A 70,426-nucleotide genomic window follows, 5' to 3' on the forward strand; every position below is an offset into this window, starting at 1 on the left:
CCAGACTCTTTCTGGAATCAGAAGGGCTTCGGGGCTTGTCTGCTCTTTTTTGTTGAGCATTTTGACGATCCTGCTACAGAGAGAGAGTTATGTCCTCCACGAGATTACAAGCTTGGGCTTTAGCAGTACTCCTATCAGGAAGTTCCTTCTTCGTATATACTATGAACGAAGTTCTGGACCTATGCTTGCTAGAATCCGAGCACGGTTCGGCAAAGATCCAGGACCCCTCTTCAGCCCCCTTGGTCTACTCTTCCTAACGCGTCCCTTGAAGCGTGGCGAGCGTGCCTTGAGTGCGCACCCCAGCAAATGCAAACCACCGGTGAATGCAAATCAGCACAGGGATAAATGCTCCCAGGTCACTCTTCTAAAGCAGAAATCCTTTATGCCCTTCCTGCCTCTTGCCCGCCGAGGGCGCCCACAGCACACGGGAAGCCGACGACCGCGGGGGAAACGGGGAGGGTGGAGGGCACGGCGCCGCTGGCCGGCCAGGAGCCGCGAGGAGGGTCGAGAACTCCGCCGGGAGGAGAGTGCCGCGCGGACCTGCCGGAAACCGCGCCGGGAGGAGGGTCCGGAGCTGGCGCGGGCGCCGTCTCCCGGCGCCGCCGAGGCCCGCTGACATCAGCCGCGCTCCTCCCCTCTCCTCCCAACACCCTCAGCTCGCGGCCGGACCCTCCTCCTCCCACCACGTGTCCTCCCCGCTCCCTCCCGAGGGGCCGCGCGCACGGGAAGCCGGAGAGGCGGCAGGGATGGCGCTGTGACAGCGGGGCCGGAGCCCTCGGCGTCTCCTCCCGCGGCCCCGGCCCGCGTCCCGGCCGCTCGGTGAGTGCGCGCGGGCGGCGGGCCGGAGGCCCGGGGCGGCGCGGCCCTTCCCGCGGCTCCGGGGCTGCGCGGCGGCGGCAGGGGCGGGGGCGCGAGGCTGCAGCTGCGGCGGCCGCCGTCGCCTTTGTTGCGGGCCCGCCTGGTGGCAGGCGGCGCCGGCTCCGGCCGCCCGGCAGGTGCGCCGGGGACGGGGAGGGGGCCCGGCGGGGAGGCGGGCCGGGGGCGGCGGGAGCCGGGGCCGGCGGGAGCGCTCCCGGCGCGGGGCCGCGGAGAAAGGGAAATGGGACAAGATGGCTGGAGATATCCGAGCGCGCCCGGGGGCGCGGCGGCTGCGGGCGGGGCGCGGGGCCGTGGGCGGGTGGGCGGTGGCGGCGGCGGCCGCGGCCCTGGCCGCGGGCACCTCGCCGCGGGCACCTTTGCTGCGGGGCGGTGCCGCCTCCGCCCCCACCTCCTGCCCGGGAGAGGGCGGGGGAGGCGGCGGCAAGTTTGGGCCCCAGCTCCGGGGATCTGAAGCCTTTTCCGCCCGCCCCTGACCTAGCCTTGCCGTGTTCGCCCGTCCCTTTTGGCAATACCGGAGAAGCACACTGAACTCTGGAAGGATCTTTTCTTTCGAAGCCCGGGAGGATGCGGCCCACAAGATGCACACTCACTCCACACCTAGGAGTTGCCCGCGCCCCTAGAGGGCAGGAGCGCGGCCCTTTGTATTGGCCTACAGCTGGACCCAAGAGAATATTCTTTTCGCCACGGAGGCATTTCCCGGTGGGGGTGGGCCCTAACAGATTTCTGCACCTTCTCGGGTATCCAGGCATACACCTCACTGTGTGTCACTGAGTCTCGGGTTTGGAAAACCTCCTAAGGCAGAATGACTGTTTTCTGAACCGGCTCATGGACAAAATCTTTAGCTTTGGAAAATCCAGGTGATGGGTATTCTGGGCCAGCCAACTTCCAGGTGCTTAACTGGCCTGTAGGGAGAACCCAGTTGAGCAAGTGTCCGGGCTGTGTTCAGACATCTTCATTGGTAAAGCAGCTAACACCCCTCTCCTGCCGCTTATTTCATGTTCAGGTGGCACTGGCTGTGAGAAAGTTCTGCCTTTCAAAGCACTCTTAAAACCTCTCCCAGGAATGTTTACCCACCAGCCCGTTCCGCCCCTGGGTCTCTACAGAACCAGCCTGGTCTCTTCCACAGGTAGCCTTTTTAATATATGAAGGCAGTCAGGTACACTATCTGCCTGCAGCCCGTCTTAACATAATTAATATGCCACCTTCCAGCTTCCTGGTGCTTTTCCTAAAGCCCTTCCTCCCCAGGCCTGACTCTTCCTTCCCTTATTCCAGCCTGAACAGTGCTTGGGGATAAGAGGTTTGCACAGACAGCCCCCATCCCAGGCTTCGGGGAGTTCACACTAGTGCCTGATTTTTCTCAACTGAATCTTGCTTGCAGAGATGGATTCCACAGCCTACACTCTCAATTTGACCCTGAAAGAAGAAGAAGAGGAAGAAGAGATTCAGAGTCGGGAACTGGAGGATGGCCCCACAGATATGCAGAAAGTCCGGATCTGCTCAGAAGGTGGTTGGGTAAGTAGGAAGATGGGTCCACACAGCTGTGAGGAGAGGTCTGGGAGCCAGGCTTGTTTTAAGTCTCCTCAGTCAAGCATAGGAAGTAAAAATAGCCCAGCCCAGCCCGGTATGTTTGCATTCCTGAGAAAACAGTCCTGTGGCTTTAAAAGGCACTGTGAAGAATGGAGCTGGTTATGGGAACAGTCTCTTCAGCCATGTGGCTTATCGTGTCGTTCGGACTGGAAATCTGAGAGGCTTGCCTCTCTCCTGTGCCCCTGAATCCCCTACGTTTTACTTAGTGCCAGGCATGTTGCAGACACCAGCTAAATGTTTGCTGACCTCTGTTAAAGAAAAAATTACTCCGACGCTTGTGAAGACGGTAAGGAAGGTTGGCCGGGACTGTTGAGATGGGTGTCAGGACTCTTGCAGTGGGAGAGAGCTGGGGCTCAACACTGAATACAGTGAGACAAGCAGGGATTTCCAGCCAGGGATCCGGAGTGGGTGAAAAGTTACTAAGAGGAGACCTCAAGAATAGGGGGATTCTTGCTAAAGGCAGACTAGGGTGATCAGCTGTCAAAGGTGGGGGAATCTTTCTAAGGTAAAGTAAAGCAGGATTCTTGCTAAAACTGGGCCGGGCAGGCTGAGGACAGGAGGGGAGCCCCCGTGGAGGCCTGGTAGGGAAGAGGGCCCAGAGGAACGTCACTGAAGTTTGGGAAGAAGAGAGTCTTTTACACCCACTGCTGGCTGAAGGGAACCTTTTTAAATAAGACTTGGGGCACTGAGCTGACAGGAGGAGAGCTTCAGTCGGTTCTGTGTGAGGACGTCTTGTGATAGCACACACAGGAGAGCGGCATTATCAGCCTGCCCGAATCGAGGGATTGGGGTGGTAGGCAGCAGAGAATATGGAACGTATCCAAACAGAAGCGTGTGATAGAATTAGAGTAAATTTATAAAAATATAAATACAGCGTGGCCCATCCTAATCCCCGCCAGTCTGCCTGGGGCCTGCCAGGTTTTGCTCGTGCGCCAGAGAGCTGTAGAAGCCTCTCCCAGAAAAGTGAACAGGCTTCAGCGCGCCTGTGCCCGGGCCACTTCTGGACACCCTGGGGGTGGGGGTGGGGGTGGGGGGGTGAGTGATGTAAGTGCAAGAGACATTTATCCTTACAATCGTGTATAATTATCCACAGTACATCCCGGACATCATGACATTTAGGCATGAATGGTAAAAACTTTAAATATGCAACAAGTTGCATTCCTTTTCTCCGGCGAGTCCTGTGTATGAACATTATCAGTATCCATTCTATTCCTTTGTCTTCAGTAGGAGATTGGTATTCATAGAAACATGGCTCTCCCAAATGTCCGGTCCAGCTCCCCTCCCACACAAGAGAACTGGGGAGCAGAGAGGTTATCTACTTTGCCCCAGAGTTACACATGTACGCTGACATGTGTTCTTAAAAAAATAAATGTCTCTCAAGCTGGACCCTTAAAAGCAGTGCATTTTACTGTATGTGTGTCATACCTCGATGAAACACAGTACACCACCAGGCTCTGGGTTTTCAGTCTGGCTCTGTAGGCTGCACTGCCATTTTCTTTTTGTGTTCTCTGCTCACCCCCACCGCCTCTCTAGTTCTGATCCTCGCAGCTGGGGAGACCTTCGAGGACAGGAGTCAGTCCCACTTAGCCTGCAGCAAGACCTCAAGGCAGTAGAAACCCTGGGCTTTAAGGCTAAATTGGCCAACCCAGAACCTCTAGATAGCATGGAGAACCTTGGAAAATGGGTGCAGTAAAGGTGGACGTTTAAGTGTTGTCGGAACAGTGAGAAGGGAGCAAGGCGAAGGCCATTCTTAGCTGGGAAGGAAGGAGGTCGCTGGAAGAGGGGGGCTGGTTTTTGCGGCCTCCAGGCAGTCTGCCCCCTGTCCGCGGTTATCGAGCACAGCGGTGGTGTTAAGGCAAGATCCCTAGTCTGGAGTTGCCAGTCTCGCAAGGAAGGTGGGGAGGTGAACATAATTCATAGTACAATATTCAGAGTGCAGTGGGTGAAGTCAGCTCAAGAGCAGGGTCTCATTCAGCTGGAGAAGTCAAGAGGCTTTGTTCAGGGGGCAAGCACGGACCCGGTCTTAAGCAGTGGGCAGGTTGGCTCCCAGGCCCGTTTCCCTCCTGGGGACATTTGGCAATATCTGGAGACATTTTTGGCTCTTGTGATTTGGGTGGGGGTTGGGGAGTGGGAGATCCTACTAGGCATCTCCTGGGGAGAGGCCACGGACACTGCTAAACATCTCCAATGCATAGGACAGCCCTCGTGACAAAGAATTATCTGGCCCAAAATGTCCGTAGTGCTGATGTTGAGAAACCCTGTTCTAGGGCATTGAACTAGGGAAAGAAAAGAAATGAATCTGTTCCTTAAATATGTATTGTGGTTGTAGAGAATTGTGTTAGGGTGATCAATAAAAGCCTTTCCAACATAAGAACTATGCTATATATTAGGATAATATTCCACAGGAGAATTGGAATAGAAATAGAGTTTCAAGTAGAGAAAAAGAGGAATGTACCCTGAACTGAGTCTCGTTCATAAGTGGCACTGGCCAAGGGAGGAGAGAGGGCTTGCACTCCAGACACAGGGAAAGCAGGAACAGAAGCACCCGAGAGGAACGCTCCTGTGCAGACTTGGAACAGCTCCCGGAGCTGGAAGCAGAGAAGGTGAGAGAAGTAGGGCAGGCCCCGGGGCCGGCCAGCCAGAGGGCGTGGTGAGCAGTGCTGAGGGGTGTAGTTCTCTCCCCAGGAGCTCTGCGGGACAGGTCCCTTGCCCATCTCTCTTGCGAGGGCCAAGGCTCACTACAGTCTGCGTGCTAAGTGGCCTGCTGAAAAAGTCTGGGCTTTGGAGTCAGACTATTTATTTATTTATTATTTATTTCACGTTTACTCATTTTCGAGAGACAGAGTATGAGTCGGGGAGGGACAGAGACAGGGAGATACAGGATCCGAAGCAGGCTCCAGGCTCTGAGCTGTCAGCACAGAGCCTGATGCGGGGGCTTGAACTCACGAACCGCAAGATCATGACCTGAGCCCAAGTTGGACGCTTAGCCAACTGAGCCACCCAGGCGCCCCTGGAGTCAGACTTTCTGACTCTGTGACTGTGGCCAAGTCATTTAGCAGCTGTTTCCTCACCCATAGAAGTGGGGTAGTGATTCCCATTTCTTTATTATTACTTCAAGGATTCAATAAGATAATTATTTCAGCACGCAAGAGGGAGTGCCCCATGCAGATGCTCTCTCGTGCACTGGTAACAGCCGTCTGCTCTGAGACCTTCGTTACACAGCTTCGCCAGCGTGCGGCTGTGCGGGGTGTAGGTACTTCCTGACAGTTCCCCTTGGAGATGGGCTCTGGAATGCCCACTTGCCGGCAGAGCAGGGCAGTACCTGCAGGCCGAAGGAAGAACACCTGTCTGATGCATCCTGGGTCTTCTGAGGGAAGGGAGGAGGACAGGGACGGAGGGTCCCTACCTGTGAGGCCAAGAAAGGGCCTCCCGACTCCGGAGTTTTGCCCGGGGCAGGCCCTGTTTACCTTCCGCTGTGCTCAGCCGGATAAAAAGCCTCTGTGGAGAGAGGAGGCCTGCGCCACGGGGCCTGGCTGAAGGCTCGCTCACTTCTCACAGAGGGTTGCTGTGAGGAGAATTTCTAAGCCACTGGACTGTGCGTCTTGGAGTATAATGTGGGCTTGTTTGAAGATCCTCTGTGGCTCAGCCGTAAATATGAGGACGTGAATCTGGCACCAGTCGCCCTCCAGCCACCTTACAACTTCGGGGCTCCTGAGATTTTTACCAGGCCTAGGATGTTTTACTTCTGTGAGTGTCAGTAGCCCCTCTGAAATGACCGGCGTAGCCAGTCCTGTGTCCCGTTTTATCAGCAAAGGGAAAGGGACTATAAATAGGTATGGCCTGGATCTGGAATTTCCTAGGGAGAGAAAAGGCCAAAAGGAGAGTTGTTCAAAAGGCTGGGAAGTGAGAAGGGGTGGGGTGGAAAATTCCTGGCTGACAGGCTTTCCAGATTGATGAAGGTCTGAGGAAAGCCTGGAGATTCATCCCTTTTTACCTCCTAGTATTTCGCACTTACTCCAAAGAGGAAGCTTGGTTTCGTAAGAGACTAAATTTAAGGAGTATTTGAAACTATTCTAAGTGGAACAAGAGAAAGGAAATTTGGATATCGTTTGCTTAAATCTTTTATTCAAATATACATTTTGGGGGCACCTGGGTGGCTCAGTCGGTTAAACTCTTGGTTTCGGCTCAGGTCGTGGTCTTGTGGTTTGTGAGTTCGAGCCCTGCCTCGGACTCTGTGCTGATGGCGAGGAGCCTGCTTGGGATTCTCTCTCTCTCCCTCTCTCTCTGCCCCTCCCCTGCTCACACTGTTTCTGGCTCTCTCTAAATAAATAAATAAACTTAAAAAATACTTTCTTAAGTGATTACTATCTACAAGAAGTGTCCTAAGTTTAGGGAGATGGAATAAACATAGGTTTTGCCCTCAATGAGCTTGAATTCTACTGTAAGAAGCAGACAAGTAAACCAAGAGAATACTGCGTTGTGATAAGTGCCACGGTAGTGTGGAGCCCAGGGTGCCACAGGGATGTGTAGCGGGTGCACAACCCACGTCAGGGTGAGCTTCCCAGGGAATGGCACATCTGGGCTAAGTCTTGGAAGACAGGTCGGTGGGTGTCAGCCAAGCCAAGAATGGGGAGGACCTCTGAGGCAGTGGGAGAGCCATGTGGGGGGGACGCGAAAGGTAAAAGAATGGTTTGCTCAGGAAACAGCAAGCGCTGAGAACCACTGAGCACGGAGGTAGGGGAGAGTGAAGGGCTGGTCACCAGGGAGACCATTTTGCTCTTTGTAGGAGCTAGAGCCTTGAACTCAGACAGTGCTAGGTCCCCATCTCAACCCTGCCATTTGTTGGCTGTGTGACTTACAGTAGCAACAAGGCCTCTCTGAGCCCGTTTCCTCCTTGGTGAAATGAGGTTGTTGGGGAAAACAGATGAAGCAGACACAGCCTTTCCTGGGAAGTGCTCCCTACTTGTAGAGTGCTGTGAGTGGGAAGGGAGGATATGGACTTGGGGAATAAGGAGAAAGTCCAGTGTGTCCAAATGACTGATGGCTGGACACCTGAAGAAGCTACACGCTGTGCAGATGCTAATTTCCTAAGCTGGTGAAAAAACAGTCTCATGATCACCCAGGCTCTGGATTCGGCCTTGGGGAATAGCTTTGAAAGCAGTAATCCTGAAACCCCGGCCCAGTGATTTCTTACCACCGAGTATGATGAACTTTGGAGTGGGATTTTTAACGACTGAAAGAAACGACATGGCAAAAAGAAGAGCAGAGTCGAGTAAACAGGAGGAGGTTGGTTTGGGTGGCCCGGCCCCTCCCACAGGGGTGGGGGGAGCGGGGTCAGTGGGGAGAGGGAAGGAGAGCTGCCTTTGTCCTTGGCCGAAGGTCTAGGCATCGAAGCAGCTCGTTTGCTCTGCTGTTTCATTACATAAATTTAAGCTCTAATTAGCTCTTCTCTCCTCCTACTCTTGCTCTTGCAGATTGGAAAAGGCAGGATGAGGCCCCCTCTCTCACTGGCTCCTCCCTGGGCTTTGGGTTCTGAGTCAAATGCTAGAGCTGGTACCCCAGGAAATGGAGAACGGTGCCCAGGAGCTGCCCCCCCCCCGCCCCCATGCCGGGCCAGGGATCTGTGACTTGGGGGAGGGCAGGGGGGTGGCTGGGTGTGTGTATTTTGGTGGGGGAACTGCCTCAGGGTGTTGACTTGGGAGCAGTTGCTCCTGAATCTGGAGCCGGGGCTGAGCCCAGATCGGCTGGCCCTGCAGCGTGTGTCCCGATCTGGCGATCGCTGCTGGGGAGTTTTCTTCTCAGGGTGCTGCTCTCCTCCTCTGTGAACCGAGGCGGTAAGCGACCGTACGCAGGGCGTGCGGGACCTGTGCTGTGTCCTTGTTTTGCCTCCACTGGCCTGGTGAGTGTGGATGGACCGTGTCCCCCGGTCAGAGCCCCTCCCCTGCGAGATGACGGTGTGCGAGTCTGTGTCTGCTTATGCCTATCAGTTGTTCCCTGTTCCAGGTGCCGGCCCTGTTCGATGAGGTGGCCATATATTTTTCCGATGAGGAGTGGGAAGTTTTGACGGAGCAACAAAAGGCCCTCTACCGGGAAGTCATGAGGATGAATTATGAAACTGTCCTGTCCCTGGGTAAAGCTTTGTTTTTTCTTTGTCTCCTGGAAGCTCTGAGCCCAGAGAATTGTTTCCGTGTCTCTTCTCTGGTGTCTCCAACATCCCTTTCTCCTGAACTTGGACTCTGTCCCCTCAGTGCCTGTGCCCATTTGATTTCCTGTTTTTGACTTCGGCAGGATATAAATATCGTGTCCTTCTACTCAGCAACTTGCGCCAGCTCTCAGAGCCATCCTCACTCAACCGAGGCATTCGCGTCAAAAAAAAAAAAAGACCTAACCTAAGAAATGCCACCACAGATCTGGGCCTGTGTTTCATATGTTCCTCAGGAGGGAAGGCGGACTTCATTGTTACCCCGTCAGCCTCAGACGCCTGGGAACTCAGCCCCAAAGAATCCTCGTTCCCCTCCCGGCATTGATGATCCGTATCATTAGAATGTAACCAGCTGGAGGGACTTCCTAGTTTCTCATCTAGGTACCAGAAGGTTCAATAGGTCAGGGACTGCATCCTGCTAAATGAAGTTGTTTTTGTTGTTGCTAGCACCAGCCCTCATCAGCAGAGATCCCTAAATTCCCTTGGACAGACTTCTTTCCTATCATGTTTTTTCTTTCGTTACCCCTCAGCCCTTTCCCCCTGGCTTTTGTAAACCTCCACATGGAGAGAGTGTGTGTGTGTGTCGGGGTGGGGGAGGGATTCCTCAAGTAGCATAAAGTACTGATTTTGGCAGGGCTCCAAGGCAGGAACACACAGCTATTACCTGTTTTATTTCCTATAAACAGAATTCCCATTCCCTAAGCCAGACATGATCACTCGGTTGGAAGGTGACGAGGAGTCTCAGAATTCCGATGAATGGCAGCTCCAAGGAGGAACCTTGGCAGGTACTACAATGAAATCACCCCAGCATCCATCCAGTGGGAGCATTGTGAACCTGGACTTTAAGTTTCCATGTACCTCGTGTGGGGTGTTTAAGAGTTGAGGCAAGGTTATGAGGCAGAAAGATGACGGGCTTTGGATGTTCAAAATCTTTCTAGTGCTGTGTGACTTCAGGCCACTTCATTCACCTCTCTGAGCCTCCATTTCTTCCTCCGTCAGCAGTGGGTAATAAGTCTCAATGTGCATCCTTGTACGCGCATGAAGTAAATTGAAGTCTGTATGGCGTTTGGTCCTGTGCACATGCTGGGTGGAGGAGGCCACCTCAGTAGCGCACCATATACGTTTGAAGACTAAGGAAAGTAATGCGACAAAGCACCTGGCCGGGGCGATTTACCCTGGTTTCTTGTCCATCTCTTCTTGGATAGAAAAAGCAAGAGCAGCTGTAGTACATGTGTGAGTAGGTACGTCTGAGAAGCACATGGCCCTTTATCAACAACATAGTTAGGATAACAGTTGGCTAAATACAGCTTCTAAGCAGCCGATGATTTTATTCACCTTCTCCCTATAGGGAAGAGTTTGAAATGGCATATTTCGTTGATTCTAAGACATGTTTCCCCCGCCCACCACATTAACATCTCTGAAACTCCTCTTAAAATTGATGGCATTTTTTTTTTTTTTTTTTTTTTCTTTTCCCATGGTGTATCTTACAACTGATGGCATCTTAGTTTGGGTGAGACACGCTATCTTCCCAAGTCCTGTTCAGTTTCTGCGACCACTTTGTAAATACAGAAGTTCTGACATTGGTGTGAGGGGACGAAGTATGCTTTTGCTATAGATTTTCTTGGCGTAAGGGACGTGAGCCAGGCCATCCCTTTAGCAGTGCATCTAAATTCTGGACCTACTGTATGGGTTACATTTGGCTTCTCACGCCCACAAAAACCGTTTTGACCAAAGCGTGGCCCACAAAATGATCGTGTGATCCCAGTTTGGGACCTGTGTTCAAGTCCCAGCTCTGGCACTTCGTGGCTCAGCTCCCTTGATGTATTACTTCACTTCTGTAGCTCCACCTGCAAAGAAGGAGTAGCGATACACAGGTATTGTGGGAAGTAGGTGTGGCGATCCGTAGGACTTAGGGGAACGTCATCTGTTACTAAAGGGCCTCCTTTGGGTGAACCTCAGATTAAGGTATTCTTAGCGTTTTGACCCAGGAAATCGGAATAGGCCAGGAGGCATTTTTCTTACTGTCGTTATGTCCGCCCCTCCCTGTTTGTCTCCTAGAAAATGAAGAGACTGACGTCAAGCCCCCGGACTGGGCGGGTCCGATGAGCGCCACCCCCCACTTTCCTCAGCCACAGCACCTGGATGGCTTTGGCCTCCGCCTGCCTCGGGACCTCACGGAGCTGCCCGAGTGGAGTGAGGGGTACCCGTTCTACATGGCCATGGGCTTCCCGGGGTACGACCTCTCTGCGGACGATATTGCCGGGAAGTTTCAGTTCAGCAGGGGCATGCGGCGCAGTTACGACGCGGGGTTCAAGCTCATGGTGGTGGAATATGCTGAGAGCACCAACAACTGCCAGGCTGCCAAGCAGTTTGGAGTGCTGGAAAAGAACGTTCGGGACTGGCGCAAAGTGAAGCCGCAGCTGCAGAACGCCCACGCCATGCGGCGGGCGTTCCGCGGCCCCAAGAACGGGCGCTTTGCCCTGGTGGACCAGCGCGTGGCCGAGTACGTCAGGTACATGCAGGCCAAAGGGGACCCTATCACCAGGGAGGCCATGCAGCTGAAAGCCCTCGAGATCGCCCAGGAAATGAACATTCCGGAGAAGGGGTTCAAAGCCAGCTTGGGTTGGTGTCGAAGAATGATGCGAAGGTATGACTTGTCCCTGCGGCATAAGGTGCCGGTGCCCCAGCAGCTGCCCGAAGACCTGACGGAGAAGCTCGTCACCTACCAGCGGAGCGTGCTGGCCCTGCGCAGGGCGCACGACTACCAGGTGGCGCAGATGGGGAATGCCGACGAGACGCCCATTTGTCTAGAGGTGCCCTCGCGGGTGACCGTGGACAACCAGGGCGAGAAGCCCGTCTTGGTCAAGACGCCGGGCAGGGAGAAGCTGAAAATCACGGCGATGCTGGGTGTCTTGGCAGACGGGAGGAAGCTGCCCCCGTACATCATCTTGAGGGGCACGTACATCCCCCCCGGGAAGTTCCCCAGCGGGATGGAGATCCGCTGCCACCGGTACGGGTGGATGACGGAGGACTTGATGCAGGACTGGTTGGAAGTGGTGTGGCGTCGGAGGACCGGCGCGGCGCCCAAGCAGCGAGGGATGCTGATCCTGAACGGCTTCCGCGGCCACGCCACGGATTCCGTGAAGAGCTCCATGGAGAGCATGAACACCGACATGGTCATCATCCCCGGAGGCCTGACCTCGCAGCTGCAGGTGCTGGACGTGGTGGTCTACAAGCCGCTCAATGACAGCGTCCGGGCCCAGTACTCTAACTGGCTCTTGGCCGGGAACCTGGCGCTGAGCCCCACCGGGAACGCCAAGAAGCCGCCCCTGGGCCTCTTCCTGGAGTGGGTCATGGTCGCGTGGAACAGCATCTCCAGCGAATCCATCGTCCAGGGCTTCAAGAAGTGCCACATCTCCAGCAATCTGGAAGACGAAGACGACGTCCTGTGGGAGATCGAGAGCGAGCTGCCGGGAGGAGGGGAGGGACCCAGAGAATGCGATACCGAGAGCGCGCCAGAGGGCAACTGACCGCTGAGGGGAGAGCCCAGGTAACCCGCAGGCACACGCACACGCCCCGCACCTTCACGGACAGGCCTGTTCGTGTTCCGCGGACACCTTCCCCCTTGCCGTGATTTTCTGTGCCTTCGAGAACTCTCAAGCCTGGGCTGCCGTACCACGGATCAGAGGCCGTCAGCTCTCCTTGAGGTCCAAGTGCCGTTGCCTGGCTTACTTTGTGGGTGTTTGCTCTGAGGCCTGGCCCTCCCCACAAGGAGTGAGCTGCCAGAACACTGAATCTGAGGGCTGTCATGTTCAAATTATTTGGGCCTGAAGGAGCGTGGTCTGTCTGACGTTGCTCAGTCCGCAAAGAATTTGGTCTGAAGAGCCAGCTTTTTCCTTCCCCTTATAAATCCCGGGGAACGTCAGGGCCGGGGTGTGTATCTGACACGCTTGGAGCGGCTGTGCTCCCTTCCGCTGGCCTCCGGGGCCGGCCGGCGGTACGGGGAGAGCACCGGGCGCTGGGGCCTCCGCGCCCAGACTTCGCGTGGTCTGCTCGGGAGCCCACTTGGCACAGAAAAACGATAGCGTAGGTCTGCTTCTCCCTAGGAATTCAAAAGAGTTTTTAAACATTATCTTATTCTCATAATGACCTTCACATGGGTGGTGGGAGCAATTGCAGTAATTGCTTGTCCACTGATGTCCGAAAGGATATATTTCTAAATTGAATCTCGGCACCAAAAAAAAAAAAAAAAGAAAAGAAAAAGAAAGAAAGAAAGAAAAGAAAACAGGGCACATAGCTAAGACTACCGTGAATAAGGTCTGAGGACTGAGAGCAAAAGGTCTGGAATTTTCAGAGTTGACTATAGAAGGGCAGCTTCAAGAGGAAGTGGGGGACGGGGACTAACAGCTCTAGTGGATGTGAACTTAACACGTACCACCCCCCCCAGCACACACACCTTGGGGGAGAACAGCCAGCCAGGCACAGCGGGAAACCTACAGAAGGAGCAAGCAATTCATTTCACCCTCTTGCTCTCATTTCCCCTGTCAATTAATTTTTTTCCCTAGACACAACGTTTAGTATGAAGAAGGTCATTCCTTCCTTTACAGAGGCCCTAAAACCGTCTTGACGTGTCTTCTTCCTTTTACAGCGTAACTAAGGGGTCCCATCCTAGTTGCTTTTTCCCCCAAAGGAAATGCTAACCGAAATCTTTCACCTCACTCCTTGCTGTACCAGTGCAAGAGGGACGTAGGTCTCCTTCCCTGCCCTCAAATCAAATTGTACTCATACTGCCGAACCCCGCTGTGATTCTGGGACCCCTCGTATAACGGTGGAGTCAAGGAGGAGTTCTCAGTGTTAAAATTCGAATCACCAAAATTGCTTTTTCTGTCCCTCTCATGTCCCCTACCCTTCCCCTCCATGAATTCAGCCTTTTTCTGCTAACCGTGGTCAAACTTTGAATTCTAGCGAGTTGTTAATCCTTGTCTTATTTTACTTTTTGTTTTTTTCCCTCTCCTTGTTAAACGTTTCTGTGCATTTTTTTTTTTTTTTTTTTTTTAATTTTCTGAGCTCTTTGCTACCAGAAGAGGAAAGGGAAAAGACAGGGAGAGGCTGCAGCTGTGAAGATAGGCATTTACGTCCGATATCAACCATGACCTTCTGCCCATCCTGACCACTGGTTCTCTGTTCAGCTGCCCTTTTGTGAACTGAGGAAGTGATAGAAGCAGTTAGGGACTCTCAGCAAACAGGAGATTTAATAGTGGACAGATGGGCATAAAACTGGTTCTCCTCCTCTATTTGGAAATCTGACTAATGGAATAATCATGTTTGTTAAAATGTATACGATTTCTAAAATCCAAGGGTTAATTCACACTTAGGTTCTCTCTGTTTTCCAGCAATTGGAACTGTTTGAAACAGGTGAGAGGAAAATCCTCAAGAAGATTCCTCAAAGTGTGGACGCACAGGGAGCAGCAGAAGGCCGGGGGGGCTGGAACAACCCCATGTCTGGACTGTGCACCCTGTCCTGTGACATAGCCCACCCCCGCCCCACATCCACGTTGTCAGAAAAGTCTAGGACCCTTGATTTCAGCAGAGACATGATTAGGGAAGAAACTGCTTCTGCCCCATTTTTTGTTTTAGAGATTAATCCATGTGTCCATCAAAAGAAACCTGTAAATACGAATGAACAAAGGTATTTGTTCCTGGAGAAGAGACCGTTTGTTCAACACCAACAGGAGACTCCTATGGGCCCAATTCCACTGATGTCCTCTCTGTGGCAAAAACCTCAAGTAAATGTCTTCTTTTGCCTTTAAAAATGCTTCCAAGAGTAGAACCTGTCCCCGCACAGGTCAAGACTGCAAAGAAGGCTTTGTAGAAATGAGTCCCATACGTACACCTGCTACTTACACATTTCCTCTTTTGGAAAAATGAGATACTAGTGATAACATTCAGGCATACTGGCCTGGTGCCAGCAGATGGCTTTTCCACAGACGAACTAGGTTAGAGTAGAAGATACAGGTTAGGAAACTATGCTGTTTTATTTCTCTTCCCAATCTCGTTGGCAGCTAGAATTTTTGAGGGTCTTTGGTGGCCCTCTGTGTCATATTTAATGATGGGGCAGCAGTTAGTATACAAGCTCTTCTGTTTCTCAGGCTGCCTGCAGAAGAAGTCACTATAAATTATCTGCTATCTCCATGGTACAAGGCTCATTGACTCATCGGATACTTGTTGGTTTCTTTAATATTTTGATCACAAGGGTATGAGAGGACGTGGGCCTTTAGCCACAGCTGTTGCAAGACTTCTAATCTCCTTCTGCCCTGCAGGAATAGATGGGAGGTCTTTGAATTTTTACATTCTAGTAATTTGCATTCCCACCTAAGTTGAGTGTTACGAAAACATTCCGAGCTATCTATGCCACAAAAAAATATGCCAGGACCTTCTGGACAAAGCCATTGCCAGAAATGTCATTCCAATGTCTGATCTGAATAACAGGCTACCATAACCACTTTTCCTTCTGGTAGACTCTGCTCATTTATATACTATACTGTTCTTGGCATCCTGAAACACCTATTTCTACTCAGGTACTCATTTTCCTATTAGTGACTCACCTTTGTCATTTGTTTAAAACCAGTTTTCCTCCAAGGTAGGAAACTTCACTTAGTTTCTGGTATATCTGAATAACTGAATATTGGAATTGTTCCCCATTTGCTTCCACCTGTACTGTATTATTTGTTGTCTCAAATGGCATCTAAATACAGCTATTTTCCATTCCAGAAGTTTCCATTCCCTCCACTTCCACTTAATTTATCCTCCACTACCCTGGTCCCTGGCCCTTTCCTCTTTATGTCCTGTTTTACTTGCTTTGGGAGCCTAAATGATTTTATAAGATCTAATTTTGGGTTCTTGCATTGGAGCCATAGTTTTCTTGCAGAGAAGAGTAGAAAATGGGTTCAACTCCTATTTCATTCCACCAACATCTTCTTGAGTCTCATCATCAGCTGATAGATGATGCCTTACAGGTTGCATAGCACTGGAACTTTCCTAGAGTAATGGCTCTACTGTCAGGGTTTTTCTGGGCTCATTCTTCCACTGACTTAATTATGATCTATGCTTAACAGAGTCCCAGTACAACTATTTTGCAGAATGGCTATTACCCTAGAATTACTATAGCACATATTGAGACATAGTTGTACTCCCCGGTAGATAGAAAATTGACCCCAACAATAAACTTTGATAATAAAGACAATAGGCTATGGTGCTTCTATTTATTATTTACCTTTAGCATTGTGAAAGGTCACATTTCAAACTATCTTTTATGCTATATTCTCCATTCAGTCTGGGGTGTATGTATGGAATATCCTTGAATCAAAAAAGTGTCTGTTCATGGGATCGCAATATAAATGTTGGTGTCTGAAGACAGGGAAGAAAAATGATAACGTGGTTTTAAACTCAAAAGTCCAGGGGTGGGGAGTTGGAGGGAGGCCTGGCATAAATAGCTTTTTTCCTCATTCAGTCATGTTTCAGATGTTCTTGGGGATGGTACACTAACCAAATCCCGTGAAGGAAATCCATAAAGGGATATTAATCTTAAATGGGTGAAGACATGCTAGCAAGTTGAGGAGCAGATCAGAAAACGTAGTTTTCACAAATTTCTTTAAAAATGAAAGCATGAAGAACCTACCTGCCCTTTCCTGGTGTGCTTTTAGTTAAATTACTCCTGACAATCTACCATGCCCATAGATTCAATTAAATAAGTAGTGGTCTACTCTCTAAGAAGTCTCCAGACTTTTTTCCTTTTTTAAGCCACCAGAATCAAGTGCTGACCCAATCTTGGCCACAGCATTTAAGTCTGACCCCTAAAACCAAGCTTCCTTACCCTTACTCTACATCCTGGAGGCATTTTGGCAGGAGCCAAAAAATGTGAGGGAACACAGGCATTTATCTAATGGTCAAAGAGTAATCCTTTAGAAGTTTGTGAGGTCCAATCGGGAACCTCAGGCAATGGTGGGGTGTTGGGGGGTGCGTGCCGAGGAACGTGTGCTTGGTTGATCACAGCAGAGGGTGTTCAAGGTTATAAGAATGCGTGCTAAGCCAGCACTCTGGGTAGAAAGTAAGGTGGGCATTGTCAAACCTGGTTTTGCAGTGATAACACCTATATATGAAAGATAATTACTGAAACTCCTGCAGGAAAAATAAGCTTTATTCTAAGTACTTCTGAAATTATCTGGTTTCTTTTTAAAAAAAATTTTTTTTCAACATTTATTTATTATTGAGAGACAGAGAGACACAGAGCGTGAGCAGGAGAGGGGCAGAGAGAGAGGGAGACACAGAATCCGAAGCTGGCTCCAGGCTCTGAGCTGTCAGCCCAGAGCCCGACGCGGGGCTCAAACTCACAAACTGCGAGATCATGACCTGAGCTGAAGTCGGTCGCTTAACCAACTGAGCCACCCAGGTGCCCCTGAAATTATCTGGTTTCTAACAGCGTTTTCCTCATTGACAGTTATGTTTCTAAATGCTTGGGAATAAGCAGTCACAATTTCACTCAGGATCCCACAGTTGGCAACACTGCTGGAGTGGAAGCTAGCCTTTGGCGGGACAGAGGTGTTCAAATCTTTCAAATCCTAAGTATCCCTCTACCTTCAACCCCATCTTTCCACTTTACAAAATGATTCTTAAGGAAAACTGGCACAGAAAGCAGATTTTCACGTAGGCCGGAAACACGAGGCAAAGGGAGTCCTCTGGCATCCTGTGGTCCCACCAGAGTAGGTGACTGTAGAGGTGAAAGCCAGGGCCGCCCATGGACACTGCCATTGCAATGGGCGGCAGGACGTGGCTGAGGCTCCCAGCTGCCTCCCCACGGAAGGACTCCATGAAATTTAACACATACTTCGCATTAAGTTCCCGGCATATGGATGGCTCAAAACAAAACCACTACATTCAGCTAGGTATCAGTCCAAATTCTTCTAAACCTGAAAATTATCTAAAAAAGGACTTTTCAGACTTGTGCCGAAAACTGAAACTAAGCTGTTTATTTATTTTTTTTCTTTTTGTCTACACATTCCAAAAGGAAAGAAATGACATGATCTCAAGGTTTGTGGGTTCAAGCCCTGTGTCGGGCTCTGTGCTGCCAGTACAGAACCTGCTTAGGATTCTCTCTCTTCTCCTCCCCTGCTCCTGCTCTCTCTCAAACTTTAAAAAAAAAAAAAGAAAGAAAGAAAAGCAAGCAATGACATACCTAAGTTGGAACCTGTTTTTTAATCTTTCTCATCTAGTACATTCCTCTAAAAGTCTGCTAAGATCTCCTAAAGCAGGGCTTTTCATACTTCAGTGGAACGCAGTATTCCTTATACGTTTACTTTAGTAAACACAGGAAAGGGAAGTTTTCTCCCAAAAGGTTTATTTGTCACATTTAAAGTACAAAATCAAATAGATCCAAATATTGAACCATGTATACATATCTACACATCTATTACTTAGGCCTACACAACCCATCTGTACATTCTAATATAGTCACCAACACCTTCTCTTTAGTAAAAAGCATCACCTCTAAAAAAACAAACTTTATTATTAGTAACACTGCCAGATGTAAATTATGTTCACTTTATCATCTGAAAGACGAACAGATACTTCATAGGAATTAGGGAGTTTCTAAGTATAAATCCAGTATGTTTACGTGGGCTTCTTAAAATATATTCTATAGGAATAATCAACAGGTGAAACTACCAATAAAAGTCTTTGGGCGTATTAACTGTAAAAGAAACTTAAGTTCTCAGAAGAAACTTTATAAGGTCAATTACATTCCGGAGGTTTTATTTTGGCTTTTAACGCAAAGAAAGGACTTTATTTTGTCTAACAGCACAGTATTTCTAAGTCCTATTTTCTATGGAGTTGTAATGAATTTTTAGGGAGCTACCCAAATCTGTTAAAAAATTAAACCGGTCACTAAAGGAGGTATATGATTTTTAACACTGTGTAGGTTATTTCAACCAAAATGCGAGAGCACAGTTCTTCAGGAGAAAGGCAGAAATTTTAGGCTTGCCAGATACAGAGTATATGCTGTCACTGAACACACAGATGTCCTGCTGATCACGGGGACTAAATTATAACGGCTTCTTTGTTCTAGGATGTCATCTACCTCACATGCAGACCCAAGGATACTAAGCCTCAGATGCCTAAAAACATCATTCCCGGCACAGACTTTTTCTCAGCGCTCACTCCCATAACTGGGAACACATACAGACATACAGAGATATGGGTCATTATCAAAGTCAGATTTGTATGAATGGCTTCACAGTAGCAACGCAGAAGGTACTCAGTGCCCCATTTCCACAGGAAAGGCTATATTTACACCACACACTTCAGTCTTGAAATGTGGACCCCCCAAAACATTCAATTCTCAATAACCAACGAATTTGCTGAGGCTCCCCTACCCTCAAGTCACCCTAGTTCAGCAGAGCGAAAGCCCCTCCTTGGCTGCGAGGCGCTGGCGGTGGACTTTGTCTTGCTGCAGCTCTTCGTGATTTGGATGCCAGAGTTTTGTGATGATCCTTTCAATGTTGAGAGCGTATACGGTGTGTGTAGGAATGACTTCCCTGTGTACCTGCGATTAAAACAGTAGCGTGCCTCCAGTTACGCTTCGGTATATTCCTCTTCCCGACACGCACAATTAAAAAGTAAGGTTTATATCAACGAAACACTCACACACAAACCGCTAAGCTACAAGCCAGAGCCTAATGAAGCTCCAACTAGGAAACAAGAAAACAAAGAAATGACAAGCTTCTGAAATAGGAGCGGGAACAAGAGGATTTTTTTTTCCCCTTTTCTTTTTCACTGGGCAAGTGGGGGCTGGGAGAGGTAAGTTAGGAAGGAGGTGTGGGCCCCGGATTTGAAAAATGAGGGTAGTACTAATGGCTTGAATAACAAACAATAGGGGCACCTGGGTGGCTCAGTGGGTTAAGTGTCCGGCTCTTGATTTCGGCTCAGGTCACGATCTCATAGTTCTGCGGGTCTGAGCCCCACGTTGGGGCTTGGGCATCTCTCTCTCCCCCAACTCCCACACTTGCTCTCATGTACAATGTCTCTCTCTCTCTCTCTCTCTCTCTCTCAAAATAAGTAAAGTGACTTAAAAAAGATAAATAACAAACAATAAAAACTGAAAGCCAAAAAGCCAAAGAAGAGGAAAAGCTACTGAATATCTTTGTATCTTTGCAAACTTAAAGAAACTCTGAACCTATCCATAAATCTAGGTAAACCTTAAGGAGCAGAGAGTTTTACCTGCAAAGCTTCAAAAAGGTCATACATGTTGACTGGAGGCAAAGCTGCAGGCAGAGTGTCCCCAGAGCATGCCAGCAGGAGGGCGGCCTGCTGCTCGGCGTCATCAGGGGGCGGGTGAGAGGCCGGGTTATGACCCGCACAAGGAGCAGAAAAGGCTGGAGGACTGAAAACAAAGTATTTTCAAAACATTCCCAGTAACTATGAACGAGACAAGCGGATAACGAAAATAGGAATGGGCTTTTAATACATCTTGCAAAAATATCTTAAAAATAATTAAAAACCCAATTAGAAATTACTTTTTAGCTAGTATATTACATGAGTGGCCTGTAATTTTAATTTTTAAAGGCAGCCCATCTGGCAGGCTGGAAACAAAATGTAGAACAACTAAATTTACACTCCTCTCCCCACAATGTTGAAATATTTATTAAGCTCAGGATGCTGGGCCAAAATTGTTTCCTGCCCTTCACATGCTTCTAGTCGGGAGCGGGGGAGAAAAAACACCTTAATTAAAGGAGAATGAAACTGAAAAACCGACTTGGGAGAGGAAGATACATGTAACTGGAGACAACAGGATTGAAAAACTACATGCAAGAAGACACAGTGCAGAGTAAGCAACAGGCAAAAATGGAGGATGAAGAAAATCCAAATCTTGCCAGTTTCCCAAAACAGGACCCAGATACAGTATCAGCGGGGAAGTCGGGCATAATTGTTGTGTCCCGAGACAGCAGGAGATGACCTATACAGTTTCGAAGAACACCCAGAAGGTAAAACAACAGTGAGGAGGCAGCTCAGACGAACGCACAGGCGGGTAGAAGCGTGGGGGTGAGCACCGGACAAAGGCGGCCCTGTTGGGCCAACAAGCAGTGACGGGGAGCCAGTCGCCCTCCAGGGGCAGGCCGGTGGCGAGGGGGCAAGCTCGGGAGGCCTCGCAGGCTCACAGACGCTGCTCTCAGCATTCACCCACTTTGTCGGTTGGGTTTTTCTTCTAGAAAAGGAGGACTTACAAATGAGAACAAATACTCCCACACAGACATGCCTGAATGAGACTGAGAATAGAAATCTTCACATTTGACGATCTAAATATAAATAGTGAACCTAATTTAAGATGGCGCTCTTCGGGACGCCTGGGTGGCTCAGTCGGCTAAGCATCCGACTCTTGGTTTCAGCTCAGGTCACGATCTCATGGTTTGGGAGTTCGAGCCCCTGTGCCAAGGCTCTGCGCTGTCAGTGTGGAGTCTGCTTGGGATTCTGTCTCTCTCCCTCTTGCTCCCTCTCTCTGCCTGCTTCCCTGCTCACGCTCTCCCTCGCCCTCTCTCAAAATAAATAAATAAACTTAAAAAAAAAAAAAAAAAAAAAAAGAGGATGCTCCTCAAAACGGGCCTTGTGAGCCACCTCAAGGTTTTCAGCCATGAAGTAGGCACTGGTACAACCCCTTTCCATGTGGTGTCAACACTCTTGGCCGTGTCCAACTCTCTTCTTTCTCTTCTTGGTTTTCCCACCCTACACTCTTTCCTACCACACCTCCTCCCTTCCTTTCTTGTTAGTTCTTCGCTACCATCACCCCCACCAGGTTCCGGGTCACACTTTTCTCTCTGAACTTGTACCTCCCTGTCATCTCCCTCACCAACCAGCTAACGAGCGCTCCAAGAAATCCAGTCACTTCAGTTACCACAAAGAACATTACATCACTGCTTTTTCTTTCCCAAAGGCTTAAAATTTGGACTACATTACTTGCAGGGAAGGCAGAAAGGAAGTAGAGGGCTGAAAACAGACAACACACGGATGAAAAGAAAGGTAATCCAGGTCATCTCGCAAAGCGAAGACTGAGGACATTAGAAGTCCTGGGAGACCCTCCGTGGAACGTGGACGGAGGAAGCCCAGAGACGGGGGCAGGGACCAGGCTGCACACCAGCATGCCAAGAACAACCTGATGACACCCAACACAGGCCACTCTCTCAAGGCAGAGCTACGGAACCTGGAGGAACACCTCCCACCCCTCCTCCCGCCATCAAGATACCCAACCCTGACCCAACAATCATAGGCCGTGCTTCTGACTGAAAGCAGGCCCGCTTCCACCACCAAGCAGGTGCTGCCCCTTACGAGCCCTCAGAACTCCTCACCTCGGGGAACCGCTCCAATCCACCCGAGAAAGTGGGCCCGGGGCGCTTGCATAACCACATGCGGCAGCCAAACTCTGTGCCCTCACTTGTGACAAGCGATACCAAAGTAATTCACTAGTTATCGTGCAATGATGCAACTTAAAATAAAACTGCGCTGCTCTCAAAGGTACCTTAGACTGACAGAAACACAATTATTTAACAGCGGTCTAACACCTAATAGTAGTGTACCAGCTAGAGAGGATGGATGCAAAACCACAAGAAACTTCATATACCTTTCTATTAAGCTGTTGTAAGCTACTACGCTATTCTTCAGGTATGGCTGTGGGGTTACGTTACTACCAAAGGCATATTTAAAATGACCGTCACGTAACCGATAAGCTTTCCTTCTCGACACAACTGATGTCAATATATCTTTAAGGTGATTCTGTAGAAACAAAGAAAAGAAAAAGAACATGAACTCCTGTTTAAGAGCAAATCATAAAACTTCCATTGACCAAAAAATGTCTCCTAGCATTTAGCGGATGGAGATAGAGACAGGCTAACATGTGGTGGAACCAAAGTTCACCAAAAGGCCACAGAACCACATCAGAGCAGGAAGGTACGGGAAAGAGAGAGATGCGTTGTTTTTATTTGGTTCCATTTAATAGGTGCTTGCTCTACATGAAATTTATTAAAGTTATTTATGGTTTCTAAATTGACTCCTCTCTCAAAAGAGATTTTCAGACGGTTTTAAATAAAAGTACAAAAATAAATACATAAAATTTCTAAAAGGAGGCAAACTACCCTGAAACCTGGTTTCAAATAGGACAAAAAGTTCCAAGATGTCAGATTTATTGGCTACAATGCCCAATCTACTAGAATCCTGCCATAAAAGAACCATGGCTCTCTCAAAAGTCACATACACAACAGATATATAGGAAATAAACCAAAAATTAGGTATTTGATACTTCTTTATGAGAGCCAAGTACATAAGGGATAGAAAGTGTCTGTGAAAATAAAAAGAGCTGATCCCAGCCTGCCATTAATAACAGGTGAGGCAGGATCACCTGTTTCAACTATACCAGTAAGATAATCTCATATCCAGGCCTTCATGATACAATTTGTAATTTCCACACACTGAATTTATTAAATGTGTGTAGCTTCATGAGATAGCGATTATAATCTTTGAGGTACATGTGAGGAAACGGGAGGCCCCAAATACTGGAAGAATTACCCTGTATTACCTGACATATCCGTGCACTATAGAACCCAATGCATATTTTGGCAAATAACTAAATGAATAAAGTGAATGGATAAATGAGTGGGCTGAGAGAAGGATCCCACTGTTTAGACACCAAATCTAATGCTCTTTAAATGCTGGGACACAACAAAAAACAGTGATTTTCATCGTTAGGATTCTCAATCTCAATTTTTTTCCTTAAAAACTGTGCCCGTGTTAACAAATTAAACACCAAAACACGCCAAAGTGTTATGCCATAAGTAGCCTCTCTGAAAAGCTTAGTCTGCTAACTGAAGGCAACTGCATGGACTATGAGGTGTTTCTCCCCTCAAAAGAACACAATTCCGGGGTGCCTGGGTGATTCAGTCGGTTAAGGGTCTGACTCTTGATCTCAGCTCAGGTCTTGATCTCAGGATCATGAGTTCAAGCCCCACGTTGGGCTCCACATGGGCATGAAGCCTACTTGAAAAAAAAAAAGAAGAGAGAGAGAAAAAGAAAAAGAGGGAAAAAAAGAAAACAATTTCAATGACGACAATTCTGGCATCGGTAGTACTTGGATTCTTTTCTTGCAGTACCAACTTTCAACAACACACACAAGCTCGTTACATTCAACCTGTAAAACTGTTTCTGCCACCAGCAAACCAACCTCCACCGCGTAGACAACAGCTGAGACGGCCTCCTCCGTGACGTTGTCCAACCCGTGCTCGTAAGCTGTCACTATCATTCTCCCTTCAAGCTGACCCCGGGTGGGAAGCATCATTGTGTGGGAACAAAGTTTCAACTCATCATCATCTTGGGGATCCTTTGCCACAAACTGCTGGGCTCCCGAGAGGGGATTTTGAGGCTGGAATCTATGCTATGGGCAAGAAAACTTTTCAAAATGATTCATCACAGTGGCAAGTAAGAAGACACAATATATTGGACTTGAGCTCCCACAAATTAATGCCACCAAAACAATACTACAGGATTTAAAAAAAAAAGAAGTCACTCATGCACAAATAATCACAGATTCACACCCATTACATAGTAATAATGAAGACATGAATTAAGGGGAATAATGGTAGTATGCCCAGCAGTTTATTCTATTCAACCGATACCTTGGTGATCACAGAATATATGGCTCTGTGCTAAAAATAACAATTAGGGGAAAGGAGAAGATATAAAACTATTTTCAAACAACTCAGAGCATTCTCAGTATACTTGTAAGTAAGCAGGTTCTGAAAGTAGAAACATATAGTAATACCTCGTTTAAGCTCTAAAAACAAGCGTAGCTAACCAACATAACAGACCTAATAACAGATATTCCAAGAGAATGCCAGATAGTATAAACTATCTTGCTATCATCTTCTACTTACAATTCTCAACACAGAATCTTGCTAAGACACAGTCATTCTAATTATTTAGAATAGTTTTTCTCAAACTGTTTCCACTCCTAAAACCTCTGCCTCCTCTGGTAGACTCTGACAGCCCATGTGTACTCTCCATCATCAGTGGTAGCTCCTGCTTAAGCTCAACATATAAGATTTAATAGCGAAAATGGCTTGTCCCTGTTTGAAGTTTGTATTATAAAAGAAACATTGGTTGTTTTTTCCATTGTCCAAGTATAAAACTGTATTTTATATCAAATATCCCTTTTTAAACTAAGGTATGCCTCTCTAGAGGTACCGATGCCCTCCATATTGAATAGTATCGATAGAAAACACAGAGCAAAGGTAGAAATGAATGTTTGTTGATGTTAATCAATAAAGCTATCAACACCCAGTCAAACCTATAAAAGGAAGACTTTTGGGAAATTGTTCCCCAAATACAAAAGGAAAAAACAATTTTTCCTAAAATGTTTGCAAATTTTATGGCCAAATGCCTTCATGACTTCTCTGCTGATTCCGAAAGGCTCAGGGCCTAGCTGGGCATCGCCAGGATCCTGCCAGAGGCCTCCAGGCCTCCTGGAGCCGTGGAACAGAAGTCTTCAATGTAAGAAACATTCCAGAAAAAGATTTAAGAGGACAAATAATACAGGCATACTTTTTGAGTCATTAAAAAATCGTTAGGTACTAATGAAAACATATTAATATTTATGCAGTAACAAACTAGAATTATAAAAATTCAGACACCTGGGACTCACACTCTTTGAAACTCTTGTCAACCTCAAATATAATAACACCTTTCTTCCCCAAATCATGCCCTCCTTTTTTTCAACTCTACTACCAGTATTTTAAGATTTATTTAAAAACTAAAGCCCGTTCCATCACACCAGCACTTAAATCAGTTGTTACCAAGATCTACTGGAGAACAACCTACGTCAAATTTCTGACGAACAGAAGAAAGCTTTTTCTTTCCCTTTGGTTTTCCAGGTTTAGCTGCAGAACCCCCTGTCCAGGGTAAAGATCCAGCACCCTCTGTGAGACAGAAAAAGAACCATAAGAGAAAACGGGGACAGTTGTCAACTGCTGTGTTTGGTTTCATTATAGGCTAAAAAAGTATGGAATGCTCAAGTAGTGAAAATAATCAATGCTTAAATTCAGATCTTCTCTATTTCTCCAAGCAAAATTATGAATTCTCTCAAATCACATTTTTTTCTAGCTGTAACCAAAATTATTCCTTTAGGAAGACAAATTTGTTTTTCATATTTTAAATTAATGTTTATTGGGTGTTTTGTTTGCTTTATTAGTAGCATTATAAGTAGTATTACCAAAGTAGGAAAAAATTTTCTAGTTCAAGATGGTGAACTGAGCACATGAATGTATCTCACCTCTCTTTCTAGACCCTACTAAAAAAAGGTAATAGCAGAAAGTAAACAGCACACATCCGCAACTGAGATAGAAAGGAAATTGAAACAAGATGAGATGTCAACAAATTTCAACAATGGGCTAAAAAGGTGTTCACTCACATGGAGACACACAGAAGCCATAACCTAGGCTAGGCAAGGTTCGGAAATGAGGTGGAAACAAGTTAACCTGCAGAGCAGAAATCCACAAAGAATCTGGATTTGGAGAAGGTGAGTACAGTGGAAACCAGGGAGGGGTCAGTGAAGCCAAAAACAAGATCAATGGAAGGTCTACATTCAAAAGTCGTCTACACAAACCCCTTCCCCCTCACCACTAACAGTGGGCTCAGTACAAAACAAAAATGCAGGGTCTCTTATTCAAACATTTAGAATTTCAAGGCAACCACAGTTGAGCACTAAGCCAAGCATGGGCCCTTCTGGGTTCACAGGCAGTTCACAGGCCCCGGAGCCAGCCCTGCTCTCTCCCATACATAGCACAGTATTTACAATGGCAGGGGGATGCTGTTGGGGGGTATGGAGGACAAGAGAGTGGAGAACTCTCCTCTAGTTAAACTGGACCAAATTTCTGGGATTTACTAAGGTGGTTGATATGGATGTTGACACCCTAGAGCACAGCTCTCTGCATGCTGGCATGAGGATCCCCAGTTTAACTGGCCTCCTGTCAGCTCACTCTACAACAAAACCCCCACACAACTGTATACTTCATTCTTAAATGTGAATCACCCGACATTTGATGACAATCTATAACAGAATAAGAAAGACCCAGATAAACAAACAGAAAATAGAAGTCCTAATAATTCAGGGGCGCCTAGGTAGCTCAGTCAGTTGAGCATCCGACTTCGGCTCAGGTCATGATCTCACAGCTTGTGAGTTCAAGCCCTGCATCGCAGTCTGTGCTGACAGCTCGGAGCCTGGAGCCTGCTTCGGATTCTGTGTCTCCCCTTTCTCTGCCCCTCACCTACTCGCGTTCTGTCTCTGTCTCTCTCAAAAATAAATAAACGTTAAAAAAAATTTTTTTTTAAATAATTCAAGCAACACGGACTTCAAAAATACTAACTGGTATATTCAGAGAAGTCTGAAAAGACGTGTGTCATAAAACAAAAAGAAGGTATTATAAAAATTGCTGAATTAAAGAATGCATTGGGCAGAAAGGCTGAAAGAACTGAGGAAATCTCATAAAGCATAAGCCAGATGTCTAAAATCAGTAAACCCAGAAAGAGATTTAAGCTCCAATGAGGAGTTATCAAAGTCCTACCAGAAGAACAAAAAACAAAGTAGTTGTCTTTGAGAAAAGTCTAGGAGTGGGAAGAAGCTTTTCATTATAAGACCTTCTGTATTATTTCTAACCATGAGCACATTTATATATAGTTTAGTGTTAAAGAAGAACAATCAAAGCAATTCAAGCTCATTACAGTACACTTGAAAAAACTACCCCCCAAAATTTTTTATACGAAAAAAAAACCATCATCTTAGCAAAAACATTATTTCCGTTTTGATGTTTTTTTGAAGAATGAGTTTTTAAAGCTTTGAAAAAAAATACTCCAAGTTCATCAGTTAAAAAAGAGCTCTTTGGACACTTACCATGATGAGCACTGAGTCATGTACAGAATTGCTGAATCGCTATATTGTACCCCTGAAACTAAACTCTGTATGTTAACTACACTGGAATTACAAAAAAACAAAAACAAAAAACAAAACAACCTGTTAGGGAAGTCAAGCTCTTCTCTCCACCGCTTTAAATGTCTCTGGTACATCCAGGTCTCACTGATGAGGTCAGCCAATCTTAGAAGATTCCCAAAGAAACCCACTGCTGCTGGATGGCCTGGATGCTAGGTGATGCCACCGATGTGTGGCCAACACGCTCCAGGCAAGGAAGCAAAGCTTGGTGAGTCAGGCCTGACTGACAACCAGGACAGCTTTCCAGCGGCGGGCAGATTTAGGGGTGGATCCAACACTTCCATCCACTGGCTGGGTTATTTCTCTATCAAACCCCCAAAATGTATTTCCTCAAAATGAAATTAATAGTTGCTGGCAACAAAGAGATGATTTCTATTCAAAGTAAAATATAGAAATGTAGCTCTTCGTACTTGCGGGTGGGTTTTCTGTTTTCCTAAGCTAGGTGGGAAAGATGATTTTTAATAATATTATTGATCGAGGGACCGCAGTGTAACAGACACTTTGCATTCTTTTTAATCCTCACAGCAACTCTTCCGGGTAGGTATTAGCCTCTTTATAGATTAGCAAACCAACTTCAGAGAAAACAAAATGAAAGAAAAAGCAAAACAGAGAGGGAGGCAAACCATAAATACAGAGAAAATATATTTTAAATACAGAGAACAAACAGGTTTGCTGGAGGGGAGGTGGGTGGGGGGATGGGTTAGGTGGGGGATGGGTTAGGTGGGGGGATGGGTTAGGTGGGGGGATGGGTTAGGTGGGGGATGGGCATTAAGGAGGGCACTTTTTGGGATGAGCACTGGGTGTCATATGTTAAGAGATTAATCACTGGTTCTACTCCTGAAGCCAAGACTATACTGTATGCTAACTAACTTGAATTTAAAAGAAAGAAAGAAAGAAAGAAAGAAAGAAAGAAAGAAAGAAAGAAAGAAAGAAAGAAAGAAAGAAAGAAAGAAAGAAAGAAAAGAAAGAAAAGGTAAGAAAGAAAACAAAGAAAGGTTTTTAATCAATGATCAACACAATCACCACAGGCCCTTTAAAAACAACAACAACAAAAAATTCAACTTAATCTATAGTAGGCGGTACCTACAAATCTAAGTTTTTAACAACAGTTCAGGATAAGTTTTATTGTGAGGCAAATTGTTTAATGTATTTAATCATTTATTTTTGACTGCTTGATTAAAATAAGATGGATGAAAGAAGTGCCTGTACCACTTAAACTCCAAACAATTTGGGATTAAGGGGTCATTGTTTCTACCTATACCTAATTAGGTTGAAGTGACAGATTTAGCTTCTACCCACCTCCCCAACATGCTGAAGCTCTAACCTTCCAGGTGCTGGTATCTTACTTGAGAATACAACTGAAAGTCCAGGTTCTCACCACACGTTGTGGTTTCCCCTCCCCCTAACCCTAACTCACCTTCCCTGCATCTATGGAAACCCTCGTCTAATACCAGCTGCCCTCAAGTTTCTTCACCCTGACTGCCCACCCACTTCCTCACTTGTCTGTCATTTAAGTAATCTAAAATCCAGCTGAGTGGACAGTAAAGACCAAAAGTCAACGTAAGCACAGGGAGATCACCTGCTTTACCCAGGTTCTACAAAACAATCTGCACCTACATAATAAATTTTTTCTTGTGAGCAGTTCAAAGAACATGTCGTTTGCACACAACAGATGTGTCTGTTAACGGAAGCTAAAGCCCAGGGCTCTGATGGCTCTGTTGACTGACATCCCTGGAAGTACTTCCGCTCCCTTACCTGGGGTAGACACCAAAATCTGACAACGCGTAAGAATAGCCAGGAGGAAATCGTTGTGAGAATGGACTGAAAAAGGGAAGATTGTCACAAGTCAAATACAAAATATTTACAACATAAGGAAACCATTATTTGACTCTGGATATCCCCTACCCTGCCATTCTTTACACTTTATTTGAAATATCCATATTATTAAAATAATCTTACACACCATTAAAAACCCCATTTTATTTTTTTAAGTGAAAAGACTTACTGCAAAATTTACTGCAATTTATTATTGCAGTTATTTATTTGCAACTTATTGCAAATCTGGGAAAACTTCAAAATAGTAAAATAACTCCCCAGATAATTATTTTACCATTATCCTGCGTGAGAAGTCTATGAGCTTCAAGGTCAAACTCTTCTTTGCTGATCTTCTGCTTGAACCACAACTTTAAGTTAGCCCAGTATCTGCAGAGACAGAAGCAGTATTAAGAACCAAGGATTTTGCTTCTTTCCCAAGTTTACCTTACCTGCTCCAAAACCCAGGAAAGGAAATTTTGCATTCCCCACCATATGGGCAGAGTTGTGCATCTCCCCCCAAATTTATATGTTGAAGCCCTTGACCCCCAGCACCCAGGACGTTAAAGAGGTGATTAAATTAAAATGACCTCTCTAGGGTGGGCCCTAAACCAATGTGATGGGTGTCCTTAGTAAGAAGACATTAGGACTGTGACACACACACAGACCAGACACTAGCTATCTATAAGCCAAAGGCAGAGGCCTCAGAAAAAAACAACCCTGCTGAAGGGTGTTGTCAGACTTCCTTGGTGTCAGACTTCCAGCGTCCAGAACTATGAGAAAACAAATTTCTATTGTTTAATCCACCCCATCTGTCGTATTTTGTTACCCCGGCCCTTGAAAACTAATACACCTAGGAATCAGAATACTGACAGAAGGGGGCGCCTGCCTGGCTCAGTTCGTAGAGCCTGTGACTCTCGATCTCACAGGGCCGCCCGGTTCAAGGCCCATGTTGGGTGTGGAGCCTGCTTAATAAGAAAAAAGAAAAAAAAAAAAAAAAAAAGAATATCAACAGAAGAAAAAGGAAGAAAAGTTTTTCCCCAAAAGGGACTGACAGGTTGTCACATTATTGGACTCACAAGTCCTTTAGCCAAAACCACAGCTGTACCCTCCTTCCTCACTGTTGCCTTTCTAAAAGACCTATCCTCCAGAATCTTACATTTAATATTTATATTTTAAAAGTATTATTATTAAAAGTATTAACTTTTAAATATTAATTTCAAATACACTAATTTTCCAATTATTAACTACAGTTCATAATACTGTATTGTATATTTGAAAGTTGCTAAGAGTAGATCTTAAAAGTTCTCATAAATAAAAAAGTTCTCACAAGAATTTTTATATATCGTGACAGATGTTAACTAGACTTACTGTGGTGATCATTTTGCAATATATACATGTATTGAATAACTGTTGTATACCTGAAACCAATATACTGTTATATGTCAATCATACCCCAATAAAAAAAAAGATTTATATTTTAAAAAGTATATGTGTTTTATGGGTTGGGAAGTGGTCATTAATACTGATTGGTAACCTCTTTCCTTTCAGATGATCTCAAGTTTTAATCTAACTGGCTGAAGTAATGAGTTTCTAAAACACCTCACCACAATGAAAATACCGTGGATATGAGAAACTTAGTGGTTTGTAAAGTGAAAACCAACCACTAATCATAAAAATCACTAGTTACCTGGCAGGAAAAACATAATGATTTGATCCCTTTATACCTTAACAACAGTATTAGAGATAGGAGTAAAATATGACTTTTCACATCCACAGCCCTTGATTCAGTGCTGAAAGAAGCTGCTCTTTGTTCATGAAACAATTAAAAATTACTCAGGACACGTCTTACAATCACTTTCAATTCACACTTAGCTACTTTCTAATGCTAATTTGAGTTCCTAACAGAGGAAAAAAAAGAAAAAAGATTTCTAAAGAAGACGGTCTGATGCTCTCACTGCCTTATACCCTCGCAGGTCCTCTCCTGTACACAGATTAGCTTCAATTCACCTTAGTATGTAACTCTGTATGTAACTGGCTATGTGTGCCCATCACTGCAAGCAAAGCTTTGGGTTCACACACATTTTTTTTTTCCCCAGGAGAAAACCTATAGCTTTAATGGGGTCAACGTTGCCCGAGACCCATTTCACTCAATAGCAAAATATGTTTAGTTTTAGAGCTTGGCATGACTTTTCACCTGATATTCACACACTCGTTAGTCAATAATAACTTCCCAACAATGGACACTTAAATGTTTTTTGTTGTTGTTGTTGTTTTGTTTGTTTTTATTTTTTTAAGGACACAGGAACTATTATGAAATGAAATAAAGCTCCACAGGAAAAAAAAAAGTATTTTCCCGTCCCATTCTATCCAACAAAAGAGGGCAGTGACAGGAGACAGCTTCATTATTTAAAAGCCCCGGGCCACTATTTTATAAGAAAGGTGCAAATATATCCATATTTTGAGGGTGAACTTATTCCAGAAGTAAAACAAGCCTCTACCAGGAAGTTCTACCAACATGATGCTACCTATCTCCTCTAATGGCAAACTTTCCAGCCGTACCCCTTCCAAGATTCAGAAGACCTGCTCCCCAATCCTGGTGCTTATGTTAACTTGCCATATAACCATGGACAAATGACTGCTTTCCTCAACAGAACTGAAAAGAAAATTAGTTAACCTCTATGAAGGTGAGGATGATGGGTGACAAGTTTAAGTGGGTCAGACTAGGAAGCACTGGGGACACCTGCAGTAAACTAAAGAACATATGATCAAGTCACCAAAAAATTCAACACCTATTTAAACCGGACACTCTCTTGGGTACTATACAAAGGAAATTAGCTAGCAAAGGCCATGTCTTTTCTAGAAGCTGGTGTGGGCATGCAACCTAACATAAGAGACATTTGGACCCTAGATAAATTGAACACAACTCTTATCTGGGGTCCTTATACACTTTCTCTGTTTTACCTACCACCAAGGACCATGTTTAAATGGTCAGGTTATATATAAACCAAAGCACACTACTCATGAAGAAATATGAGAAATTACTGGATGGCAACATTACAGAGTATTAAACCAACAGGCACTTTTTAAGGAGCAGGAGAAAAAGACAATGAAAGAATGGAAAAACAAATGCAAAACAACACTGTACCACTAACTACTCATGGCACAAAAGCATATTTTGATCACATCGTTAGTGGAGATTTACACTACAGATACATCAAATTTAGCTTTACCATCTGTATTTGACCAACATCTGAGAGCCAGCATTGGCCTTTAAAGGCCAAATAGGGAATACTAACTTCAAATTTCTGGCAAACCTGTGTGGTAAGTGTGGGATCATAGAAGTCACCATCACATCTAATCAGTAAATTATACACACAAGCCAGGTCTTTCAGAGTTATTATAGTACGGAAACACTCACTTTCAGATATTCGTAAGCATCCTAGACGTAACAGTAAAAGTCAACTGTGCTTAAAAATGTAAATTTTAGCCGTCAGTATTACAAAAGTAACAAACTGTGGTAATTAATGGTGAAAACTGTTAATTTTGCCTATTAAAGTAACTAATAATTTTCAATTAATTAAATAAGCAAAGAAATAGACTGACAGCAAACATGACTATTAAAACATAATTTTAGGTAGGGGCGCCTGGGTGGCTCAGTCAGTCAAGCATCCGACTTCGGCTCAGGTCATGATCTCATGGTTCGAGAGTTTGAGCCCCGCATTGGGCTCTGTGCTGACAGCTCAGAGCCTGGAGCCTGCTTCGGATTCTGTGTCTACCTCTCTCCCTCTCTGCCCCTCTCCTGTTCGCGCTCTCTCTCTCTCTCTCTCACACACAAAAATAAATAAAATTTTTTAAAAAAATTTTTTAAACATAGTTTTAGGTAGAACATTTTATCTTTGGGAGTCAATAAATGTTCACAAAAAATTAAATAATTATGCCAAAACAATAATTTTAATTCTAGCATTTGTAGAAATTTGATTTATTGACGTTCATAAAATAAACTTTAAGAATTATATTTTGCTTTTAGTTATTCTGCTTAGGCCATGAGTGTTTCAAGAAGTCTTACATGGGAATTCTGCATATCTTGCTAGGATAAAAAGCAGAATGTCAACTCCACCACCCCAAAATTTCACAAGAAGGAAAAACTCCACAAAAATCACGTATGACATCCAAGTAACTTCAATCTAGTCATACTAAAGAATATAAAGAAAAAGATGACAAGAAAGGGTCCCCCAAATACCTTGCCCTGCCAGCAACATGATATTTAAGTGAGCATCTACCGAGTAAGCAAATGTGTGGCAGCAACAACACAGGCATTAGAATTTTAAACATTTAAAATTTGCTACTTATATCTTTGGAAAATAAAATTATAATAATGATTAATGTTCTGAAATTTTCCAACTCGTTCTTGTATGTCAGAAATAGATTATCTGGCTTCAGCCTTGGCTGAATTATTGATTTTACATCCCGCCATTCAGCATCTGACCTCTGATTGTTTACTCGGTCCCCTGCTATAACCTAGGTCTGGCTGGGCGCTTGTTCCTTTGGAACCCCTTGTAGGGTATCAGAGCCAGGAATCAGACACGAGGGGTCTAGTGACTTTTGAAGAGTTACGTAACCTCTCTAGATCTCAGTCGTCTCATCTATCAAATGGGAATAATAATTGTACCTACCTCACATCTCTGTTGTGAGGCTTAGATGAAATGGTACATTGAGAGTGCTTAAAAGGTGTTCAATTAATGTCCACTACCGCGATCATCACTATAACTGCAGCGATGTTCGGTGACTTATCTTAAACGTAGGGTCTATCCACCTTCCGAAACTACTCTCAATGCTCTTTCTTAAACGCAGTGTCTACGCATCACCCGACCTCAATGAACTTCCGCCTCCAGGAAGCCCTCCAGGGTCTGGCCGCCGCGCACGGTGCCCACTCCGGCCGGGGCGCGTCGGGCTCCGGGTCACTCGGCCCGGGGCAGGCCTCACGCGAACCGAACTCTGCGAGGGGCCTGCAACCGTTCGGTAGGCCCTTGGGCGTGGAACGCGCCTCTCCCGCCCCACCCAGAGCAGAGAGCCCCGGGCGAAGGCGCCCGCCCGAGTCCCGAGGGAGCCAGGGAGGCCGGCCCGTCCAGCTGAGCGAGTCCGGGTTCCGCACCCGGGGCCGGCCGAGAAACCCAGAGGCCCCGCCACCCGCGACGCGAGGCAACACAGGCCTCGGAGCGGCGGGAGGCGTCTCCAGGGTGGGTCGGCAGCCCGAAGCCTGAGGAGGAGCGGCGCGGAGACCCGGACGCCGCGCCAGGACAGCTCTTACTGTTTCACGTTGTCCCCTAGGGCCTCGCTCAAGTTCTTCTTGGCCGCCTCCAGCTCGCTCACAAAGGTCGCCATTGCTCCCCACGTCTCAGCCCGACCGCAGACCGCTCTGCCACAGTGACCAACAACCGAAAAGCCAATTCGGCGAGAGCCTCGGCGCAGGAAGCTCAGTCCGCCCCCGTCTGTCCCGCCCCTAATCGCACAGCAGAAGTTTGTTTGGTTTTCGGCTCCGCCCGCCTTTCTGAAGAGAAAGTGAGGAGGCAAATTCGCTGTTTTCTCAGTCCTCCTCCTCCCGCCCCCTCGAGTCACGTGGTCCATTTGGTCCGGCCTTTCCGCACCCAACTTCAACGCTTGGCCACAGGAGCCAGCTGCGGCACCTGCCGGGGTGTTGTATCACAGTACCTTCAATTTGTTACCGGCTGGGCAATATTTTCAATTCTTTTTAAACGTTTATTCATTTCTGAGAGACAGAGAAAGAGAGCAAGCAGGGGTGGGGCAGAGAGAGAGGGAGACACAGAACCTGAAACAGGCTCTAGGCTCCGGAGCTGTCAGCACAGAGATGATGACCTGAGCCCAAGTCGGATGCTTAACCCACTGAGCCACCCAGGCACCGGTGGGCAATTTCTGAATTCCGCTCTTTGTCCTTCCACCTGGCTGAGTTTCTTCCTCCGCAGATCAAAAAGTAAATGCAGTATCAGTTTTGTCCTCTTTCTTCGCCTTATTTTTCGCCAAGCACTCATCATTTAATATGCCACTTAATAGATTGTTCTTGTTAATTCTCTGCCTCGTCCAGCTAAAATGTAAATTCCATGTGGAAAGGATTTGTGTTTTATTCGGTGCTGTTTTCCCCAGTTCCTAGAGCAGTGCCTGGCTCTCAATAAATATTTGCTGAATAAATGAAGTAATTGTGAGAATTAAGGAAAATAAACACAGAAGGATAGAGAAAAAAGAAAGAAAAAGTGTTTACCACCGCCAGACAAACTTAACTGATAGACATTTCTCCCCCACCTGCCACACTTGCCATAATTTATAACCTTGGTCTATCTTCAACTGTGCATCTTGGTGGGGGGGTTTTAAACTTAACATAATTATATAAATATTATCCTCTGGCATTATAGTGTCTTTATAATCATAACTTTAATGGCAGCTCGTTAAACACCCCCACAAAAAGAATGTACACAATAACTTGTTTCCTAACTGTTAGCCTGATTGTTTCCATTTTTTTCTCTATTAAAAGCCTTACTGTAATACACAATGCATAAAGCTTGTCTTCATTTAGGATGATTACTTTAGAATAGAGTCCCACGAATAGACTTACTGGTTTAAATGGTAGGGATATTTATAAGAGTCTTGGTGTGTATCGTCAAATTGCCTCACAAAGATTGACAATCATCCTAATTGCTTTTAAATCTTGTGTGATTACCCGACAGACGCCCCTCCGAGCTTATTCGTTTGTTCAGCAAATACTATCATGTATCTGGAACTCTATTGTGGGCTGGATTTACGAAGATGAACATTGCAGGTAAAGCCTTACTATCTGTGTTAGAAACTTCCAGAGAAATTTTGACTTTTAAAAAGTAGCTGTCCACTTCCACTGTTTCTTGGCTACCCCCTGTAGACTGAGTAGAAAGCCAACCTCAAATTAGGTTAGTAAATGCTTTGTTCATGGTGTTACTGAGGACTGGAGCCCAGGAAACATTCTTCCCAATTGCTCTGAAGACCTGCTTGGAAGCTTGTTATATATTATGTATGCAAATTATATACAGAAAATTATTATATATTCAAAAGGGGCAACAGGTATATGTGCTTGCAAGCAGTTCCAATGCTTATGTGTCACAAGGTATAATTTGTTGTCATTATAAAAATGATTTAAAATCATTTTTTAAAATGTTGTAAGGGGTGCCTGGGTGGTGCAGCCGGTTAAGTGTCCGATTCAGCTCAGGTCGCGATCTCGCGGTCCCTGAGTTCGAGCCCCGCGTCAGGCTCTGGGCTGATGGCTCGGAGCCTGGAGCCTGTTTCCGATTCTGTGTCTCCTTCTCTCTCTGCCCCTCCCCCCTTCATGCTCTGTCTCTCTCTGTCTCAAAAATAAATAAACGTCAAAAAAAAAAATTAAAAAAAATGTTGTAATTATAAAAAGGTTTACTGATTTCCACACAGACGTGAGGAAGACTCTTAAGTCACCTTAATATATGTTTCTATCGTATCTGATTGTTTAAAAACATTGCTTGCATGCCTCTCCTCACCTTAATGTATGTTTCCATCGTATCTGATTGTTTAAAAATATTGCTTGCATGCCTCTGCTTAGCCTGTTTTTCGGCTCTTCCTATTCTTGATTTTTCCCTGAGAAGGTCACAGAGGCTGACCTCAGTCACCTATTGCAGTTTGAGTGCATACCACTGAGTATTGAACAAATTTCAGGCTCTCTAAACTGGCATTCGCATTTTCTTAGGAGCTGGACTCTGCCTATCTGTCCAACCCGCGTACATCCGGGCCTGTCCCCACTACCCCTTAGAATGCACTTGCATTCCAGTTACTTGACTTTCTATAACAAACCATATCACTCAGTCCCTTTACACATATCTCTCCCTCTGCTGGTTTTGACACCCGTGGGTGGCCACCTACATTTCTTGCAAACAGGTCCAAACATATGTAAGTACCTGCCAAAGCGCCAATTCAGCAGCACTAGACATGGGCACAAGGAAATGTTTAGGTATATCTTCCAGGAACAGTCCCTGTTTCTCATCTCTATTGCTACTTATCCCCTAAGAAAAATATGACATTTATCTCTTTACATCTATCCTTGTTAACACCCTAAGTGGATGCGTCTAGTTCAATGAAATACTCCTTTCTCTCTCATCACTTTATACACCTATTAGCACCAATTTCAGTATAATTATTCTGTTAAATGTCCATTGAAACTGTAGTGTTAGACTATATAACGTACGCAGAAATCTGACCAAACAATGTGCTTAGTAGAAATAAATATGAAAACCACTTGTAATTTGGTGATTTAAAGAACCTAATTCTAAATCTTCTTTTAGTGATAGCAGTAGTTACACAATGCATACTACATGCAGACAACTATTAAATAGCTTCAGAGAGGGGCGCCTGGGTGGCTTGATCAGTTAAGCGTCCAACTTCGGCTCAAGTCATGATCTTGCGGTCTGTGAGTTCGAGCCCCGCATCAGGCTATGTGCTGACAGCTCAGCGCCTGGAGCCTGCTTTAGATTCTGATTCTCCCTCTCTCTCTCTGCCCCTCCTCTGCTCAATGCTCTGTCTGTCTGTCTGTCTCTCTCAAAGGTTGATAGTATTATTTATATATCGCCTCTTTTTATGCAACTTCTTTCAACATGTAATTATATAAATCATAAATATATGAGTATATAAATATAATTGTGTACAAATATAATACAAAGGAAAGCCCTGAAAAAAATTTATTTTCATACCAATTTTTTTCAGGTATCTATGAAAGTCTGGCCCCTGCTTGCTTAATTCTTCCAGAAACACTGGATTTTTTGTCAATAGGATTCGATGTTGGTGGAGTTGTGAGATGTCTCAGCTCTGGAGATTATGTTATTACTGTCATTCTTCCTCCCAGGTACCATATTTAGGATTTTTAGACCTATTTATAAACCACTGACTCCTTGTTTACACTGGCTGGTGCCTGCCGCAGAAGAAATACTTGTTGACTGACTTTCTTAGTCCATTCATTAAAATTGGCTTATTAACCTTCTTCCCAGAGCACTGCCAGCAAATGTGTGAGCTCTTCCATTTCAGGCATCAGCAGCTCTGCTTTACTGGAAGGACTCTTACAGTTCAGCTTTAAAATAGTATTGATAATATTTTAGTTGCCCTGTTGAATTTACCATTATAACATTCACTGTAATTTGTAATACTTACTATGTGGGCTATGCATTTATATACAGTTACATACAATGGTACATAGGGGCTCACACTCAATATATGTGTCTGTCAGAACAAAATACTTTAGAAAATTCTATATAGTATTCTTCCTAATCCATATCTATATTGATGTACAGAGTTTAATATAGTTAAAGGTTATAGACTAGTGGGGCACCTGGGTGGCTCAGTCGGTTAAGTGTCCAGCTCTCGATTTCAGTTCAGGTCTTGATCTCAGGGTTGTAAGTTCAAGCCCTGCATTGGGCTCCATACTGGGCATGAAGCCTACTTAAGTAAAAAAAAAAAAAAAAAAAGGTTATAGACAAGATTATATTAGGCCCAAGTTAAATTTATGGCTGAAAACAATTAGAGAGGCAAGTCACCCTGACACCACATGTATTTATTTTATGTCTGCCAGAAGGAGGTGAAGAGGTTCTTAATCTTTTTTTTATGCCATGGACTTCATTAGCAGTCTGGTGAAGGCTTTGCGGCCCTTCTCAGAGTAATCTTTCTAAATGCATGAACTACATAGAGGGTTACATTTTAAACAGTTTCATTGGAACACAATTCTATCCTTGGGTCCCAGCTTCAAACCCTCTGAAGCTCTATGGGTACTTAGGTTCCTCAGGCTGCTACAACAAAATATCATAGACTAGGTGGTTTAAACAACAGAAATTTATTTTCTCACAGTTCTGGAAGCCAGCAAATTTGGTTTCTTGTGAAGGTTCTGTTCCTGGCTTGTAGATGACCATCATCTTTCTGTATCTTCACGTGGCCTTTCATGAGTGTGTGTGTGTGTGTGTGTGTGTGTGTGTGTGTGTGTGCAGGGAGGTAGGGAGGGAGAGAGCACATCTCTGGTGTCTCTGCTTCTAAGGACACTAATCCTATTGGATTAGGGTCCTACCCTTATATCCTCACTTAACCTTAATGACTTCCTTAGAGGCCCCATCCCCAAACACAACCACACTGGGAGTTAGGGCTTCAACATACAAATCTGGGGGCGGGGGCGGGGTAACAAACGTTCAGTTCAAAACAGTACTACAGGAAGTTAACAATAGTTCCCATGTCCATTCTCAGAAGCTCTCAGAGATTAAAGTTGGAGGACTCTGAGAAATGGAAGAATTTAGAATCTGGGGATTCTAGTAGATGAAAGATACCTAAGCAACCCCAAGAATACTGAAAAGTAAATGCTGTTTTTACATGTGTTTTGATACTATCATGGTTGTAACTTAACTTGATCAAAACATTTTTGCTGCAGTTAGTCTCAGAATAGTCTCAGAATTTAAGGGACAGAATAAAGAAGTATGATCTATAATATAGATGGACAATAATTAAGAACCAGTCTGGGGCACGTGGGTGGCTCAGTTGGTTAAGTGTCTGACTTCGGCTCAGGTCATGATCTCACGGTTCGTGGGTTCAAGCCCCGCTTTGGGCTCTGCGCTGACAGCTTGGAGCCTGGAGCCGGCTTCAGATTCTATGTCCCCCCCTTTCTCTGCCCCACCCCTGCTTGTGCTCTGTCTCTGTCTTTCAAAAATGAATAAACATTAAAAAAAATTTTAATAAATAAAAATTAAGAACCAGTCAACTGTACAATACTTATACACTATAAAAGTCACCTGGGTGACTCAGTTGGTTAAGCATCCGACTCTTGATTTTGTGGCTCAGGTCATGATCTCAAGGTTTGTGAGATCAAGTCCCACCTCTGCACTGATGATACAGAGCCTGCTTGGGATTCTCTCTCTCCCTCTCTCTCTCTCTGCCCCTCCCCACTCATGCTCTCTCTCTCTCTCTCTCTCAAAATAAATAAACTTAAAAAACCCTTTGAAATGTAAATAATTCTACAAACATTAGCTAGTCTAGTTTTGAAAATCTATTTTTAAAAGTACCCTATAACAATTTCTCCAGTTAGGGAAGTATGAGTAAAAATATAAGTATTGTAAAACACTAAAAGAAGATTTAGAATTAGGACAATCAGAGAGCCCTTCTGTGGCTCAGTAGATAGAGCAGAGGACTGTAGGTGTGATGGCTAGAGGTAGGACAATCAGAAGAGAATAGAGACCCAGTAGAGCTTACTATTCAGCTAAAAGGGCAGAATAGGGGCCAGAGCTGGACCATAGACTAGCTTCTGAGGACACAGAGGGGCGGTCAACCTTGGACATAGCCCCTAAGATCTCCCTGGGATATTTCTATGCCCTGAAGGGAATCTCACAAGCAGCTCTTCATTCTTTTGCTGTTTCTCACTCTGAGAGCCTGACAGTAAGACCCCTTTGGTTCTGTGATGATAGTAAAAACACTACAGACTGTAATGAGACAGCAGATAGCTCTGAGAGCTCCCATTAGGGATGAAGGATATCAGAGGTATTTGTGGGGCCATCCTGTAAACTGTCTCAAGCACAAATTCTTAACCTGCATATGTTAGAAAACAACCCCTTCAAACCTCTGTAAGCAGCTAGCCAAACTGAAATTTGGAAAACTTGGCTGCAACCTTTGGCCACTGCTCAGAATGTGAGTAAGACCTTCTCCAGGGTGCTAAAAAATATTTTTGTGTAGTGATGGAGGTCAAGCATTGGAGGGATCTTTGGCACTTGGGGCAGGTGGAGATTCCAAATGGACATACTGGCCCTGGAGTTGCACATGACATCCAGACTGTGCTGCATGGAGACTAGACTCCACACCTCACTGTCTGGAAAGAGGGAAAGCCACAAGTGCTGATCCAGAAAAACACACTGCTGCCTGCAGTTGTCCCGAAAAGCCTGGCCTCAGGAAAGAACTTGATAAGTAAATTTTTAGATCTGGCCAGTGCTTATTGTTTGAAATCCAGGAGGTGCTTTGCTGCTACCACTGCAGTCCTATCCACCTGCTGCAGTCCCAAGTTCACTATCCTCGTCAGAAGCATTAAGCCTGCTGGGAGGAAACCAGCATTTCCTCCAAAGTAAGGGGCTCAGTCTTATATATCTTTTGTTAGCTTTATGCCTAATTTCTTTAAACTTTTTTGTTGCTTTTGTAAAGACATCTTTTTCATCTGTTCCCCTATTATATTATCTAATTTGTTTTGTTCATGTAATGGAACGCAAGGAAGGCAACATTGCATAGGGTTAACAGTGCAAGCTCTAGAGCCAGGCCGCCTGAGGTTTGAATCCTGGCTGTTCCTATTCTAGCTCTAGGAGCCTAGGAATTACCTAATCACTCTGCCTCCGTTTCCACACCTAAAGGTGGGCATAGTATTCGTACTTACCTCAGGGTTGTTGTAAGAATTAAACTGTAATATGTAAAAGTACATGAAAGCCCTTGACCCAGTAGCAGACACGTAATAAAAGCATGTGATAGCTGTTATTATGCTGATCTTGTATAGAGCAACGTTGCTAAACTTAGTAATTCTAATAGTTTATGTAAGTTTATCCAATAGTTTATGTTAGATGCTCTATGTAGGCAACCATATTGTCTGAACATAGGGGAACGTTGTTTTCCTTGTTTTTTTTTTTATTTTTTTAATGTTTATTTGTTGTTGAAGGACAGAGAGACAGAGCGTGAGCAGGGGACGGGAGAGAGAGAGGGAGACACAGAATCTGAAGCAGGCTCCAGGCTCTGAGCTGTCAGCACAGAGCCCGACACGGGGCTCGAACTCACAAACTGCAGGATCGTGACCCGAGCCGAAGTCGGACACTTCACCGACTGAGCCACCCAGGCACCCCACATTGTTTTCCTTCTAATTCTTAGGCCTCTTACTTCATTTTCTTGCTTTAAAAAAAAAAAATATTGGCTACAGTAGCAGTATACAATGAGGGAAATATTCTATAGCTGGTTCGTTCAATATGGTAGCCACATATATGACTATTTTAGCAGTTGAAATATGGATAGTGAGACTCAGGAACTGAAGTTTTTAGTTAAGATTTGAAAAACCACCTGTGGCTAGTGGCAACCATATTGAACGGCCCAAGGCCAGACCCTCCATTAGGGTGTGGAGCTGTGGTGCTATTAGTGGGCATCTTTGCCTTTGGCCTTCATCTTCACATTTCACCATTAGGTATGATATTTGCTGTATACTTGGAAAAGATGCCCTTTATTCCTAGTTTGCTGAAAGTTTTTCCATGAAATTCCCAGAGTCCGACGCAGGGCTCAAACTCATGGACTGCGAGATCGTGACCTGAGCCGAAGTCGGACGCTTAACCGACTGAGCCACCCAGACACCCCTAAACATTGCATCATTAAATGAGTTGGGAAGCTTTCCTACTTTTCTATCCTCTGAAACAATGTTTAAAAAAGAAGAGGGGCGGGGCGCCTGGGTGGCTCAGTCAGTTAAGCGTCTGACTTTGCCTTGGGTCATGATCTTGCTGTTTGTGAGTTCAAACCCCGCGTCCAGCTCTGTGCTGACAGCTCAGAGCCTGGAGCCTGCTTCAGATTCTGTGTCTCGCTCGCTCTCTGCTCCTCCCCTGCTCACGCTCTGTCTCCCTCTCTCTCTGCCCCTCCCCTGCTCACACTCTGTCTCTCTCTCTCTCTCTCTGAAAACAAAATAAAACATTAAAAAAGTGTTTGTTTGTTTTTTTTTAAAGAAGAGGGGCTTTTCTGTTCTTTGAGAATTGGAGAAAATTTCTCTGTGAAATCATCTGAGCCTGCTCTGGTGAAGAAGAGAATAGATTTTTTTTTTAAATATTTATTTATTTTTGAGAGAGAGAGAGAGAGAGAGAGACAGAGTGCGAGTTAGGGAGGGGCTGAGAGGGAGGGAGACACAGACTCTGAAGCAGGCTCCAGGCTCTGAGCCGTCAGCACACAGCCAGATATGGGGCTCAAACCCACAAGCTATGAGATCATGACCTGAGCTGAAGTCCAAAGCTCAGCAGACTGAGCCATCCAGACACCCCTAGATTTCTTTTTTTAATTTCCAATTCCATTCCCTGATTATTTGGGTTTCCTATGTTTTCTTATATTGTTTTTCGTTAATTGATGTGTTTTTCTGTATACTTGTCCATTTCCTCTAAGTTTTCAAAGGAGCTCTGTGTTGATAGGTACTTATTTGTGGGGTCAGGATTGGCTGCTGAAGGTAGATGGCTGCTTTGCATATGGGTGGACGGAAGATAACACTGTTACAATTTTTCTGACACCTCAAAGAATGACCCCCACCTCTTGCCTAATTCACGGAAGCTTTATTCCAAAGAAAACGCAGGAGGGTCACGTGATAAAGGAAAGCCCGAGTTGTAGGTTCTTTAATACTGGGTCCCAGCTTTTCCACCACTTCTTTCTCAAGAGGCAGTTTGGGTTCTTGGATTTGCAAACCCAATTTGGGTTGCCCGGTCTCCCTTCGGGCAATTGGAGCTATCGCCGACCTGGGATGTCTACGTTCAGCCCCACCCAAGGGTACCCCGCCAAAGCTGCTCTAGGGCAGCCCCCAATAATTTCTGCGTGGAGAAAAAGGAACCCCCTCCCGGCCCGGGCGGGTCCTGCCCCTCCCCGAGGAGGTGGTGGTCCAGTGGTGACCAGCCGGCTGTTGGACTGGAAGTGACATTGCGCAGGTTTCGGTAGCCTCGAGCGCAGAACGGCCTTTCGGCCCGGGGCCAGCCCACACGCTGGCCTCGGTCCCGTCCCCTTGGCCCAGGTTGAGCGTCGCGAGCAGCGACGCACGTGCGTGCTGGGCTCTAACAAGTCCCAAGAACCCACCTGCTCTGGCGGCGAGGTCGGTGGGCCTGGTCCCGCGGGAAGGACATTCTGCGCGGTCGCCCAAGTCCTGGGGGCGACTCAGCGAACTCCGGGTCCTAGCGCCGCGCACACGCCCCTCGGATTTCAAGTCCCGCCTCCCGCAGGCTGGATGGAAGCGGTAGGTGGCTTTGGGCAGAGGAATCTTTCTGCGGAGCCGGGCAGTGCTGGGTACAGCACCAGAGCACCTGTGTCCGAGAAGCAAGGCAAAGATTCAGAGCTGGTCCCCGCCGCGGCCGAGGTGTCCCGCAGCAGCTCGGCCCGTCTTTCCTACCTGCGGGAGGGACCGCGCGGGCGCGCACCGAGTGGCCGGTGGCTGCTGGCCGGCCACAAGGGGGTGATGTGCGCTAATCCCTCCTCCGGGACGCCGGGGCTGCCAGCGAGGATTTCGGGTCTTAGGCATCCGAGTCCGGAGCACCGCACCCCTCTCCCCGCCCCTCTGGAAGCTACGATTGGCCACTGGCAGGGCTCGGGTGGCCCTTTGGTAGGTGGCCGCTTTCCTCCAACGGATTTGAAGCCTTCCGACCCCCACACCTTCGACGTCCAAAGGTGGGTGTTCTCAGACCCTCCAAGAATTTTGAAGGACGCTGTCCACTGGACTGTTCAGATTTAACTGGTCGACAGGGACCGCACATTAGGCCACCATAAAGCTTCTGCCAGCGATGGACTCAAAAGCATTGCCAAACTCCCGACAAGGTTGTTACCTACAGGAAGAAATTGAATTGCCATATTTGGGAGCAGTCTGGGAGCTGAGGACCAAAGGGGCCTTAGAGCAGTGGGGGTGGTGAAGGCCTGCAAAGCTCACCCAACCCTGAGAGCTTGGGCTTGGAAGGAGAAAGAGAGCAGAAAGTCCCCTGTGAGCTGCCTTTCTCATCACACCCTAATCAGTAAAGATAGCTGGCTCCTGCTAGGAGCCAGGCAAAGCTACTGACGTTCCCTCCTTTAGTCCAGACCATAACCCACTGGAGGTACCAACGGCTGCTATCTGCATGCCACAGGGGAGGAAACTGAGGCCCAGGAAAAGTAAGTTGTCCTAGGTTATAAAATGAGTGGTAGAGTTAAGACTGGAACCCAGGTCTGACTGATCCCAGCCCACCGGCTTATCTCCTTTGCCGTGATAATCATAATAATAAACGTTAACTCCCCTGAGCACTCAATGTCTGCCAAAGCTTCGAGCGGAATGTTTGCGTAATGCTTTGTTTAATCTCCACAACAACCCTATGAGGAAGGTACCGTTATTATCACACTACCTTACATTTACATCATGTAGGGGCCACTTTTAGGCAACAGACTTGAGCAATGGAAACTTGAACAAGGCAGGGCCCACAGCCACCACCTGAGCTGAATTAAGCCACCCACCTGCAGACCTCCGTAGGCCCTAACTGACCAATAGGCCACTTACAACCAGGCACAGTTACCAAAAAAGGGACACTTGCGAACTTTCCCATAACTCCTCACTCTGCCCTTTAACTACAGCCCCCACCCACCGCTGCTTCCTGGCAGTCTCTCCTTTGCTATCCTGCCCGCTGCTCCCTCGCGGTGTATTCGATAAACTTCTATCTCCTTTGTTCTTCCTCGGGTGAATTCTTTCACCACGCGTGCCCCAGGCCTCCACCCAATCAGGTCGCCCCAGGTACAGTACCTTGTTAATACCATAGTACTCTGTTTAATCCTCCCCCCAACTCTCTGAGCTGGGTACCCTTCTTATCACTCTTATTTGACGGGGAGATGAATTGCCTTAGAGGGGTGAGAAACTTGCCTACAGTTAGTTACACAGCTAATCCCTGGCATAGTTGGAGTTGAGCCCAGCCAGTCCCACTCCCGAGCAGATACGCTAGCTACCGTGTTCTAGTGCTCACTCTATTATAGGTTGTGGGAAGTGAGGGAGATGATTCATTTTCAGAAATAGCAAATAAAAGCTGTGCTGTCTAATTAACAATAGGTTTGCAACCTATTGGAAATACGTACGAACCCACGCCCCCACCCCACCCCCGCCTTACAATGGAGTCCCAAACCTTAGACATTTCACTTCCTGGTTCTTCTTCCCGCCCCGCCCCCCCCCCCCCACCTCTTTGTTTCACAGGCTTATTTTCACAGGCTTTGCAATGAGCAGAGGGAGGAGGAACTGAAAGTTCCTGCGTCATCTCAGGGAATGTACATTTGTTCCAAACAGACTACTTTTTGCCTTACATGGGCATAGGCGACACCCAGTAAGGCTGTAACCTCTGTATACTCAGCCAATGAGGAACCAGGGGAGGGACCTGCGTGCTGGGAGATAAATTGTCTGCTGTGACTGCCCCAGTGTGCCTGTCCATCAGACACCCGCTCTTGCAAGAACATTGATTAAAGCCTTGCTTTGCTGTGCTCCGAGTCTCCGCATCCCTCCTTTGGGTCAGTAGGGTGATTTCTCACAGGTGTTTCAGACCACCTTTTCCCAAGGATTTCATCTGAGACAAGCTGAAGAACAGTGAAAATTCCTGATGCCCTCCAACCACTACAGCTCACACCATCCTTTAAAGCAACCATCTGCCTTATACATTATCCTACAGCTCCCTGCAGTCCCATGATTCCTGCACATTGTGGGGACAGAGCTCATGCATGTCCTGTATCCGTGTTACAAGAGACTCCTCTATGTGCTGCCCTGGCCTCAGCCTGTGCACATCAGCCAGGTTAGGAGATTTAGGCAGAATATTCTTTTCTTTCTTTCTATTTTTATTTTTATTTTTAGCAAAAAAAAATGTCTGGTGCCTGGGTTTATTGCCTCCCCCAGTTACCACGTGTCCTGAAGAGTCCAGACCTAGAAAATAATGTCTGAACGGTTGACTCCAGTCCAGGAACACTAGGCAAGTTCCATCCGGGTTTCTCCCACATGGAAGTAGGGCTATTGCCAGTTCTATGTGTTATTTGAAACAAACTCTGTGACATTGTATCTGTTGGCTTTACTCTTAGGTTCCCCGGTAGGGTTCTTGAGGCTTGGGACTTCAAAACCAAACGAAAACAAGCAAATAAAACATGCTACTCCTCCATCATTATGATCTGTTGGGACCCTCTGTTTAAATTTGTGTGTGGAGAAGGTTACGACCGGTGTAAACCAGATTCATGAAATTTGGCTGCTTCTATGACAAGTGACTTTGAGGGACGTCTGTCTAATACCAAATGGACAGTAATGGGAGGTCACTTCATTGCTAGCTATGAGGCACTGCTAAGCAGCCTCATACCCCACAGTACCTACAGAATTGGTGGGAGACTGGGATGACGGGATTTTGTAGGATGCCAGTAACAGGGGCCTCGGCCTTTTCTTTATGTGCCAGTTGGAAGAAGGGCACCGTCTACCTAAGGCCCATCACAGCCAGTTTCTGATCAGATGATAATGTTAATAACCAGTTACCAAGCACTTAATATATCCACACAAATTACTCTCATATCCAATCCAGTCGGGTGGTTTCCATGTCATGAGGGAGCCCCTAGGAACCAAACAGCCCAGGGCAATAGAATTGATTCTGTTTGCTTACTCTGGGGAGCTCCAAGGGACCTACAGGAGACATGAAAGGTATCCACCCTCCATTTCTGAAATCTGGTAAGGCCTAAGATAACTGGAGTTTGCTTTCTCTAACAGAATTATTTCTGTTTAATTTGCCCCAGTAGAACTTTGATGAAAGTAGTTTCTCAGCTTTGGTGTTAGAATCACCTGAGGAAATTTCCAGTAACTCCATGCCCAAGCCACACTCCAGACTGATTAAATTAGAACGTCTGCAAAATGAAACCGAGGTATCAGTATGTTTCGAAGTGCTCATCCCCCAACCAGGTGATTTCAGTGTGCAACCGTTCCTCACAGTTTTCCTCCTAAACCTCCCCCAAGTGGTTTACGGTGCAGAGTGCCTGTGGCACCTGTTAGAGCAGAGGCGTGTGGGCCGGGAACCTCAAACATTCCTGGAGGGAGGGAATGCTGCTGTGACTGAATTAAAAGAGGCAAGTTCCAAGGTGTTTGCTACGGCTCAAATCAGAAACCAATTGTACAGGATCACTTTATGCAAAGGAATATAGATGTGTTGAGGGCATTCGAGGTTGGAGGTAAATTGGCCTCTGTCACGCGGTGGAGACTGAGCCTGGGCCTGGCTCCTCTGATAAAAGTAGTCTCATCTGATAACCAGCTCTACGCTGCCCTTTGGTTGTCCTTGAACTTTAAGAAAATACCCACCCAAAGTGAAAATCTGGTTGGGGCTAAGCTATGGGGATCAGGGAAGAGTGTAGGGTGAACTGATAAAACGGGAGCAGTGACCTACCTTGTTTAGGCTGACAGGGTGGCTGGGCATCGCGGGACACAGTCAGCGGTGACATGAGCAGGGGTCACAGGCGGGGCAGGGAGCAGTGTCCAGAGCCAGTGTGGCAGAAATACAGTGGTGTCAAAGGGTGACGAGCACTTGTATGAATCCCTCTGCCCTGGGGACTGCCCAAGTCCCTCTCATCCCTGAACGTGGGGCTGGAGGTTCTGTGTGAATGGTTGGGAGAGAGGGGCTAGGAGGCGTTATTACCTGGACGTTGATAACAGCCTGTACTGATGAGCCGGTGAAGCCTACCGCATATTGGTATAATCAAATGGCACAGGAGTATACCTCAAGCCCAACTCAAATCTCCCATTAAAACAAAGCCCCACTCCCAACCGTGCGTAAGTTTCTCTTGGGGCCGTAAGTGTGGGATAGACATCTTTATGATTGCTGCAGGGAAGAAAGTGTATGAGTAGCGCTCTCTCCCCACAAAAAAAAAAAAAAAAAAAAAAAAAAAAGGTATCCTGGCAAGCAGATCTCCAAACCATCAGGACACTTTATATGTAATACATGTTATATTAGATAGTAAGTTCTTTGAATAAAAGGCTGTTCCCTGGCTGGTGCATTCATGACTAGCAATGACTGAGTCAAGCTCGTGCTTGTCTGAATCCATGTTGTCTTTGAACTATTTTGTCTCTGGCCTCCCTGAAATAAAAACACTGGGGAAAAAGAGCCAATAACCTCCACGGAGAGAAACAGTGTCATTTTGAAACATCTGTAACAACCTGTTTACCTTTTTCAAAATCCTCACCAACAGAGTCACGCTATCCCTCTAGTCATAATTTCAAGCACTTTGTCTCCATAGTGATGGTTCAGGCTCCCGTTGCCATGGTGATCATTCTATGAGCTAAACACTTCCATCAATTCTTCCCTTCCTTCCCATTACCATCGTCAATGCCGCAGTCCAGGCGCTTATTATGTCTTCAGTACCTAGCACCGAACCTAACAAATAATAGGTGGTCACCGTATTAAAATAGCTCTTACCTGATGTTTCCACCTCCAGGCTTTGTGCTGTGGGTTTTTACCCTTTATCTTCTTCTTCTTCTTCTTCTTTTTTTTCCTTTGCTGGAATTTTCAAATTGCCAAAGCAAACGTATGCTCATTTTAGACAACTCAAACAATACAGATGTCTACAAAGTTAAAGTAAACATTCCTCTCCTCTCCAAAATAAATTCTGGCTGGATCAATGATTTAAACATAAGAAACGAAAGAAGTTAGAAGAATTTATGATCTGTGATAAGCAAGATCATTTTCAGTAAGAATGAACTCCAGAAGCCATCAAGAAACAAAATATATTTGACCATATAAACATTGCTAAAGCTGCACGGGAAAGGAGCAATACTCCAGAAAGCAAATGACAAGATGCAAAACCTCACTCATAATTAAATAAATGCAAATAAACTACAGTGAATAAAGATATGAGATTGTTGTTTCACTGATCTGATTGGCAAACATCAATTTTTAGTCGTGCCTGTTTCTGCAAGACTGAGGAGAAAGTGAGCCTTTTCATAAACTGTTGGTGAAAATGTACATTGGTGCATTCTTTCTGGAGGATACTTTGACAATATTTATCAGAACTAAAAATGCCCATCTCCTTTTACCATTAATCCCTCTGCCTTAAATTTACCCCATATATAGTTGCAAATGTTGAGCAAAATGTACATACCTGTTTACCTATTTAATGCTACATTGTTTGGAAGCAGCAAAAGATTGGAAACATTCAGTGTTCAAAAGTAGGGGTCAGGGGCGCCTGGGTGGCTCAGTCGGTTAAGCGTCTGACTTCGGCTCAGGTCACGATCTCGCGGTCCGTGAGTTCGAGCCCCGCGTCAGGCTCTGGGCTGATGGCTCAGAGCCTGTTTCCGATTCTGTGTCTCCCTCTCTCTCTGCCCCTCCCCCGTTCATGCTCTGTCTCTCTGTCTCAAAAATAAGTAAACGTTAAAAAAAAAATTAAAAAAAAAAAAGTAGGGGTCAAATTAACTGAATTACAGTAAACCTATATAATGGACTAAGGATGACCCTGAGAAAAGAATAAAGTAGTTCTATATCCTCAAGTGTCAAAAGAACTAGTAGCAGGACAGTGAGTAACATTTTTACAAGAATAAATGTATATATGATGTGAATATAGGCATTAAAATATTTTTTGGCAATAGGGGTGCTTGGGTAGCTCAGTCAGTTAAGTATTTGAATTCACTCAGGTCATGATCTCACCATTCATGAGTTCAAGCCCCACGTCGGGCTCTGTGCTGACAGCTCAGAGCCTGGAGCCTGCTCCAGATTCCGTGTCCATTCTCTCTCTCTCTCTCTCTCTCTCTCTCTCTCTGCTCCTCCCCCACTCGTGCTCTGTCTTGCTCTCTCAAAAAATAAACGTTAAACAAATTTTAAATATTTTTTGGCAATAAATTACAGGAAACAGTTATCAGTGGGATGTGAGCTGGTGTGAAGAAAGGAAAAAAAATGTTCACTTTTATGTATGTGTTCACTTGGTAAATTTTCCATCTTATACCTGTTTCATGTACGACCTTTCAAAAACTGACCACGGGAGTTTCCCTTTCTCTACTTCTCCAACAGCAATGCCCAGAGATACTTTTTACAGTTAGTTTTTTTTCTATATGTAGATAAGAAAGATACAAATATGCATTTTTGCACATGCACAATTACAGTGTTTTGTTGTTATAAAAATGGGATTTATATAGTTCTGCAATTTGCTTTTCCTAATTTATATATCATTCACATCTTTCCATGTAAAGACATACTGCATAAAATTTCGTAGCTAATTAGCTGCCTACACTCTCTGATTCACTGATTGAGCACATGTGCATTAAGCACCAAACAGATGCCAGGCCTTGTGCCAGGCAAATGGGGACGAAACATTGAATCAAACAGTCCCTGTCCTCAGGAGGCTCACACCCTAGCAGAGGAGAGGAATGAGTAAAGGTATGTGGTCGGGGTGGTCCTTGCAGTGAGTACCTACCTCACCCAACTTGGGATTCAGGGGACTTCTGAACCTGCCTTTTCCTCAAGCACCCACAGGAGTGCATGGGCAGAATTTTCCTCATTCTAGAGTGTTTTCTAATAGGCTTTATTTTTTATAGCAGTTTTAGGTTCACAGCAAAACTGAGAAGAATACGCAGAGTTTCCAAATACCCCTTGCCCGTATGTACATAATGTCCCCCCACTATCAACATCCCGCATTAGAGTGGTACATTTGTTACCATCGTTGTAATTGCCCTTATCAGCCAAAGTCCGTAGTTTATATCAGGTTTCACTCTTGGTGTTGTACATTCTATGGTTTTTGACAAATGCATCATGACATTATGGCATCATGATGGTACCATACAGAATAATTTCATTGCCTTAAAAGCCCTCTGTGGTTCTGCCTGTTCATCCCCTCCCTACTTCCTAATCCCTGGCAACACTGATCTTTTCACTGTCTCCAAAGTTTTGCCTTTTCCAGAATGTTATATAATCGGCATATACAACACGCAGCCTTTTTAGATTGGCTTCTTTCACTTAGTAGGATGCATTTAAGTTCCCTCAGTGTCTTGTCAAGGCTTGATAGCTCATTTCTTTTTAGCACTGAATAATATTCCATTGTATGGATATGCCACGGCTGATTTACCCATTCCCCGGCTGAAGTACATCTTGGTTGCTTCCAAGTTTTGGCAAGTATGAATAAAGCTGCTACAAACATGCACGTGCAGATTTTTGTGTGAACATCACTTTCCAGCTCCCGTGGGTAAATACCAAGGAGTGCGGTTGCTGGATTGTACGGTGAGATTATATTTAGTTTTGTGAGAAACCACCAAACTTCAAAAGTGGTATAGCACAGTGTATTTTTGAAATGACTTAGTCTTGTCCCCACAGTACCTATAAGAGGTTATGCTTTCAGAGACTCCAGAAACTTCCCTGCTCAGGCAATGTTTTCCCTCTCACTGAAGGTGGCTCTCCCTGTGCCCTTATGTTCCATATTCTTAGTTTGAGTCTTTGAACTCGGTCAAAATGCAAACCCCTATACAATCGGTAACAATTTTCATCCTTCTCAATTAGGCATATTGTGAACAGGAATAAACACACTGAGAGTGTTTTGATAAAGCATGAAGTGAAGGTTAAGGGGAAGAAGTACACTATATACAACTGGTCTATTTTCTTCTTCTCCCAGGAGTGTTTGCTGTATCCAGAGAGATAGATTGGTCCCGTTTAATCTAATAAACGGAGAAGGAGCTAACAGTCACCAGGCTCTGGACTGGAATGGGGGATACAGAGGCGAAGAGCTCAGTTTGTGTCCTTGTGGAACTCACCACCCAGGTATGCACAAACACACTTTTGATATAACGTAAGTACTATAATTGCAAAAACCATTTATTGTCGATTTTTAAATAGTCTGCCTGGTTGTCAGTTGATGTGTCAAATCATGTATTGCAATGTTTGATGCAGAAAATATGGTTGGCACTAACAGAGGAATTAACGACAGAAGTTTAGCAATGAGCATGACTGACTCAGCCTGGAGGGTCTGAGATGTCTTCACAGAGCAGGCAAAATACTCAACCGTATATTGACCATTCCTAGCACGGGGAGAGACAGGTTTTAAGGCAGACAGGTCAGTATATGCAAAGATGTGGAAGTGAGAAAGAGCATGGTCTGTTGGGAGAAAGAACAAGGTTGGGAGTGGCCACAAGAAAAGGTGTCTGTGTTGGGAGGGGCCGGAGGGATGGGGTGGTACAAGAAAGGATTAAAGGACTTTTACATCATGGGCAAGAAGTTGACCTTGTACAGTAGACCTGTGCTGTCCAGCAGGATAGCCACTAACCATACATGTCTCTTGAGTGTAGGAAATGTGGCGAGTGCAGCTGAGGGGCAGAATCTTTTTAATTTAAAAATGGAAGTGGGGCGCCTGGGTGGCTCAGTCGGTTAAGCATCTGACTTCAGCTCAGGTCACGATCTCACGGTCCGTGAGTTCGAGCCCCGCATCGGGCTCCGGGCTGATGGCTCAGAGCCCGGAGCCTGTTTCCGATTCTGTGTCTCCCTCTCTCTCTGCCCCTCCCCCGTTCATGCTCTGTCTCTCTCTGTCTCAAAAATAAAATAAACGTTAAAAAAAAATTTTTTTTTTTAATGGAAGTATTCTAGGGCACCTGGGTGGCTCAGTGGGGTAAGCATCTGACTCTTGATTCAGCTGGGGTCATGATATCGTGGTTCCTGAGATCGAGCTTCACAGCCAGCTCTGTGCTGACAGCGAGGAGCCTGCTTGGAATTCTCCCTCTCTCCCTCTCTCTCCACCCCTCCCCTGCTTGAGGGCACACAGGCTTTCTCTTAAAATAAATAAACTTTAAAAAATGGAAGTAGTCTAAACTAAGTAGAGGTAGATTGCATGTTGATAATATTTTAGATATGTTGGGTTAAATAAAATACATTATTGAAATTAATTTCAACTATTTCTTTTCACCTTTTAAGGATGAGGCTACTAGAACCTTTAAAATTACATGTTTAGGGGTGCCTGGGTGGCTCAGTCAGTTAAGCATCCAACTTTAGCTCAGGTCATGATCTCAGGATTTGTGGGTTCGAGCCCCGTGTCGGGCTCTGTGCTGACAGCTCAGAGCCTGGAACCTGCTTTGGATTCTGTGTCTTCCTGTATCTCTGCCCCTCCCCTGCTCGTGCTTTGTCTCTGTCTCTGTCTCTGAGAAATAAATAAACATTAAAAAATTCTTAAATTACATGTTTAGCTCATGTATATTTCTTTTGGACAGTGCTGCCATAGGCAGTTGGGAATCATTGAGAGTTTTTGTGCAGAGAAAAGAATGTGATCAAGTTGGGATTTTATAATTACAAATCTGAGAGTGGAGTGAAGGATGGCTTGGTGGGAGAGTGCACCTAGGACTAAGGTGACCAACCAGTTAGAAGGCTATTGCTATGGTTCACTTGAGAGTCAATAAGGACATACATGAGGCAGCAGGAATAGAATGGAGGAGTTATATTGAAAATATATTTAGGAAGGGAAGTTGAGAGGGCTTAGTAATGGATTGGCTCTGGGGATGTGTTGTACAATAAAAGAATTTAGCTTTTGTTCCTGCTTCCTGGGAGATAATCTCAAAACCCTTGGAATCTCCCAAGTGATAGGAGTGTCTTTGTTATTCATGGTGGACCCCTTGGACCACACTTGAGTTATGCTAATGAAGTTACTCATGGTGGGCTTCTAGATAGTTTCAGGATGGGGGCTAACCATGCCAGAAAGACCCACCATATGATTGGGGGTTGGGGCTTTGAGCTAAGTGATATCAGCTGGACCTCCCAACCTTGGGGAAGGAAGGAGGGTTTCACATTTGGGACCTTCCCAGACCTTTTACTATGGTTTCTTTTGGGGGCTAGTCTTGATTTGAATCCTTTATTATAAACTATAATCAGAAGTATAACACTTTCCTGAGTTCTGTGAGTCATTCTAGTGAATTGTCAAACCTGAAGGGGTTATGGAAAACCCTTCCATTTTTAGCCTATTGTGGTTGGCATCTAAAGTGAGAGCAGTCTAATGGGGGGATGTGCCCTTAACCTATGAAATCTAATCTAATTCTGTAGAGCTAGTGTCGGGGTTGCTCTGCAGGGTAAGAGAGAACAGGTTGAGGATGATTCCACAGATTCTAAATTAAAAATGTAGGGAATTCAGTAGGAGATGCAGATCTGAGTCAGAGCAAGGGAGGATGGATTGAGTGCTATTCCTGTCAACTTTGAGGAGGCTATTGTCTTCAGGAGACTTGTCGAGATGTCTAGGAAGCTACACAGTTGGAGTTCAGGAGAGAATCTGGGCTGCAGAAGAAGATTTTGGAGTGCCCCACATACAGGATGTGGAAATAGGGATTTTTCTGCCTTTGTGTCCTCTAAAGCCCCCTTGCTCCTCCCATCCACAGTCCTCCTGCTAGACAGATCTTCCTGTGCCTTTGCCTTTTCCACCAAAACTGCATCGAAGTTATTCCTTCCTCTTCATGCTCTTCCCACTCTGGCCTAAAGTGATCCCTAGAACTGCCTTCCTGCCCAAGTGTTGAGCCAATGATCTGGATAGGGTAGATAACCAGGTGGCTGGAAGCACACCCTCCCCACCCTGTGTGCAGTCCATCTGCTCATACCAATTTTCATCTGATAATCTGCCTACACGACTCTTTCCCTTTTCACCTCTTCTTCTGGATGGTGAGGACACATCTTTAAGCCTTTGCAAGGTTAAACTTGTCTTATCACTCGTACATTATATAACATGATGAGATAGTTCATTGTTTTGAATCCCAAAGGCATTCATATTTCTTTTTCCAAACCAATATTTGAGCACCTAGTGTGTGCTTACCGTTAAAGACATAAAGATGAAAAGACATGGTTGCTACCTCCAAGGAGTTCACAGTCTGAGGGAATTCAAACACTTACATGCTCACCAAATTCTTTTGATCGTTTGTTTATGTATAAATTTTATTTGAGGAGGTTATCTAATATAAATCCATTTTATAAGCTGACAGGGGTTAGTATATTCAAGATGAAACCGTTTTGCTGACTTCTCAAGAATTGCCCACAGAAGAAACTGGATTTCAGAAAATTAAATGTTTCTTAATTTTTGGTTTTTTAATTGACACCAAATGTTTATTTCTTTTGTTTGTTTGTTTAGCATTTTTTCATACCCTATCTATCTATCTAATCTATCATCTATCTATTCAAGCTTCTCCCTACCCAACCCCCTTTCCACTGCTCTAGCACTACTGTGAATATGGACAAGTGGTCTAGGGAAAAAGAAAGTTATTTTGGGACAAGCTCTATGAAAGCATAATGCAAATAGATCTATAGGAGTTCCAAAGATCGCCATCTAGGTCAAAGGATGATGCGAGAATCGTCTCTATTCTCTTGCTGCTTTGGACTATTCAAAACCTGGCAGCATCCACATCACCTGGGAGCTTTGTTAGAAATGCAGAGTCTCAGGGGTGCCTGGGTGGCTCAGTCAGTTAAACATCAAACTCTTGAGTTTGGCTCAGGTCATGATCTCATGGTTCATGGGTTCGAGGCCCACATCCCTCTCTGCACTGACAGTGAGGAGCCTGCTTGGGATTCTCTCTTTCTCTCCCTCTCTCTGTCCCTCCTCCACTCATTCTCTCTCTCTGTCTCTCTCTCTCTCTCAAAATAAAGTAAACTTTTAAAAAATGCAGAATCTCAGGCCCTACCAAGACCTACTAAATCGGAATCTGGATTTTTTTTTTAAGATTTTATTTTTAAATAATCCCCATACCTCAAATGGAGCTCAAACTCATAACCCTAAGATCAAGAATCACAGGCTCCACTGACTGAGCTAGCCAGGCACCCCCAGAATCTGAATTTTTAACAAGATCACCAGCGATTTAGAATTTGAGAAGCACATAAAATTTGCACATAAAATTTGAGAAGCCCTGCTCAGAGAATTTCATGTGGAGTTTTGTGAAATGCTATTACTATGCAAGGGAAATTAAATTTCAGTCCCACTGTAAACACTGACTGCTTGGTAAAGACTCTTGATGTGGTGGTGATCATTTTTAATGAGCCGGTGGAGAAAAGAGCTACCTCTTGCTTAAACACATTCTCCCACCTTAAATGTGGAGAAGAATCTTGAAAGAAGGAACTTTCTTTGCTCAGCACAATTGTACAGATGGGCTGTGTATTCAAGGTGGCCCTGAGCAAAGTGAACTCAGTTTCTCCATTTCTTGGGATGGAGTTGGGGGAAGAAGTTGGTCTCATGAGCGACAAGACGCACTTATCACTACCTGAATGTCAGGACTGTTTTAGAGCACAATGTATCCCCTCTTTTGGTGACTTAAGAATTCAGATTTCAGAATTCAGAATTCAGATTTTCTTTCCTTGGGTTTCAGCTCTTAAAGGTTTTGCTTGGGATTCAGATGTGTACCTTCTTTTGAGTTAGATGCCTTCAGACTCGAGGGCTAATGGTTTGGTTTGTCTCTTGGGACTTGATTATATTATAATTATTCAGTTACTCTGGGAACCAGGAGCTCATGGAAACTCCACTGATTAAGATATATGGGTTGTAGTTCCTTGTTGTGCCCCTGTATTAATTTCCTGTGGCTGCATTAATACATCACCACAAATTTGAGGGTTTTAAACAACAGAAATGTGTTTTCTCACAGTTCTGGAGGACAGAAGTTAGAAACCAATCTGTCTGCAAGGCATGCTCATTCTGAAGGTTCTAGGAAAGAACCTTTCCTTGACTCTTCCATTTCTGGTGGCTCTTGGTGTTCCTTGGCTTTAGGCTACGTAACTCCAATCTCTGTCTCTGTTTTCAGATGGCTTTCTCTATCTCTGTCTTTTCTCTTCTGTCTCTTATAAGGACATTTGTCATTGAATTCAGGGCCTACCCAGATAGTCCTGGATGATCTCATCTTGAGATCCTTAACTCCATTACACCTTCAAAGATTTTTTTTCCCCCAAATCAGGTTACATTCACAGATTCTCATAGTTAGAACATAGACATATTTTGGGGGGAGCTACCATTCAATACACTACAGACCCCAGCAAGCTGTGTGGCTCCAGACAGGACCCCTAAGCCTCAGGGTTCTCATCTATGAGATCTCTTTAACTATAGCACCAACATTTTGTGACTCTAAGAGTCTTTTACTTGAGAATTCTATCCCTAGGCAAAATAGGACAAATAAAGAAAACACTCTCAAGTATTTACTTTTTTAAAGTAATCTTTTAAAATCTTTTAATCTTTATGGCTTGCTGTTTTTACATGAATTAATTAATTAAGCAAGTATTGGACCAGGACACAATTCTCAGCAAGGTGTTGGAATACAGTTACAAAGAAAATAATAAGATTCCTGCTGCCCTCTTGGAACTTACATTCCATGTAAGCTCACATTTTATGCCACTGGAAAAGAGAGGCAATAAAGAAGTAACAAATAAATACTCGAGCTAGCATTACACACCATGTAAGAAAATAGAGCGATGGAGAGAGGCACCGGAGAGGTTGACCAGGAAGGCTTCTCCAAGGAAGGGACCTTTAAGCTAAGGTATTAAAATTGAGGAGGAGTGAAGAATAGGGTAGTTCAAGAAACTGACAGGAGGCCACTGAGACTGGAGTAGATTTTTTGAAGCTTCCACGTGATCAATGAATTACGGAGAACGAAAAGTAGCAGCATATGTGAAAAAGCTTGCAGGATTTTAGTTGACAGTATGTCAGTACTGTGATGTGACTGTCACAGACATCTGTGTGGTCTTACACTGTGCCGGCAGAAATCTGGTCTCTGGCTCAGGAAAGACGATGGTCCTCCACTGTCCTGTGCTATGTCCTGTCACTATGGAGAACACCCCCATAGTGCTGTGTTCCATTCTGGGCACTGCGGGTGGTCCAAGTAAAAGTAGATCAATTAAAGACCATCTTGGAGGGGCGCCTGGGTGGCGCAGTCGGTTAAGCGTCCGACTTCAGCCAGGTCACGATCTCGCGGTCCGTGAGTTCGAGCCCTGCGTCAGGCTCTGGGCTGATGGCTCAGAGCCTGGAGCCTGCTTCGGATTCTGTGTCTCCCTCTCTCTCTGCCCCTCCCCCGTTCATTCTCTGTCTCTCTCTGTCCCAAAAATAAATTAAAAAAATAAAAAATAAAAAATAAAGACCATCTTGGATGGTGCCATGTTTAAAAGAAATCCAAATATCACTCCAAATGACTTTAAAAATAATGTAGATCTTCACTCTAGGTTTTCTTGAAGTCACAATACAGATGTTTATATGAGCATCACAAAGAAAATGTCTTAAACATTTTCTTTTAGGCATCTCTTGCAACAAATTCCACACACCTGCCAGTCCCGGCTTCTCTTCTCTCTGTTGCTGTCCGTTCTTTAAATTCTTTTAATATTTATTTATTTCTGAGAGAGAGAGAGAGACAGAGTATGAGCAGGAGAGGGGGCAGAGAGAGGAGGGAGACACAGAATTTGAAGCAGGCTCCAGGCTGAGCTGTATGCACAGAGCCCAAGGTGGGGCTTGAACTCACAAACTGTGAGATCGTGACCTGAGCTGAAGTCAGACGCTTAACCGACTGAGCCACTCAGCCACTCCTATTGCTGTCCTTTCATACCTTCCACCCCACTGCTGCCTCACAAGGACCCCCTTCAAAAAGTCTGAGCTGTCCGTGTCTGCCCCTTGCCCGCTGATGAGTATAGTTCCCTCTGATGTCTCCTCTCACAACAAGCAGCGTGCCTGATACAAATAGAGCCTTTCATCTCCATGCACCTACTTTAAGATGTCCGTGGAGGATAAATGCATGAGATGTTTCAAAGGTAAAATCAACAGGACTCAGTAATTGGTTGGTCAATCGTAACATTCTCTAACGTTTATTTTATTCTTACAACCTGTCACGGCCTGTGCTACTCTGTGAAGTAATGTTCTTATTCTCGTTCAAAAATGGGGGAACCAAGCTTCAGAAAGGCCCTACGTGTTGTCTAAATCAACAGAGCTATAAAATGGCGGCGCTGGGATTTGAACCAAAGAAGTCTGACTGTGGGCTCAGGGTAACTAACTGGGACTGGTGAGGTCATCAACACAGCCAGGAAGAATAAGTGAAAGGACAGGCCTTTGGTTTCAGGAGGGGTATGGGCCATGCTAAGTTACTGTCACGCCATGTTAAAACTCCCACTTAATTTCTAAGGTTAAATCTAAAGACTGCTTGTTTTCTTTTTTTTTTTTTTTTTTTTTATTTATTTATTTTTTTTATTTATTTTTGGGACAGAGAGAGACAGAGCATGAACGGGGGAGGGGCAGAGAGAGAGGGAGACACAGAATCGGAAACAGGCTCCAGGCTCCGAGCCATCAGCCCAGAGCCTGACGCGGGGCTCGAACTCACGGACCGCGAGATCGTGACCTGGCTGAAGTCGGACGCTTAACCGACTGCGCCACCCAGGCGCCCCAAGACTGCTTGTTTTCTATTTTCCTACCTTCTTTGTTCAATCTTCATAGTAACGGTTAACTCTGATATTTAAAAATCAACACCCCCAAATCTTCCTGAAGAAATATAAAATGATAGATGGGGCACTCCAAAGAAGAGTCAAAATCAGAAGTGAAACGCTGATAGCTTCATAGATTTGCCTGGTTTCTTTGGCTACCCTTCCATCCTTAGCATTGAAGCCGATGGCTTGGGGTACAGTCTGGGACTAAAGTGGGTTCAGGCTCTGTGTGTCTGATGCAAGCTAATTGTGTATTGCCCAAATCCTTCATGCCCCCTGGGTTTGTTAGGTTCTTGGTAGCAACACCTATGATAGGGAATAAACCCTGTTCTCTTCTTGGGGGAAAAGAGATGACCCTAACCCACATCAATATTACAATCATTGGTGCTTCAGGGTTATCACAAAGGTTGACTAACACCTTCTCCTAACAGCAGCTTTCCATGGTAAACTCTGAACAGCTTTCAGACATATTTTTTTTAATATGAAATTTATTGTCAAATTGGTTTCCATACAACACCCAGTGATCATCCCAACAGGTGACCTCCTCAATGCCCATCGCCCCCTCTTCCCTTCCTCCCAGCCCCCATCAACCCTTAGTTTATTCTCAGGTTTTAAGAGTCTCTTATGGTTTGCCTCCCTCCCTCTCTAACTTTTTTTTCCCCTTCCCCTCCCCCATGGTCTTCTGTTAAGTTTCTCAGGATCTGAATGCAAACTGGTGCAGCCACCCTGGAAAACAGTGTGGAGGTTCCTCAGAAAATTAAAAATAGATCTACCCTATGACCCAGCAATAGCACTGCTAGGAATTTACCCAAAGGATACGGGAGTGCTGATGCATAGGGGCACTTGTGCCCCAATGTTTATAGCAGCACTCTCAACAATAGCCAAATTATGGAAAGAGCCTAAATGTCCATCAACTGACGAATGGATAAAGAAATTGTGGTTTATATACACAATGGAGTACTACGTGGCAATGAGAAAGAATGAAATATGGCCTTTTGTGGCAACGTGGATGGAACTGGAGAGTGTTATGCTAAGTGAAATAAGTCATACAGAAAAAGACAGATACCATATGTTTTCACTCTTATGTGGATCCTGAGAAGCAAATTTCCTATTCATAGAATGGTAACCAAGAAAGCAACTCACCCAGGTTGGGCCTCCCTGGAGATCAAGTATGGCTTATAATACTGTATTATTCTTATCAGTTCTCTCTTCACACTCCCCTCATTCTGGACGGAGGCTCCTTTCGACCTCTATGGCACAATCCCAATTTATTTTTTGTATTCAAGACCTGGTTTCCAAAAATGTCACAGGCCTGACTTAAAAAAAGAGAGACAGTTTTAGAATCCTTTGTGATCATCCTCCAAACCAAAAGACTGGGTTTCTAAGACCTGGAAACCAGGACGAGAAAGGGTTTTATTTTGCTGCCTCCTGCCCAGATCCCCTACAGGGCTACATGGACCCATCAGTCTCAGACAGCGCATTTGTGTCACCAAAATAAAGTCACTGGTATTCACATGCCATCATTCGTGCCGCAGTTTTGCCCTGTGGGTCCCTTTGGTATTAGAAAGAACCTTTTCTATTGGTGCCAGACAGACTTCAGCTCTAGTTTTCTTTCTTCTGATGGAGGCAAAAATCTCTCCCCCTCTGTCTGCTAAGGCTTGCACAAATCTTTCCCCCACATCTCTAATTGGAAGAAAGGAACAAAGAGCTGACATGCAAGAACATACACCCTTAATCAATCCTTCCTCTTGTCATTCCCAAGAGAACTCGATCCCCCAGTCTGCCACTCCTCCCCACCTATGTCATCTACTACCCTCCATGAAGCATTCCAGACTCAGAGGACAGTGACTACAATTCTAGCACTTATTCATCTAAGCTAATCAGAACACGGCGGACCTGAGACAACAAATTCAGGCTAGCAGAAAGGACTTGCATTAAATGCTGAAAGGAATGACTTCTCTTTCTTTCCTGCTGGGTGTGAGCAAAACAAAACAAAACAAAACAAAAAACAAAAACCATTGCCCTAGTTGCTGACCGCAAAGGGAATCACTTTAGGATGAAGCTTCAACTTGGATGGCAAAGAGCAGAGTTGGAAAGAGACCACTAATAACACAAATTTAAGCCATTGAAGCAACCAACCATTGTGGCCTGTCCTACCTTTTTTGGCTAATCACTTTGCTTGTTGTTTTTAACAAGTGTGTGTCAAGATTTCTGGTTTTGTTGTTGCTGTTGTTTTGTCATTTTGGTTTTTGAGGGTTTTTTTTTTTTTTCCTCGTCAAAAGATCCCACCCTGCCTTGTACTTCAGTCTCCTCCTCTTCAGGACATCCTATCACTGTCTCATCAGTTATTCAAGTCAGAGACATAGGAATCAGATTGGTTTTTACTCTTCCTGCATCATCTCCAGAACTTAATCAATCAGAAAGCCTACTTGCTCTAACCTCCAAAATATCTTCGTAGTCCATCCTGTACCTCCATCTCTAATGCCATCATCTTATTCCATTGTATCTCACATAAAATCTGCAATAGTCTTCTGTTTTCCCTTCTCACTAGCCGGTCTTCCTATAATCTGTTATCCATGCAGATCTCAGAATGATCTTTTTTAAAAAAATTTTTTAATGTTTCTTTATTTTTGAGAGCAAGAGGGAGAGAGAGAGAGACAGAGTGTGAGCAGGGGAGGGGCAGAGAGAGAGGGAGACACAGAATCCGAAGCAGGCTCCAAGCTCCGAGCTGTCAGCACAGAGCCCGACGCAGGGCTTGAACCCATGACCGTGAGTCATGACCTGAGCCGAAGTCGGATGCTTGACTGACTGAACCACCCCGGTGCCCCATTAGAATGATCTTTTTTAAACACAGGTCATGCTATTCATGTGTTTAAAAACTTTCTAATGACTTCTCACTTAGAAAAAATCCAACTATCTCATAATTATAGTAAAGACTATATCACTACAATTAAAGATCTCAAATAGAAGTTTATTTCTCTTTCCTATAACAGTCCAGGCTGGCAGGACAATTCTTCTCCATGAGGGTACTCAGAGACCCAGCTTCCTTCCATCTTCTCACTCTGCCCTCCCGCAGGCTGGCATATTGTCTTTATTTGCAAGGCTGGTCACTCAAGGGAAAGGAAAAGAGAGGAAGTTAGAGATGAGCATTTTCCCTTCAACCGAGTGAGGTGGGTGTTACACACACCTCCTTTGTCCATCTTCCATTGGCAATAACTTTGGTGGTATGGCCATACTTCACAACAGAAAAGACCAGGAAGCTTAGTGTCTGGCTAGCAAAGAGATAAGGAAAATAGATTTTGGAAGGTTGACTACCAATGTGTGCTTATTGTGGCCTTCAAGGCTTGTATGACTGGTCCCTGCAGCTCCTCCAATATCATCTCCTACGTCATCCCTAGCGTACTAATTCTGAGCCATGGTGGCTTCCTTTTTACTCCTTCAACATTCTAAAATCATTCCTACCTTAAACCCTTTGCACTCACTCTCCCTTTGCGTGGAGCACTGCCCAATGAGCCTCACATCTGGGTGCCTTCTTAATCTCCAGGTGGCAGCACGAACATTCTCTTCTTTCGAGAGGACTTCTCTGACCACCCTTCCCAAACTTGCCTACCTCTTAGCTGTCAATGGCTATAACTCTGCTTCATTTTCTTCATAATGCTGATAGTTTCATGAAATCATCTATTTGTTTGTCTATTGGCCGCCTACCTCACTGGAATTTGAACCTTCCCACGAAGGGAGAGGCTTTATTTGCCTTGTTCTTGTTTACTGAGGTTACAAGCTCAGTGCCAAGAACACTGTATAGACATGGTAGACGCCTAAACGATCCTTTTAAGAATCAACTAGAATAAAAAGATCCTAAGCAATATATCCCTACCTCATCCCTTTGCAATTGCCTTCCAGATCAACATTTGAGACTTTGCATTTATCCCTTCTAATTTTCTTTTCTTTTCTTTTTTTTTTTAACGTTTATTTATTTTTGAGACAGAGAGAGACAGAGCATGAATGGGGGAGGGTCAGAGAGAGAGAGAGAGAGAGACACAGAATCGGAAGCAGGCTCCAGGCTCTGAGCCATCCATCAGCCCAGAGCCTGACGCGGGGCTCGAACCCACGGACCGCGAGATCGTGACCTGAGCCGAAGTCGGAGGCTCAACCGACTGAGCCACCCAGGCGCCCCATAATTTTATTTTCTTAGATTTGGCGCATTGCCCTGGTCTACGGATCTCTCTTGGGATTCGATCCTGGACCCATCCACTACCTGGCCCAGGATCAGCACCCGCGGATCCTCCCAGCGTCCCAGGCAAGTTGGCAGTCAGCATCTCGCACTGTGTCAGCGGGCACTCACCATTCCCAGGGTCTCTAATTTATGTTTCCTTTTCATTTCATCTCCCTTTTGAATATGAGCTCCTACAATCTCTACACTGCTTCCAAGCAGGAATTATGTGTCTTGAGGAATAATGAACCAAGATTCGGGAGATGTGGCTGCTAGCTTCAGCACCACTGCACTGTTGTCCTTTTTTTTTTTTTTTTTTTTTTCAAAAACAATCACTTCATGAACGTCATTCCCCCTCTTTGTGGTCTTGATTTTCCCATATGTAAAAGAGAGGGGAAAAACGCCTGCTCTGCTTTCCTCACAGAGTTGTTACAAGAATCAGATAATGATGTATCTAAACATGCCATGGAACAATCTAAAACCCTTTGGAAATGGAAGGTAGTACTCCAGAACAGCCAGAGCCAGATGACAGGAGTCAGGGAGAGTCTGTGCGATGTGGGAGACTGCTAGGGAGTCTCCAAAACCATCATTCCCCACCCCCACCCCATTCACTGTACCCAGTAAGGCATCTTGGCCTCCCCCCCACCCCCCGCACCAACCCCCGCAAGTTTCCATGTCAAGCGTGGAGACCCCTCCTCAGAGAAGATATCCCAAAAAATCCCTCTGTGCTCGGTGGCAAGAAGGCAGTCTTCAGAAGAAGGGAGACTTTTATTATTTTTTTTTTATTTTTTTATTTTTTTATTTTTGGGACAGAGAGAGACAGAGCGTGAACGGGGGAGGGGCAGAGAGAGAGGGAGACACAGAATCTGAAACAGGCTCCAGGCTCCGAGCCGTCAGCCCAGAGCCTGACGTGGGGCTCGAACTCACCGACCGCGAGATCGTGACCTGGCTGAAGTCGGACGCTTAACCGACTGCGCCACCCAGGCGCCCCGAAGGGAGACTTTTAAAGTGCTGTTACAGCCAGTTTAACCTGTGGCCTTATCATGGCACATGTTGAAGTTTGTCAAAAATTGTCAAAGATTGCATTCGCAACAGCAACGAACCCTTAGAATCTTCTTTTCATATGTTCCTCAAGAGCTCAAATAAATGATGGTGATACCCTAAATCTGCATCTTTTTAAAAATGTTTGGTTATTTATTTATTTTTGAGAGGGAGAGAGACAGAGAGAGAGAGAGAGAGAGAGAACAAGCAGGGGAGGGGCAGAGAGAGAGAGGGAGGGAAACACCGAATCCAAAGCGGGCTCCAAGCTCTGAGCTGTCAGCACAGAGCCTGACGCGGGGCTCGAACTCATGAACTGTGAGATCATGACCTGGGCCAAAGCCGGATGCTTAATCAACTGAGCCCCCCCAGGCTAAAACTCTGTGTGCCTGTAAGCCACTAAATGCTCTACTCTTTTTGACCCTTGTCCTTTACTCCCCTCTCCCATAGTCCAAGCCTTCCAGGTGAGTCAGTCAGGCCATGCTTGGATCCTGTGCATCTTCTCTCACTCATTCATTACCTTGTTTGATGCTTGAAAATTGCAGACACTGAGCTGGCCGTTCAGAAATGGGTGTACGTGGAAAGAGAAAGAGGTTGACGAGTGCTCACAACAGTGATACCGATTTGTTGCCTGTCAGACTAAAAGAATTTGCGGCTCAGATCGGGTGGGGAGGAAGGTCGCAGACACAGGGACCATGGCAGACACAGAGACTGAGCAGATTGCTGAGTAGCTCCTGAGTCATCCTCCCCGTGACCCGAACAGAACGTCTTCCAAGCCCCTCAAGTCGTTCGATCCTAATGTCTTTACCTCGTATACATAGCTTATATTCTCGTTGGTTCTCTTGAGCATGGGGATGGGCATTGGTGAAAACGCATGCAAACAGCTGTTGGCCTGTGGACTGGTTGCCTCCTTCAATAACCTCTTCAGTAACCTCTGTGGATATGATATGGATATGAATCCTCAGATGGAGTGAGCACCTGAGGTTAGCAGCCAGTTCAGTGCACCTCAGGTATTTCCACCTCCAAAATCTTTGGCCTCTTACCCATGGCTTACAAGTGAAAACAAGCCCCACCCCTGCCCTCCAAACCCCACTAGGCTTGTATGTCATCGTGAAAGGGAGCAGTTTCTTGACAAGTCCCTTTTAAAGGTTTTCAAAGCTCTGCTCTAGCATACAGCCAAGGAGAGAGCCCTCACGTGACGGAGATCGTTTGTATTGGCTGAGATGTGACCTGGATGTAAAAGTGTTTGGGCGCATTCAACCACATGGCCAGCCCTCCCGAGGTCAGAGCTTTCAACCTGTCATACATGATCCTGCTTTGGTTTAGCGAAGCTAACACTGAAGAACCAATGCTGTGCCATGCACCATAGTGATTTAAAGGAAGGAAGGAAGGAAGGAAGGAAGGAAGGAAGGAAGGAAGGAAGGAAGGAAGGAAGGAAGGAAAAAGAAAGGAAAGGAAAGGAAAGGAAAGGAAAGGAAAGGAAAGGAAAGGAAAGGAAAAGAAAAGAGAAAAGAAATACTTTCAAAGAACTTGCATTGCAGTGGGTGGACAGACACAAAAAGAGACCAGTCTGAAATAATGGGTTGAATGCGGCAACAGGACGAACAGTGCTGGGGAGCACAAACCTGGGGCTCTTAGCTCAGCCTGATGAGACCAGGGCTTCCTGGAGAATGTGACACCCACCATCAATCCTAAAGCGTGCCTAAGAAAAGGCACAAAGACAGAAGAGGGCATTCTGCAATAAGGGCAGAGGTGCAAAACAATACGCACATCCAGTTGCCACAAATGGTTCTACACCTGAGAGCATAGCAAAGAAAGAAAAGAAGCAGAAGGAAGAAACTGGCAACAAAGCTGCAATGGCATGAAGGGTCAGAGCACAGAGAACCTCTCGTGCGTCCTCGGGGACCTGATTTTGTGTCCAAAAGGCTGTGGAGAGCCAGAAAAGTTTTAAGAAGGGAGCGACGAAGTCATTACTTTGGTCTCTAACTATTTGTCATTTGGGTTTTCTGCTCAGGACATATTTGCACATGTGGAAATTTCCTAACTGAGGGTGATTATCAAGGTGTTATGTGGCTTGGGTGTGAATGTTCAGGCTTTGCCCTGGGTGAACTGTGCGCTGCTAGTTTTGTTTGTTTGGGGGAGACGGGCTGGATCCAGGGGCCCAGGAGCCCACCAGTTCGTGGCACACGGCCCAGGGCCCCCCTTTGTGTGGGCCAACACTGCCTCATGGCAGGCACCTTCAACTGCAAGGCAGAATCAGAGAGCTCCCTTCTATGCCTCAATTCTTACAGTGAGAGTCTTGAGATAATTTTTTTTTTCTTTCTCAAACTGTGAGGAGCATTTGGCAGCTGTATAAAAAAATGCTGGTTTCCTAAAGTCAAGAATTTAAAATATTTTATTTAGTTTTGAATTTCCTTGAGAGATAAAAATGTGTCGATAAATTTCTTGGAATGAGAGATATGTTTGCTGTGAGGCAGAGCTGTTTGCCAAATCTTGAAGATGTTTCCCTCTGAAGCACTGAAAATGGACGCGACAGCCCTCAAGTGCCTGGAGAACTTTATTTATTTATTCATTCTGAGAGAGGCAGCACTAGCAGGGGGAGGGGCAGAGAGGGAGAGAGGGAGAGAGAAAATCCCAAGCAGGCTCCACGCCGTCAGCGCAGAGCCCTGTGTGGGGCTCGATCCCCCAAACGATGAAATCATGATGCGAGCCAAAATCAAAAGCCAGACACTTAATCGACTGAGCCACCCTGAAGAGTCTCCATGGGAAAGTGAGCACTCCCCAAGGTCTTATCATGAGGAGCACCTTGGACATGGTGCTCGCTTCTCTTGAGAGAAGAACTCTTAATAAACAGATCTTTCCCCCTCAAGAATCGGCTGCTCTAGACACATGAAGCGATGCCCAACGTCACTAATTACCAGGTAAATTCGAATTAAAACCAAAATGAGATATCACCTCACACCTGTCAGAATGGCTGGTATCGAAAACACAAGAAATAACAACAGGGTACGGAGAAAAAAGAACGCTTTCACGCTGCTGGGGGGAATGTAAACTGGTGCAGCCACTGTGGAAACAGTATAGAGGTTCCTCAAAAAATGAAAAATGGCATTACCAGATGATCCAGTAATTCTCCTGGGTATTTAAGAAAACAAAAGAAAACAAAAAAAACCAAAACACTAATTCAAAAAGGACATATACATGCCTGTGTTTATCGAAACATTATTTACAATAGCCAAGATACGGGAGGAACTCAAGTGTCCATTGATTGATGAATGGATAAAGACGATGTGGTTATATATGTACTATGGAATATTACTCAGCCATAAAAAAGAACAAATCTCGCCATTTGCCACAACATGGCTGGACCTAGAGGGTATCATGCTAAGTGAAATAAGTCAGTCAGAGAAAGACAGATACCATATTTCACTCATATGTGAAATTCAAGGAACAAAACCAACAAGGAAAAGAAGGGACAAAAGACATACTCTTAAATACAGACAACAAATTGGTGGCTGCCAGGGTGGAGGTCGTTGGGGGGGTGGGCGAAACAGGTGAAGGAGGTTAAGAGTATACTGATCATGATGAGCACTGAGAGATGTATAAAATTGTTAAATCATTATATTGTACACCTAAAACCAATATAACACCGTATGCTGATTATACTCGAATAAAAATAATATTCTAACATCAGAAAAATCTGCTGCTCTAAATCTGTTAAAATGTGTTCAATACTTTGAATTCCTGAGCCAAATGCTGGACTAGAAAGGAAGTGTAATATCATGTGTAATTTATAGTCCGATGAGTGTGAGATATCGGTTGCTTGGAAATAATTAATGAATTTTTTGAAAATACATATTTTAAAGGTCACATAATTTAATGTAAAAATTACATATAAATACCCATCAAGAAACTTTCTGTACCAAGTGCCAAAATTTTCTGGTCACAAAATGTCCCGTCAAGGCTTAGGGGTTTGAGGTGGCACAGTTCTATTGTTTCATGACCAGTGCCACGTACACATACATATATATAAAGATTACAAGTCAAATGAGGTTCCAAGGGACAGATAAGTCCCCAAATGCAGGGGACCCATATTAGAGAATGCCGCTTTGGTCTGAAACCAAGGTGCCTAGAGATGACTCTACCCAAGTGTGCTCTCCGGTGAGAGAAGGAAACACAGAGATACCAGCCATCCCTGAGAACAAGAAATGAAAAGGGACGTGGGACCAGAAAGGAGAAGGGGCTTTATGCTGTGAAATATGGCATGGTGAAACTTCAGACTCTCGGGAATATAGTTAGTCTCCCTTTCCTGCTTGTACAGAAAAGAATGAAAATGTGGACAGGGAAGCAAAAAAGTCTCCAGTTCTACGGAACTATGAGAGGAAAAGGGAAGCCCGTGCCCAACATCAAGTGTTTGTCTTGAAATGGTCTAGAACCTCTGGCAACAAGTAAGGGTGAATTATCAGGGGACA

General features: G+C 45.3%; 2 protein-coding genes, 2 long non-coding RNA genes and 1 other non-coding gene across 12 annotated transcripts; 3 read left to right on the forward strand and 2 right to left on the reverse strand.

The window, feature by feature from the left end:
* The first annotated feature begins 538 nt into the window (after nucleotides 1-538).
* POGK (pogo transposable element derived with KRAB domain) lies at nucleotides 539-15,911 on the forward strand. Of its 7 annotated transcripts, none has more exons than XM_058701740.1 (7): nucleotides 543-819; nucleotides 1,883-2,005; nucleotides 2,258-2,391; nucleotides 8,470-8,596; nucleotides 9,355-9,453; nucleotides 10,727-12,218; nucleotides 14,062-15,911. In XM_058701740.1, exons 2-6 carry the CDS (start codon nucleotides 1,942-1,944, stop codon nucleotides 12,196-12,198), a joined length of 1,896 nt encoding a protein of 631 aa, XP_058557723.1. In that variant the 5' UTR covers nucleotides 543-819; nucleotides 1,883-1,941; the 3' UTR covers nucleotides 12,199-12,218; nucleotides 14,062-15,911. The 7 variants fall into 7 exon arrangements, with proteins under 7 accessions (XP_058557728.1, XP_058557723.1, XP_058557726.1 ...); XM_058701742.1 differs by lacking the exon at nucleotides 543-819 and adding an exon at nucleotides 872-995; XM_058701745.1 differs by lacking the exon at nucleotides 1,883-2,005 and having other exon boundaries at nucleotides 539-819; nucleotides 8,454-8,596.
* LOC131496672 (small nucleolar RNA SNORA52) lies at nucleotides 3,343-3,476 on the forward strand. The gene has a single exon (XR_009254609.1). It is a non-coding gene; the product is annotated as a small nucleolar RNA SNORA52 (small nucleolar RNA).
* On the reverse strand, nucleotides 5,254-6,030 carry LOC131496296 (uncharacterized). Its single transcript, XR_009254414.1, has 2 exons — nucleotides 5,934-6,030; nucleotides 5,254-5,788 (listed from the first exon to the last, which is right to left on the reverse strand). It is a non-coding gene; the product is annotated as an uncharacterized LOC131496296 (long non-coding RNA).
* On the reverse strand, nucleotides 12,218-35,064 carry TADA1 (transcriptional adaptor 1). 2 transcript variants are annotated; one of them, XM_058701748.1, is made up of 8 exons: nucleotides 34,864-35,064; nucleotides 29,851-29,942; nucleotides 29,496-29,561; nucleotides 25,577-25,674; nucleotides 23,925-24,134; nucleotides 22,332-22,483; nucleotides 19,940-20,102; nucleotides 12,218-12,770 (listed from the first exon to the last, which is right to left on the reverse strand). In XM_058701748.1, the coding sequence occupies exons 1-8, from the start codon at nucleotides 34,935-34,937 to the stop codon at nucleotides 12,591-12,593; spliced, it is 1,035 nt and encodes a 344-aa protein (XP_058557731.1). In that variant the 5' UTR covers nucleotides 34,938-35,064; the 3' UTR covers nucleotides 12,218-12,590. The 2 variants fall into 2 exon arrangements, with proteins under 2 accessions (XP_058557731.1, XP_058557732.1); XM_058701749.1 differs by lacking the exon at nucleotides 12,218-12,770 and adding an exon at nucleotides 18,046-19,265.
* A 195-nt stretch (nucleotides 35,065-35,259) lies between these two features.
* Nucleotides 35,260-38,595, forward strand: LOC131496294 (uncharacterized). The gene is made up of 3 exons (XR_009254413.1): nucleotides 35,260-35,544; nucleotides 36,293-36,384; nucleotides 38,322-38,595. It is a non-coding gene; the product is annotated as an uncharacterized LOC131496294 (long non-coding RNA).
* The last annotated feature ends 31,831 nt before the right edge of the window (nucleotides 38,596-70,426 follow it).

This window comes from Neofelis nebulosa, chromosome 15, assembly GCF_028018385.1.
Source record: "Neofelis nebulosa isolate mNeoNeb1 chromosome 15, mNeoNeb1.pri, whole genome shotgun sequence".
Lineage (NCBI taxonomy): Eukaryota > Metazoa > Chordata > Mammalia > Carnivora > Felidae > Neofelis > Neofelis nebulosa.

Excerpts from the sequence above, each read along its gene's own strand:
- POGK (XM_058701740.1), top strand. The coding sequence starts at position 1,942 with ATGTTTACCCACCAGCCCGTTCCGCCCCTGGGTCTCTACAGAACCAGC. Across the intron at positions 2,006-2,257 it reads CAGCCTGGTCTCTTCCACAG|AGATGGATTCCACAGCCTAC; the intron begins GTAGCCTTTTTA and ends TCTTGCTTGCAG. Across the intron at positions 8,597-9,354 it reads TGAAACTGTCCTGTCCCTGG|AATTCCCATTCCCTAAGCCA; the intron begins GTAAAGCTTTGT and ends TCCTATAAACAG.
- TADA1 (XM_058701748.1), bottom strand. The coding sequence starts at position 34,937 with ATGGCGACCTTTGTGAGCGAGCTGGAGGCGGCCAAGAAGAACTTGAGC. Across the intron at positions 25,675-29,495 it reads GATTTTGGTGTCTACCCCAG|AGGGTGCTGGATCTTTACCC; the intron begins GTAAGGGAGCGG and ends TCTGTCTCACAG. Across the intron at positions 24,135-25,576 it reads CTGTTCGTCAGAAATTTGAC|CATAGATTCCAGCCTCAAAA; the intron begins GTAGGTTGTTCT and ends TCTTGCCCATAG.